The sequence below is a fragment of the Anomaloglossus baeobatrachus genome, chromosome 6 (assembly GCF_048569485.1).
Source record: "Anomaloglossus baeobatrachus isolate aAnoBae1 chromosome 6, aAnoBae1.hap1, whole genome shotgun sequence".
Taxonomy (NCBI): Eukaryota; Metazoa; Chordata; class Amphibia; order Anura; family Aromobatidae; genus Anomaloglossus; species Anomaloglossus baeobatrachus.
The window spans coordinates 258,148,842-258,220,930 of NC_134358.1; the positions used below are offsets into that span (position 1 = coordinate 258,148,842).

General features: G+C 46.6%; 1 protein-coding gene across 2 annotated transcripts; it reads right to left on the bottom strand.

Moving 5' to 3' along the window:
• Positions 1 to 207: 207 nt before the first annotated feature.
• On the bottom strand, positions 208 to 54,245 carry LOC142243178 (serpin B6-like). 2 transcript variants are annotated; one of them, XM_075314817.1, is made up of 7 exons: positions 54,118 to 54,245; positions 32,058 to 32,235; positions 28,941 to 29,078; positions 26,504 to 26,621; positions 23,584 to 23,726; positions 22,017 to 22,184; positions 208 to 3,645 (listed from the first exon to the last, which is right to left on the bottom strand). In XM_075314817.1, exons 2-7 carry the CDS (start codon positions 32,223 to 32,225, stop codon positions 3,241 to 3,243), a joined length of 1,140 nt encoding a protein of 379 aa, XP_075170932.1. In that variant the 5' UTR covers positions 32,226 to 32,235; positions 54,118 to 54,245; the 3' UTR covers positions 208 to 3,240. The 2 variants fall into 2 exon arrangements, with proteins under 2 accessions (XP_075170932.1, XP_075170933.1); XM_075314818.1 differs by lacking the exon at positions 208 to 3,645 and adding an exon at positions 10,993 to 12,080.
• Positions 54,246 to 72,089: the final 17,844 nt, after the last annotated feature.

Consider the following 72,089-nt stretch of genomic DNA (forward strand, 5'->3'; position numbering starts at 1 on the left):
ATCTTGATCATATACTCCCATCCTGTTTATATACCCCCATCCTGTTCATATACCCCCCCATCCTGCTCATATACCCCCATCCTGCTTATATACCAGCATCCTGCTCATATTCCCCCATCCTGTTCATATACCCCCATCCTGTTCATATACCCCCCATCCATCCTGCTCATATACTCCCATCCTGTTCATATACCCCCCATCCTGCTCATATAACCCCCATCCTGCTCATATACCCCCATCCGGTTCATATACTCCTGCTCATATACTCCCATCCTGCTATATGCCCCCATCGTGCTTATATACCATCCTGGTATATGGCCTGTATCCTATAGCACAGAGAAAAAAAAAAACGTTTATACTCACCTTTTCCTCACTCCCTGCAGCCGATCATCTTCCTCTCTGCGCCACTGACGTGTGTGTGTGTGTGTGTGTGTGTGTGTGTGTGCGCATGTGTGTGTGCGTGCGTTCGTTCCCCCGCAGCGCGCGATGTCTTCCTGTCTGTGCCGATCAGCTGACCGGCACAGACAGGAAGACATCGCGTGCTGCGGGGGAACGGCTCCACACACGGGGACGGGTGAGTGTACTGATTCACTGCACCCTGCGCTGATAATGACCGCGCGGGGAGCAGTGAATACAGCCACACATGATCACTCCAGGCTGTAATTGCCAGGGGTGATCATGTGGACCGGCTCTTTACTATGCGTGCGTCCCCGCTCGTCCTCCCGCCCACCTGTCAGCGCCAGCGTCTGCGCTGAGAAATGGGCGGGAGGATGGGCGTGCATATGTAATGAGCGGGCACACGTGGTCACAGCAGGCTGCTACAGCCTGCTCGTGCCCCCAATGACCCGCTCCACCGCAGCACCTCATTCCCCGCAGCCACAGTCAGACCATAAGACGCACCCCCAACATTTGGGGGAAAAAAAGTGCGTCTTATGGTCCGAAAAATACGGTAAGTGCGGTGAAAGTACAAAAAAAATAAAATAAAAAGTGCAATTGCACAATTGCTTTTGTAGCTTTTATTTACTATATTCACTGTATGGTAAAACTGACATGTTAGTACGATGCCTCATGACTGTACGCATTCGTAGAAACCATACATGTATACTTTTACCTTTATCTAAAGGGGTGAAAATAAAATGCTGAAGTTTGTCCAAAAAAAGAATATCGCTTTTGTTGCCATTTTCTGAGACCCGTAGCATTTTCATTTTTCGGATCTCGGGCTCAATGACTGCTTATATTTTGCGTCTTGAGCTGACGTTTTTAAATTATACCATTTTGCATAGATGCGCTATTTTGATCACATGTTATTGTATTTTAATGTAATGTTGCGGCGACCCAAAAAAAAGTTTTATTGCTACGCCGTGTACCGATCAGATTAATTGATTCTATATTTTAATAGATCAAGCGTTTCCTAACAAATGTGTATTTTTTTTATATTGTTTTATTTTCAATAGGGGGGCGATTTGAACTTTAGGTTTTTTTTTACATTTTTTCAAACTTTTTTCTTTTTTTTTAATTGATTTTACAAGTCCCTCTAGGAGACTTTATCATTGTACAATCGCTTGCGCTGATCAGAGTGATGCTGCAGCATGGATCTGATCAGCAAAAAATGCAGTGTTCCTGTGAGTGCTGCCGCTCTGTCGGATCTCACAGGAAATAAGTCATGGTGTCGTCAGGTGTCATTAGTTGACCCCGCACTACCCTGGAAACACCATAGCACCCCATGATCGCAACCCGAGGCTTCCGAGGATGGCGACGAACAGCGTGATCCCTGCTGCGGCCGTTTAAATTGTGTTAGATTATCACAGCGCGATCTAAGTGGTAAGCAGGCACAGGTGGATCTTTGATCCACACGTGCCTATTAGCTGCACATGCCTGATGATCGGATCAGCAGACATGTGTGGGGATTGCCATGGGATCTCTGCCGGAACCCGCGGCTACCGGGAGAATACGTCCAAGGTCGTGAAGGGGTTAATGACATGAGAAAAGTCAATATGGAAGTTCAATGCTGGGGACCATTAATTCCACTGCTTCAGATATGCTAGGCTAAAACGGGGATTAGGAAAGTCTCCAATGATGGCTGTTTAACTGGCAGTGCCACTGATGATCATAGATAACCAATAAAAGCGAGTTCTTGAGAAAAAAAAAAAAATACAGTGGAAACTCTGTTTACGAGTAACTTGGTGTGCGAGTATTTCGCTATACGAGCAAAGCTTGCTGTAAATTTGTAACTGTTTACGAGCAATGCTTTGCTGTTCAAGCAAAAAATACTCACTGCACACACTTCCAATTCTGTACTTTCACGGCGCTCTGACCCGCTCTTGCAGTCCACACACACACACAAACACACACTACCCTCCGTTCCCTCGGCGGCCTCCTGGTTCTTGTAGTCAGTAGGTATGTGTATCCTGTAACCATCGCGACAATGCAGGAGCCTCCACTGTCAGCGCTTCTCAAAGGCAGCACGCTGATCAAAGCAGAGGCAAGCTGCTCATGCCAATGACGTCAGCTGCTGAAGTAGCTGACAGCGGAAGCTCCGGCATCGGTTACCAGATACTCATACCTGCGGACTACAAGAACCAGGAGGCCACCGAGGGAACGGAGGACAAGGGGAGCATAGTCTGTGTGCGCGTGCGTGTGGAACGAAATGTCTGAGTTTCAATTATTTCCTAAGGGAAATTTTGCTTTGCTAGACGAGTAACTTTGTTTACAAGCACACTCCCAGAACGCATTGTTCTCGTAAACCAAGATTTCACTGTAGTAATGTATCCAAAGAATTAAATATCTAAATGAAATTAGTTTTTATAGTACAAAAACAGCCCAGTGTAGTAGTACACAGTGTTCAGAAAATCTCAAAAACTTGTACAGTAAGGCAGCTTATATACTAAGGTCATGGTCACATGTTGCATATTTGTTTTTTGAGAGGATACCGTGACATTACAAAAAGTAGAATAAATTAATGCATGAAAATTGAGGATTAAGATCCTTAATCACATTGCATAACAAAAAAAAAAAAAAAACACAAGAAAGAAAACAACAACATTTCAGAGCAGAGCATGATGTGGATTTTAAAATCTGTAGAATTTTCTCTACTGGTTTATATCTGATCTGAATTTGCTGTGCAAGTCATTGTGATAAGTAAAAACCCAGGATTTGAACATTCGCATATTAGTAGTTGTAGATGTACACATCTTCTAAGCATTGGGCTACTGTTAAGGCCAGCAGTGCATACATTCAGCTCTAAGGAGAAGTGAATCTACCAAAGAAAAGAATGGAACGGCTTTGCTTGTGTATGATAAAGAATAGAAAAGGATGATCACAAGTGAATCTTGGTATTATCCGAGCACAACGTAGCATAACCACTGCCGCTGTAGCAGCAGCCGCTTCTGTACCCTCTTCATTCACCTCTACAAAGGATTTGTGGAATACCTTGGAGAGAACTAAATCACGATTACCAGACATGCCTGAAAAATCACATTTGCCCATGTCAAAAGCATCAGTCATGCCTAAAGATCCAAGAACAGATTCTAGATCGTAGTAGTCTTCTAGTTTAAATTTAGGTACAGAGAGTTCCACTTCAGTTCTATCCATGTTGTCTGGATTTGTCAGATCTGCAAATTTCTCATATGTGAGTGCCTGTTCAAGCTGGAAATAAAACATGAAAAACATATTAGCAAGCGTCATAAGAATAGGAAAAATAAGACACACTCATGCAAGATTTTGGTGATTGTTTCTCATTCATTAACAAATAAATTTGTTTCCCCACCAAAAAAAAAAATTTTTTTTAGAGAAAGGCTCTGTTGCACCAGCTTTATGACTAAATTATACTAAATTAAATTAGGATTTCTTGCAAAAAGACAAATGAATAAAAAACACAAAAAAATCTGCATCCAAAATTAACATTTCAAGCAAATCAGTAGAGCAAATCACCCATCAATTTCCAAGAATGAACAAGTTTTCTGTAACATTTATAAGTCATGCAAAATTAAAAAGTGAATTACTAAAATCCAATGGTTTCACCTATACAAAGGAATCTCAGTTTTACTGCGTCCATCTTGCAAGATTAACTCTAGAAAAAGCACACAGAGCTACACAATACATTTGTCAAAAAAAATTACAAAGCAGCCAACAAATCTGCAAAATGTCAACCTCGAATTTTTGCTTTGGTTCAGCAGGTTTCACAGTAAAAGTGCCGTTGGTGGAGTAATCACATTGGTCATTATTGGGCCACTCTCGACACTAACTAAAAAGGCATTTCCTGCAATATCTATTCACTGGCTGAGTTGGGTCACTACTGGTGCCAGTAATTGTCCGAACAGGCGATACCTGATTTTGGTTGGTCTCTTCTTCTTGAACCCCAACAAAGCAGAAATGCAGGTAAGTTTCAAAATGTGAGCTGCATGGTGATACAATGGAGAGCTGAATGCTACATTTCCTCCGATATTGTAGGTTTGGCAATGATTACCAATATATATGCACTGATATGAAGACCACAGCGTGCGTGCGTACGTACGTACGTGCGTACGTGTGTGTGTGTGAGATAGATTATATATATCTATATATATATAGATATATAATCTATCTATCTATCTAGATAGAGATATATATATATATATATATATAATCTCTATCTATCTATCTATCTCTCTCTCTCTCTCTATCTATCTCTCTCTCTATTTTTTTTTTTTTTTTCTTTTAAACAATGAAATTATTCACAATTCCTGAATCATTGCTTTTCTTGATGAAGGACATGTAAATCATTGCAAAGGCTGGGTCCTTTCTCCTCCTGTACCAGTCTGTTTTTTTTGTGTACACCCTTTTCCCTTGTAAAGCGCCATGGAATAAATGGAGCAATGAAGGGAATTTTGTTACTTACCGTAAATTCCTTTTCTTCTAGCTCTTATTGGGAGACCCAGACGATTGGGGTATAGCTACTGCCCTCCGGAGGCCACACAAAGCACTACACTAAAAAGTGCAAGGCCCCTCCCCTTCTGGCTATACCCCCCCGTGGTATCACGGGTTCTCCAGTTTTAGTGCCAAAGCAAGAAGGAGGAAGCCAATAACTGGTTTAAACAAATTAACTCCGAATAACGTCGGAGAACTGAAAAACCGTTCAACATGAACAACATGTGTACCCGCAAACAACAAAAAAATCCCGAAGGACAACAGGGCGGGTGCTGGGTCTCCCAATAAGAGCTAGAAGAAAAGGAATTTACGGTAAGTAACAAAATTCCCTTCTTCTTCAGCGCTCTATTGGGAGACCCAGACGATTGGGACGTCCAAAAGCTGTCCCTGGGTGGGTAAAGAGATACCTCATGTTAGAGCTGCAAAACAGCCCTCCCCTACGGGGGTGTCACTGCCGCCTGCAGGACTCTTCTACCTAAGCTGGCATCCGCCGAAGCATAGGTATGCACCTGATAATGCTTGGTGAAAGTGTGCAGACTCGACCAGGTAGCTGCCTGGCACACTTGTTGAGCCGAAGCCTGGTGTCGTAATGCCCAGGACGCACCCACGGCTCTGGTTGAGTGGGCTTTTAGCCCTGAAGGAACCGGAAGCCCCGCAGAACGGTAAGCCTCTAGAATTGGTTCTTTGATCCATCGAGCCAGGGTGGCTTTAGAAGCCTGCAACCCCTTGCGCGGACCAGCGACAAGGACAAAAAGTGCATCGGAACGGCGCATGGGCGCCGTGCGGGAAATGTAGATTCTGAGTGCTCTCACCAGATCTAGCAAACGTAAGTCCTTTTCATACCGGTGAACCGGATGAGGACAAAAGGAAGGCAAGGATATATCCTGATTAAGATGAAACGAGGATACGACCTTAGGGAGAAACTCCGGAATGGGGCGCAGCACTACCTTGTCCTGGTGGAACACCAGGAAGGGAGCCTTGGATGACAGAGCTGCCAGCTCCGACACTCGCCGAAGCGATGTGATCGCAACAAGAAACGCCACTTTCTGTGACAGGCGAGAAAAGGAAACTTCCTTCAGAGGCTCGAAAGGCGGCTTCTAGAGAGCAACTAGTACCCTGTTCAGATCCCATGGATCTAACGGCCGCCTGTACGGGGGCACAATATGACAGACCCCCTGCAGGAACGTGCGCACCTTAGGAAGACGTGCTAGACGCTTCTGAAAAAACACGGATAGTGCCGAGACTTGCCCTTTAAGGGAGCTGAGCGACAAGCCCTTTTCCAACCCCGATTGCAGGAAGGAAAGAAAGGTAGGCAATGCAAATGGCCAAGGGGATACTCTCTGTGCAGAGCACCAGGATAAGAAAATCTTCCACGTTCTGTGGTAGATCTTAGCAGACGTTGACTTCCTAGCTTGTCTCATTGTGGCTACGACTCCTTGAGATAATCCTGCGGACGCTAGGATCCAGGACTCAATGGCCACACAGTCAGGTTCAGGGCCGCAGAATTCTGATGGAAAAACGGCCCTTGGGACAGTAAGTCTGGTCGGTCTGGCAGTGACCACGGTCGACCGACCGTGAGATGCCACAGATCCGGATACCACGATCTCCTCGGCCAGTCTGGGGCGACGAGTATGACGCGGCTGCAATCGGATCTGATCTTGCGTAACACTCTGGGCAAGAGTGCCAGAGGTGGGAAGACGTATGGGAGCCGAAACTGCGACCAATCTTGAACTATTGCGTCTGCCGCCAGAGCTCTTTGATCGCGCGACCTCGCCATGAATGCCGGGACCTTGTTGTTGTGCCGGGACGCCATTAGGTCGACGTCCGGCACTCCCCATCGGCGACAGATTTCCTGAAACACGTCCGGGTGAAGGGACCACTCCCCTGCGTCCATGCCCTGGCGACTGAGGAAGTCTGCTTCCCAATTTTCTACGCCTGGGATGTGAACCGCGGATATGGTGGAGGCTGTGTCCTCCACCCACATTAGAATGCGCCGGACTTCTTGGAATGCTTGCCGACTGCGCGTCCCTCCTTGGTGATTGATGTATGCCACCGCTGTGGAGTTGTCCGACTGGATTCGGATCTGCTTTCCTTCCAGCCACTGTTGGAAGGCCAGTAGGGCAAGATACACTGCCCTGATTTCCAGAACATTGATCTGAAGGGTGGACTCCTGCGGAGTCCACGTCCCCTGGGCCCTGTGGTGGAGAAACACTGCTCCCCACCCTGACAGACTCGCATCTGTCGTGACCACTGCCCAGGATGGGGGCAGGAAGGATCTTCCCTGAGACAATGAGGTGGGAAGGAGCCACCATTGTAGAGAGTCCTTGGCCGTCTGGGAAAGAGAGACTTTCCTGTCCAGGGACGTTGACTTCCCGTCCCATTGGCGGAGGATGTCCCATTGAAGTGGGCGCAGATGAAACTGCGCAAAGGGAACTGCTTCCATGGCTGCCACCATCTTCCCGAGGAAGTGCATGAGGCGCCGTAAGGGGTGCGACTGGCCTTGAAGGAGAGATTGCACCCCTGTCTGTAGGGACCGCTGCTTGTTCAGCGGAAGCTTCACTCTCGCTGCTCGAGTATGAAACTCCATGCCAAGATACGTTAGCGACTGTGACGGTGACAGATTCGACTTTGGAAAGTTGATGATCCATCCGAACGTCTGTAGAGTCTCCAGCGTAGCATGTAGACTGAGTTGGCATGCCTCTTGAGAGGGTGCCTTGACAAGTAGATCGTCTAGGTAAGGGATCACCGAGTGTCCCTGAGAGTGCAAGACTGCTACCACCGCCGCCATGACCTTGGTGAAGACCCGGGGGGCTGTCGCCAGACCGAATGGCAGAGCTACGAACTGAAGATGGTCGTTTCCTATCACAAAACGTAGAAAACGTTGATGTTCTGTAGCAATTGGCACGTGGAGATAAGCATCTTTGATGTCTATTGAGGCAAGGAAGTCTCCTTGAGACATTGAGGCAACGACAGAGCGGAGGGTTTCCATCCGGAACCGTCTGGCGTGCACATGTTTGTTGAGCAGCTTTAGATCCAGAACAGGACGGAACGAGCCGTCCTTTTTTGGAACCACAAAGAGATTGGAGTAAAACCCTCGCCCTTGTTCCTGAGGCGGTACAGGAACCACTACTCCTTCCGCTCTTAGGGAGTCCACCGCCTGCAGCAGGGCATCTGCTCGGTCTGGATGTGGGGAGGTTCTGAAGAACCGAGCTGGAGGACGAGAACTGAACTCGATTCTGTACCCGCGAGACAAAATGTTTGTCACCCACCGGTCTTTGACCGGTGACGTCCAAATGTCGGAAAAGCGGGAGAGCCTGCCCCCAACTGGAGATGCGGAGGGGGGGGGCTGGAAGTCATGAGGTAGCCGCTTTGGAAGCGGTTCCTCCATTTGCTTTCTTGGGGCGTGCGTGAGCCCGCCAGGAATCTGAGACTCTTTGCGTCCTCTGAGTCCCTTTGGACGAGGAGAATTGTGTCTTGCCCGAACCTCGAAAGGACTGAAACCTCTGCTGCCATTTTTTCTGCTGAGGTTTGCTTGATCTGGGCTGGGGTAAGGAAGAGTCTTTACCCTTGGACTGTTTAATGATGTCAGCCAATGGCTCGCCAAACAGTCTATCTCTAGATAAAGGCAAGCTGGTTAAACATTTTTTGGAACCAGCATCTGCTTTCCAGTCCTTTAACCACAAGGCTCTGCGCAAAACTACCGAATTGGCGGACGCCATTGAGGTGCGGCTGGTAGATTCTAGGACCGCATTGATAGCGTAAGACGCAAACGCAGACATCTGCGAGGTAAGGGACGCCACTTGCGGCGCCGCTGGATGTATGATAGCATCCACTTTTGCTAAACCAGCTGAAATAGCTTGGAGTGCCCATACGGCTGCGAATGCTGGAGCAAACGACGCGCCGATAGCTTCATAGACAGATTTTAACCAAAGGTCCATCTGTCTGTCATTGGCATCCTTAAGTGAAGCGCCATCCTCCACTGCAACTATGGATCTAGCTGCAAGTTTGGAAATCGGGGGGTCTACTTTTGGACACTGGGTCCAGCGCTTGACCACATCAGGGGGGAAAGGAAAACGTGTATCCTTAGAACGTTTAGAGAAACGCCTTTCTGGATGAGCGTCGTGTTTCTGGATTGATTCTCTGAAGTCAGAGTGATCCAAGAAAGCACTCAATTTACGCTTGGGATAGAGGAAACGAAACTTCTCCTGCTCTGCAGCTGCCTCCTCTGCAGAAGGAGCTGGGGGAGAAATATCCAACAGTCTATTGATGGCTGAGATAAGATCGTTTACCATGGCGTCCCCATCCGGGGTATCCAGATTGAGAGGGGTTCCAGGATAAGACTCCTGATCACTCTCTTCAGACGCATCACAGGGCGACTGATTGCGCTGAGACCCTGAGCAGTGTGATGACGTTGAGGGTCTTTCCCAGCGAGCTCGCTTAGGGTGGCTGGGGCTATCATCTGAGTCATAATACTCAGCCTGGGAAGCCGGGGACCCCCTTGCAGTCTGGACTAATTCCAACTGAGGGGGATTAGAGGACAGAGACCTCGCCGTGTCCATAGACTGAGCCCCAGACATGGATTGCAAAGTTTCAAGGATCTTTGCCATAGTCACAGACATTCCATCAGCAAAAACTGCAAAGTCTGTCCCTGACACCGGGGCAGGACTTACAAGCGTCTCAGCCTGGGTCACTACCCCTCCGGACTCCGGCTGGCGAAGCAGCACCGGATCTGAGCATTGCACACAATGGGGGTCTTTGGAACCTGCTGGTAGAGCAGCCCCACATGCAGCACACGCAGTGTACACAGCCCTAGCCTTGGCAGCCTTGCGTTTTGTGGATGACATGTTGCTGCCTCCTCAGAGCGATCTGGGGTCTAGCCAGGAAGCGACCTCACAGTGCAAGAAATAACTAAATATATATATCTGGTGACACAGTACACCAATACACACTGAGGCACTAGAGGGGCCAGCTGAAATGCCGCTTACCGCCCGCTTAAGAGCGGGTGTGTGTTCTCCAAAAGCCCCCTAGTCCAGGTCTCCCAGAGCCTTGCGTCCTTCCTCCAGCCAGACTGCATGTAATGGCTGCCGGCGTCCTGGGAGAGGAGGGGGGGCGGGCCCTGGGCGTTCCTGACTAAGAGCGGGAAGCCTGCTTCCCTCTGTGCCTAGTGAGAGGGCTGGAGCATGTAAATCAGGCTCCAGCCCTCGTCGCTGCTGCGAAACAGCGTCTCTCCCCTACCCTGATTGACAGGGTGGGGGCGGGAACGAAGCGGAGCTAGGCCGCAAAAGCCGGGGACTGGATTTATAAACGCCGCCGCCGTAAAAGCGCGGTCGGCGTGTCCCCGGCGCACCACAAGTCACAGCAGCGCCGCCCGGTCCAGTGGGGGTCGGCGCTGCGTTCCCACAACACAAAGTCCCCCAGTAAACTGTAGGAACACTAACTCCAACGTTACGGTCCCCGGCGCACTACAACACCCAGCCAGCCCGGAGTGTGTCTGTGCCTGCCGGGGACACAGAGTACCTGTATGATGCAGGGCCATGTCCCTGATTGTACTCCTGCTCCGTATCCATCAGGTTCAACTGGGTCTGTGGATGGAGCCCGGCGTCAGAGCTTAGAGGCCGGCAGGATCCCACTTCCACAGAGCCCTACAAGGGGATGTGGAAGGAAAACAGCATGTGGGGCTCCAGCCCCTGTACCAGCAATAGGTACCTCAACCTTACAACACCATCCACGGGTGAGAAGGGAGCATGCTGGGGGCCCTATATGGGCCCTCTTTTCTTCCATCCGAAATAGTCAGCAGCTACTGCTGACTAAAATCTGTGGAGCTATGCGTGGATGTCTGACCTCCTTCGCACAAAGCTTGAAAACTGGAGAACCCGTGATACCACGGGGGGGGTATAGCCAGAAGGGGAGGGGCCTTGCACTTTTTAGTGTAGTGCTTTGTGTGGCCTCCGGAGGGCAGTAGCTATACCCCAATCGTCTGGGTCTCCCAATAGAGCGCTGAAGAAAATAATATTATTATTATTATTATTATTAATAATAATAATAAAGAGGAACAAAAAAAAAAGAAAAAAAAAGACCCATTTACACTACTTTGGACAATTTATTGTTGACTTTAACGGTCATGGGTTATAAGAACACATTGGCTACATTTATAAAAATCAGAGAAATGATCAGTACAAGTGTCAGATGAACAGAGAGTAAATAGCAGAAATTGTGCAAGTATTCTTAAGAAATAATTTTTACAGAAAAAAGAAATGTAAATTCTTTGGTTTACAAAGACAAATCTGACAAGAATAAACAGTCATGAGAAAAACTAAGTGCACACTATTGTAATTCTACAGATTTGAGTATGAGGACTTTGGGTAAATACAACCTCAGAAGAAAACCACCAAATGTCAACTTATATTAAGCCAGAAAAATACATAAAATCTAGGAGGTGCTGGAACTATGGCTTAGCACAGGCCACAAGGGGTCTGAGTGGTAACATACCAAGCATGCTGTGATACATAATTTGTACAATGGACCTCATATGGCTGAAGTAAAAACTGAAACATGCTGTAACCTAGAAACATTTTTAATTTAAATAATTAATTTTTTTTTGTATTTTGTGGATTACAAGATATCAAAGTAATAGATAAGGCACATCACAATTAATTGGCTTTAAGTTGTGGATGAGGAGCAAAGACAGAAATCCTATTTGTTGCTCTAACATTGGTTCTACTCGTTCCGTAGGTTCAGTGACTCTTAGAAGTGTGGTCATGTAATTTTTTTTAGGGTGCAGAACATCTACCAGAAAACAAGATGCTGCGGCTTTGTCTATGAGTGATGAAAAACAGAAAAGGATGGTCACAGACAATCTTTGGCACAATCATAGCACAGCGAAGCATCATAATGCCAGCAGTAGCTGCGGCAGCCTCTGTACCCTCCTCGTTCACCTCCACAAAAGATTTGTGCACTACCTTCGATAGGACTAGATCATTATTATTAGACATTCCTGAAAAATCACATTTGCCTTGGTCAAAGGCATCAAGCATTCCCATATCAGCAAGTACAGATTTCAGGTCATAACAGTCTTCTAGCTTAAACTTTGGCAAATATAACTCCATTTCTGTAATGTCCATTCTTTCTGGATCTGTCCATTCCAAAAAATTGTTATATGATAACTCTTTTTCAAGCTGAAAAGAAAACATTACAACACTTAAGTTACAAGAAGATCTTCACAAAATTAAAAACTATGCATGTGGTAGGACAGTGCGTCAAGCTTGGGGCTCGGGACAAATTGCCATTTCCACAGATCTAGAAAATAAGTGAACAAGACCGAAAAGAAAAACAAATGGGAAAGCAAGGAACAGTAAATGATTGTCAAACTGATATGATCACTTGTTTGTCCACAAGGTATTTTCACCAAGCATGTTCAGCCAAGGATGGAAGTTAATTTCCCTACAGATTATGGCTCCAGTCCTACCAGACAATTTTGGCAGCATCTCTCTCTCAGGAAAGAAGCCTGCCCGATTTTAGTTTCCTTCATTGGCAGATGTTGGAGGATTGTGAAGTTGTATTAAACTATTAGCACTTTCCAAGTATAATGGCCTTTATTTATAAAATGACAAAAGTATAAAGCAATAAAACTTTCAAAATGAAAAATGTGAAAATAAAATAAAAAGCATAAAAACAGGACGCTGGCTTATGGGTTCTGCTAAATCAAAACTGACATTGTGTAATTCATGTGATGGATCCAGCGCCAACGACACTAGATGAATTTGATCAATTTATAATGGAGGCAATCGAACTGCCTGGTGTTTTAATTTGACAGAAAAACAGCGCTTCACAATTTTTTGGTAAAAAAAAAAAAAAAAAATGTTCTCTAATGGATGGAGAATCTGTACACAGCAGCCTTGGATGCAGGTGTGAATATAGCCTACCAGTTAGCAATTATTCTGAATGGTCAGCAAGTTAGTTTCTTGTACACGAGGAAAGACACTAAACAATACAAAGACCGTTTCTATAACTGACCTGCCCTAGAGGGGGAAATTTAACAAAACAAAAAAAACCCAATACCGACATTAGCTGCACCTTTAGACTGTGTGCACATTTTGCATTTTTTAGTGCAGTTGTCACATAACCTGAAGAGAATCCTGATGCCAGCATAATCCACAATAATCCTTAAGTGTAATGCACATTTTAAGTGTTCTCCCTTTGCAGATTTGGAGCAGAAATAAATCTGAAGCATGTCAATTCTTGCAGAGTTTTTGCTAACGAATGGGAAAAAATCTTCACCAAAAAAACAAGTCAAGAATGCAGTGAAAATTAGGTAAAAACTAGGTATTTTTACTGCTGCGTTTTTCTTGCCAAGAAATGGCAAAATGGTGCAGAGATTTCTGCCCCAAATCCTACACTTAAGCACATACCTCGAATTAAACCTTAAAAAAAAATATTTTATATGTATCTACTCCAAAACTCTGCATGGGTTCATATGTATGTAATATACAGATTTCTTTATAGTTGTGTTAGTGGCTTATATCAATTACAATGAGATCAATTTCTTGTGTTCTTGTAAAACGCTAAAGATTAGAAACCTGAGGCAAGCAAACAGCCCTTCCCACAGGCTGAGTAAAGAAACTGTAGTATTCAATATAAGCAGGGTATTCAGGCTTTTAAGAAGTGCTGTATACATAATTAATGTACAACTATTATACAATATTACATGACTAATCAAGCATAGTGAGGAACCTAGACCACCCAAGTTAGGATGGCTGAAACACTTTTATAGAACCCTGGTGGTTTCATACATTTACTCAAACGGGTTCTAAAAAATGCAATAAAATAGCCCGTCATGCAATTCAAATAACAGCCTGTCCTAGTAATGAGTCAAGATGGGAAGACGTCTGAGAAAACACAGCTTCTGAGACCTGTGCCTCAACTGACAGAGGAGCTATAATCGTAAGCACACATACCTCCTAGATTAAAAAGTGCTGTAACATCAGAAATAAATGTTCTTTTTGTCTGACAGAGCACACAGGATTGTGGCTGGAGAGGAAAAAAAAAAAAACAAAAAAAAAAAAAAAACAGACAAAAACCTGTGTATGATGTCAAAGTTTACTTTTTCTTAGGCCTAGGCCACATACCTTTTTCACAGATTACGAAAGTACAATATGTGTGCTTACAATACAGATCCCCAGTTAGTTGAGAAAGTATACAGGAGCGGTGTTTGTTCAGACTGCAGTTCATCCTGCCACATGACAAGGACGAGCAACCAGAGTTACGTGACAGAACTCATGGAGAACCACTTAAAATTCTAGAACAATTGTATATATGGTCAATACAAAAAACCCAAAACCATTTACCCTTAGCCTATGTTCACATGGCAGTATTTTGGACAGCACTTTGCATCAGTATTTGTAAGTCAAAATCAGGAGTGGCATAATCAGAAGAAAAGTACAATTGAAATGTACATCATTTCTGTCTTTTTCACCCACTCCTGGTCTTGGCTTACAAATACGGATGTAAACTACTGACCAAAATACTGCCGTGTGAACGTAGCCTTATACAGCTTCATCAGACAAACAGCAGTTCTATTAATGTCTAATCAGATCTGCCTTTGCATTTTAGTACTAGCAGTAAAAAGATATGATATTTCTTTGCAATGTTGAAAATAACAAATATTAAAATGTGGGGGGGGGGAATCGTTAAAAGATTATCAGCACAGGATGAATGTTCAAGTCAAGTACAGGCGATCGGGGCATGATCCAGGAGTGGGTGAAAAAGACAGAAATGATGTACATTTCAATTGTACTTTTCTTCTGATTATGCCACTCCTGATTTTGACTTACAAATACTGATGCAAAGTGCTGTCCAAAATACTGCCATGTGAACATAGGCTAAGGGTAAATGGTTTTGGGTTTTTTGTATTGACCATATATACAATTGTTCTAGAATTTTAAGTGGTTCTCCATGAGTTCTGTCACGTAACTCTGGTTGCTCGTCCTTGTCATGTGGCAGGATTAAGTGCTCCTTCCCACCTGCTTTGTTTTAAATCTAATCTCCAACATTCTCTGGCTCTATGAAGCCTGAAATAAAATAAAACCAAAGAACAGGGGAAGACTGAGATGGAGACAAAACAAGCAGGTAAGAAGGTGCATTTAAAATGTTCTTCTAAATCATCATGTTTTAGTTTGAACATTCATTCTGTACTGACAGTGTCCCTTTAAAATTGTCTATTACAGCTTCACTATATGTACTTGGTTATATTGAATGTGGTCCTTATCTGTACTGACAATGGGGCAAGTACTCAATTAGTTGTCTGCACATTGGTGTCTTTTGCTGGAGACTAATTTTGTCATTCTTAGTCATGTTGCAAGGCCTAATAAAGGCTAAAGTATTGACATCTAAGTTAGATACCTCTAATAGGTGGAACTGATGTGACAACTTTCTTGTGATGCTGAGTTAAATTTGGATACCCTTTTTCCATATTGCTAGGTGCGTTGCTTAACCTTAAAAACTCCAGCGGGCCATCTTTACAGAGACCTTTTACACCACAGTTTCTACTTGTCAAGAAATGCAGAGGAAGAACCTTGTACCCTGAACTTTCAGTAAGATCAATACCCATTGTTACAGAAATGATATTCCCAAAAGCTTACATTTTATGGCGAGCATCAAAAATCTACTTTCTGTTTCTCGCTAATCTTCATGAGGGAACACAGAACCATGGGATAGTCTGCTGCCAACTGGACGCTGACACTGATATTACATAGCATAAGAAATTAGCTTCTTCACAGCAGACTATACCTCGAATGCCGGTAACTGAAACTGACTAGTATACTGAGAAAGCAGTAGAAGTAAACAAATAATGAAATATGGCATAAGGAAAATAAAATTGCACTAAAAAGTTAAAGAAAAAAAACAAAACAAAACAACAAATATACACCCAACTCAACAACAGGAGAGGCAAATTTGTTCCCCAATGAAGACTAACTGGAAACAAATTTTACAGAGTATCAAAAATGGGTGGGGTGGGTGGGGGTGGGGGCAGAACCAAGTAACGTCCTAAACTATCCCTAGGGTGGGAAAGTACAAAAAGATATTCTTTTGAAATCACAGAACTTACTGGTGAGGCTCAAGTAAAAGCTTGAGCAACTGCTACCTGTAGAATCTTCCCGCAAAAGCTTGCATGTGCTGAAGCTAAGGTGTGAACCATGTAAAATTTCAAAAAGGTATATACTGATGCTCAGGTAGCTGCTTTACAGAGTTGCAGGGTCGAGGCCTGATGAAGAAACAGCCAGGAAGCCTCAGTCAGCATAGAATGCAATTTGAGGCTAAACAGGGGAGCCATGTTCTTCAATTTATAATCCTAAATAATGATTGCTTTGATTCAGCTAGAGATAAGTCACTTTGGAAGTGGCCTGAGCCTTATGGAGACCATTTGGTAGGACAAACAAAAAATAAAACCACCAAAGGGGGCAGTGGCCGACATAATAATGTACAGCCCTAACCACATCAGACTGTGCAGTCTCTTTTCCATAAGATGAGATGAAGCAGGGTAAAAAGAAGTCAAGAATGTCTACATTAAGGTGAAAAGCAGAAACTACCTTTAGGCCTTGTGCGCACTAGGCGTTTTTAGCGGCGTTTTTTTACCGCGTTTTTGTGCTGAAAACGCAGTGACATTGCTTCCTCAGCAATGTCAATGGGTTTTCAGAAGTGCTTTCCGCACACAGCGTTTTTTTGTAGCTGCGTTTTTGTGGTAACCACAAAAATGCAGCATGTCAATTATTTCTGCGTTTTTCACTGCGTTTTTCATCCATTGAGTTCAATGAGATGTTCAACAACGCAATGAAAAACGCATATAGCTGCGTTTCTATGACTAAAAACGCAGCTATAAACGCAAGGGGTGGGCAGTAAAGTGACGTGTACAGGAAGAGGATTCCTCCTGTTTGTAAACACAGAAGCAGGAATCCTCCCGGTACCGTCACCGCTGCGTCCACAACCCGCCCGGTGTCATGTCAGCTCCGTGCAGCGTCATGTCTGGGCGGGAGGTGGAGGCAGCGGCGAAAACAAAAGTGAACAGTAGAAGAAGAAAAAAATAATGTCATATATACTCACCTGTCTGCAGGGTCCCGGTGCCATGCCCGCTCCCACCTCCTGTCCCGGTACCGCCGCTTTGGCTGTGTGCAGTCTCCGCGGGGCACGTACGAAGCTTGCAGGACCTGGCGGTGGATCACCTGATGCAGTCACCTGACGCATCAGCTGATCGTAATTCTCGCGGTGTCGCCGGATTTTTCGCGCCCGGCCGGCTATCAGCCGATCCTGCCGTCAGGAGACTTCATCAGCTGATTACCGGCAGCTCCTGCAGCGATAGGACAGGATCAGACTCTCATCCGATCACTGCAGGAGCTGCCGGTAATCAGCACACACGTGAGTATTTATTTATTTATTTATTTTTTTGCACTGATGCTTCAGCTGATTGTATAATCGGCTTTTATACAATCAGCTGATGTGTGATGTGCTTCAGCCCCTAGAACCTGACACATCATCTGATCGCTTTGCCTTCCAGCAAACCGATCAGATGATATTGGATCCGGATTGGACGGCGCGGGACCCTTGACCCAGGATTACTGCGGAGGGGGGTTCTTTATTTCAATAAAGATGGAGTCACTAATTGTGTTGTGTTTTATTTCTAATAAAAATATTTTTCTGTGTGTTGTGTTTTTTTTTATCATTACTAGAAATTCATGGTGGCCATGTCTAATATTGGCGTGACACCATGAATTTTGGGCTTAGGGCCAGCTGATAATATACAGCTAGCCCTAACTCCATTATTACCCAGTGAGCCACCCGGCATCAGGGCAGCTGGAAGAGTTGGATACAGCGCCAGAAGATGGCGCTTCTATGAAAGCGCCATTTTCTGGGGTGGCTGCGGACTGCAATTCGCAGTGGGGGTGCCCAGAAAGCATGGGCACTCTGCACTGCGGATTCCAATCCCCAGCTGCCTAGTTGTACCTGGCTGGACTCAAAAATTGGGCGAAGCCTGTGTCATTTTTTTTTTTTTTAATTATTTCTTGAAATTCATGAAATAAAAAAAAAAAAAAAAAAAAAGGGCTTCCCTATATTTTTGATTCCCAGCCGGGTACAAATAGGCGGCTGGGGATAGGGGGCAGCCTGTACCTGCCTGCTGTACCTGGCTACCATACAAAAATATAGCGAAGCCCATGTCATTTTTTTTTTCTTTTTGGGCAAAAAACTCCTGCATACAGTCCTGGATGGAGGATGCTGAGCCTTGTAGTTCTGCAGCTGCTGTCTGCTCTCCTGCATACACTAGTTCTGCAGCGGTCTGCTCTCCTGCATACAATGAACATTTTGAAGAAGGAAATGACATCAGACCTTTTTTTTTTTTATCAACAATCTTTAATGGCATTGTGCACTGATTAAAAACGCAGCAAAAAACGCACCAAATCGCGGTAAAAACGCATGCGTTTTTTTAGCCGCGGGTGCGTTATTTGAGACAAACGCACATAAAAACGCAGCGTGAAAAAAACGCCTAGTGCGCACATACCCTTAGGAGGAAAGTCTTAAAATCACTCTTGAATATGAAGAACAAGCTAGAAAAGCTATGTTAACTGTAAATCCCTTCTGATGGAGGCGATGGCTATAAATAAAAGCCACCTTATGGGACAGTAGAAGAGTTGGGATTTCCCTACTTGACAGGAAGAGGGAATACTGAAGAACCTCCAAAACCAGATTAAGATCCCAGAATTCAAGGGTTGGCCAATGAAGAGGCCTGACATGAGCCACTCCCTGGAGAAAAGACCCGATCTGTGATTCCATGGCCAAGTCCCTTTGAAGCAAAATAGCCAGGTCAGAAACCTGGCCCTTAAGGGAATTAAGTGCTAACCCTGCTTCCAGTCCGGACTGCAAAAACAAAAGCAGTACTGGCAAGGAGAGAGGGGGGGAAAAACAGAAAAAAAAAAAGAAGAAGGACCTCAGAATTAAAATGTAGAATCACAACAGTGAAAGTTTGCCTTTCAAGTGTGATGGTAAATATGACGTGAAGAAGGTTTTTATGCAGTAATCATCGTCTGAATAACTGGCTCTGAGATACCCGACCTCTGCAGAAGCGTGGCTTCAATAGCCATGCCATTAAATCAAGCGGCTATAAATTCTGGTGGTAGAATAGACTCTGGAAGAACCCATGGAATATCGCCTAGTAAATTGATAACATCTGAATTCTAGGCTTTCCAATGCCAATCTGGAGCCACCAGATTTACTGGAACCCTCTCTACTCTAATCTTCTTGAGAAACCTGGGAAAAAGTGGGAAGAAAAATGGCAGTGTGAACCAGGATCAAAGGATTGCCAGACCGTCGCCCCGATTGCCTGAGGGTCTCTAGCTCTTGTGACAAACTTTGACACCTTGTTATTTAGCCTGGAAGCCATTAGGTTGATGTCCAGAGTGCTTCAAAGACGACAAATATGACTGCACACCTCCAGTTGAAGTGCTCACTCTCCCAGGTCCATCTGTTGACAGCTGAGGAAGTTCAAAGCCCAGTTGCCTACCCTGGGAATGAAAACTGCAGCGATAAGAGGACTCCTGTCTTCTGCCCACTCCAGAATTCTTGTCACCTCCAACATGGCAGAACGTCTTCTTGCCTATCTCAGACAAATACTCATGGAAAATTGGAGAGAATGCTTGCCTGGATGCCTCAGTTCAGATGGAGAACCTTCTTTCTCTGGAAGAGAGACCCCCTGAGCCATGTCCAAAATAATCCCCAGACAGAGAAGCTGCTGAGTGGGAATTAGTGGGTATTTTGTCCAGTTGAAAATCCACCCATATTGGCCCAGAGTGCATTAAATGTTCTGTAGGCTCACTAAATTTTGATGTGTGGGAGCTTGGACAAAAATGTTGTCCAGATAGGGAATCACCACTATACACCCCTGGAGCAGGAGAGCACCAAATTCAGTGCCAAAAATCTTTGTAAAAACTCTGCGTGCTGAGTCCAAACTGAAAAAGGTGCAGCTATGAACTGATAATGGTTGATCGCAAACCATAGGCAACGCTGCTGGTAAGAAATATTGGTACATAAGTAAGCATTCTGAATATCTATTGACGACAGATAAGCGCTGGTTTCCATCTTGAAAACGACATAACTGCACCAACTTGTTTAGATAGCTTAGATTGAGACTGGTCTGCACCAAGTTGCCCTTTTTGGGGATAACGAAAAGATTCAAATAGAAACCCTTGAAACATTCTTAAGCGGAACCCTTACAGTCATCCCTGCCTGAAGCAGGACAACTATAGCTTGTTCGTAACCAAATCTTACGCTGAGAGAAGCTGAGGGATGGGAAAGAAAAATCTGTACCGTGGGATGGACAAGGACTATATTGTGTAACCTGAAGAAATAACTTCTGACCCAAAGGTCGCTCACCGCCCGCAACTATACTCCCTGAAAGAGGAGAAAACCCACCCGGGAAGGATCCGAGTGGGGCTGCCCATCATGCCTCAAGCTTTCCGTTCCCTTGATAACTGGAGGGCTTGCCTCTGGACCCTGAAGGATCCCACCCGCTCCGGCCTAAACTAAAAGGAGCTCTTCTAGCTCTGTGGGATCTACTCTTTTGAATGGGTACCTCTGGAGCTGGGTATTGGTGAAAGGGATAGAGCTGTAAACCTGCACGCTCCTGAAATGGCTGGCATCACTTGAGGCAGAAGAATACTCTTACCATCCGTCGCATCCAGCTTGGTAGCAAAAAGTCACGACCTCTGAAAAGGAAGCTCCATAAGAGACTTTTAAGAAGCTAAATCCGCCCTCCAATCTCTGAGTCACTATATGCAGTGAATAGCTACACGATTGTTCTCAGCGTGAGAGAAACATTCCACCGCACCCAAGATGCAGAACATAAGTACTCAGGCACTTGCATGATTTGGTCAGCTATTTCAGCCAATTCTACCTTGAGAAGTAGCTAAAACACTACAATGCAGGTGCTTAGCCCAAGCAGACACAGCCTTAGCAACCAAAGTGGCAAAAATTTTGCCCCCCCCCAAAAAAAAATAAAAATAACCTGTCAACTCAAAGGCAGACATAGCCACCAAATGTCCGTAGGATCCTTCAATATAGCCACCTCACTGAGGTGCAAGTTAGTTGTTCTAGAGAGGCAGGATACAGGAGTATCAACCACCGGGCAAAATGGACAAAGATGGAAAGGGTACAACACCTCCAAGTAGCTAAGTTTCTGAAAACGTTCGTCCAGGTGCTTCTTTAGGTTTAAGGGAGTCTGCTGGTCTGCCTGCTAGGGAAGTATCATAAGCTATTAAACTCTTAACCTTCCCACTTTATAAGGGTCTAGCACCAACTCCACACTAGAGTCAGAGCGATCTTGAGAATGTAGTCCCTGCGGAGATGGAAAAGCGCCTTTACAGCGACGAAGACCTGGAAGGATAAGATACTCGATGGTGTTTAAAACGCAGCCAAGGTCTGTGATATTGATGAGCAGTCGCTGGAGAGTCTGACTCGCTACCAGAGAGCTCCCCGCCCACCGCACCATCCCCCGCCAGCGCAAACAGAAATGATGCCCCCCCCTCCGCAGAGCCGCCACACAGCAGGGATATAAGAGGTGAGATAGGGCAAGATAGAGATTGGAATAGGAGAAGATAATACCTGCCTGTCCTGAAGACAGCACCGCCTTCTGCTCTATGCACACGCACGCAATGTGCGGTGAACAGGCAGGAATTTACTGGAGCATGGAACATTGCCCCATACCTGAACAGCAAGGTACACCCTTGTCCGAACAAACCAACTTGAGAAGGATACAGAGTGAAAGGCACAGACTGTTCTCTCACAATGTGAGTAAAAGAGTACGCAATTATACCCAGTTACCCTGAGCACTCAACATAAAAAAAAAGAAAAAAAAAAAAAAAAGAACAAAATGTTAACCAACTGACAGAAAAAAACAGGCTGTCAGTTATCAATAGGCGAGGTATAGTCTGCTGTGGAGGAGCTCATTTCTTATGCTATGTAATATATTCAGCTTCCAGGTGGCAGCAGACTATCCCATGGTTCTGTATCCTCAAATGAGGCGACCGAGAAAATGGAATTATTATGTACTATTTTAGTGCAGAGTTTCTTACCTGCTCTAGTCCGGTAGTCCCATCTTCATTATTGTCAGGAAGCATTATCATCATACTCAATTCATTATTAACATACGGTAACTCAAGGACTTTGGTGAACAATTCTCCAACATAAGTCATTGGATATTTGGCCTTTTTGTACATCATCTGTACTGGTTTGGTTTCATTCTGAATAAGAGAACAAATATTTTCTTCAGTGCTAAAAAAATTATGTTCATGCTGTTAGATGTAAAAGTAACTAGTTTGAGACAAATCCATGAGGCTTCTATGAGATTTATTTTGTCTTTTCATATGAAGAGGATTAAATGAAGGTTTGCTGACTGAAAAGTGCACCCATCCTTCTTCAAACCCTTAAGGACCAATGATGTACTGGTATGTCCTCGATAGCCTCCCTGCAGTTACCGCAGGCTCCAGCTGTGAGCCCACGATATTCCCCACACACGTCTGCTGATCTGATCAGCAGACATGTGCAGCTAGGAGGCACCACCGCCTGTTAACCCTTTAGATTGCGCTGTCAAACACTAACAGTGGGATTTAAAAGTTCTGTGGCTTGGATTGCGCCGTTCCCCATGATGCGATCACTGGGCGCCAATGTGTTGTCATGGTAGCCCTGGCACTATCAATTAGTCTGATCGGTACACAGCATGGCGAGAAAAAAAAAATCCAGAATTCCAAAATTACATTTTTGGGTTGCCGCAACATAGCATTAAAATGCAATAACAGGCGATCAAAACATCACATATACACAAAAATGGTATTAAAAAACAACATCAGCTCAAGACAAAAAATAAGCCATCACTGAGCCCCAGATACCGATAAATGAGAACGCTACGGGTCTCCTGAAATGGCGACAAAAGCGCTATTTTTGGGGGGACAAATATCTGATTATTTTTTCACCACTTAGATAAAAAGTAAAACTATAAAGATTTGGCATCTGTGAATTTGTACCACCCTGAGACATCATACAGACACATCAGTTTTACCATTAAGTGAACATTGTCAAAAAACCCCCAAAAAAACAAAAATACAAAAACACAAAACCAAAAACAAAACCATCGTGGAATTTCACTTTGCTCACTGGAATTTTTTTCCATTTACCAGTACACGATATGGTAAAATGAATGATGTCATTCAAAAGTACAGCTCATCCCGCAAAAAATAAGCCCTCATAATAGCTATATTGATTGAAAAATAAAAAATAAAGTTATAGCTCTCGGAACAAATGGAGGAAAATACAAATACAGGGGCCATCACTAAGGGGTTAAAACAAATTGTGATGATCTAAATAAAGGAACTGAAAAAGTGTACCTCTATCATACTATACTGCACCCCCCCCTGTTTAAAAACAGCATGGTATGGGGGGGGGGGGAATAAAAAAATACAAAAGGACTAATAAAAAGTGTTGGGTTTAGTTTATTTATAATTTCTATTGACCAAATAGAAATAATTGTTTCATTTGGGCAGATAGGAGAACGAACACATCCCGATACTTTGCTACTAGATCCGCTAGGAATAGTATTTGTTAAGTACAAGAATAAATATAAAAACACACACATTTGGTGCATACCTTGTTTAGCCTGAAGGGCATCTCATGTGTGCAATTTTTATCAAACTGATTTGCCCAGTTCCCTTTGAAATAAATTGCATTGACAAGTACCAACTTGGTGAGAGCATCCACACTGCCACTGGGTAACAAGTCCTGGATTTTACCTGAAATTAAAGTTGAAGCATTAATACAAGAGACTCCTATATTCAGAAGATAAAATCTTTTTAGTTATTCAGTATGTGTCTCCCATGCAAGATTTAACAAAATAAAAAAAAAAAAAATTCCAATTCCACATTGGCTGCTTTTGGTTATTAAGCTGGTAAATACACAATGCCTCAGGGTCCCAATCGGCTAAGAGGCTCAATTCCACACCAAAGCAATTGTGTATTTTCATAAGTTATTGGACTGCAACAAGCTTATATGCTGCTCTTGCACATGCATATTTGTACTGGCATATCTCACAGTCAAAAAAAAATAATTCTTGAAGACAATTTTGGGGGTCACAACACCTTTTGATAAATGTAAGTGGAAATGTAATGGTAACCAAAAACCACTCCATCAAAATGTACTCTTTAAAAGCCAAATGGTGCTGCCTCCTATCTGAGCCCCACTATGTGCAAAAGTGTTCGACCACAAAAGAAAATAGAGTAAATATTATGAGGTGCTTTTTCTCTTACTACTTTAATAGAAAATTAACATACATTTTTAATTTCTCTTTGCATTTGTTCACATGAAGCACCTGAAGGGTTAATAACCGTCTTCTCTACTACTATATTTTGACTACTATGAGGGGGTGCACTTTTTAAAATCATGTGATTTGTGGGGAGTGGGTGGGGGTGTTTCAAATACATTTGGTCCCTCAAAAAAAAAAAAAGACAACCTCTTGAAAATGGCAAAAAAACTACTTCGAAACTCAGAAACCTAATGTCCCAAAATTATAAAAAAAATTATGCCAATATGACGTGTATATATTATGTTAATATTGAATTATAGCGTATGCTGTGACTATATGACTGTTTTAGATACAAACACATGAATCCAAAATTACATGACTGTGCTGTTATGCATAAAGTGCTGAGCAGTATGACCATGTGTCAGGTGTCTATTTTCAGAAAATTGCTATGCACATCATAACTCGTCTTCCTGCTTTTAATGCAGACTCGCATGCCGAGCCCATATCTTTCCCTGCAGGTGAAGGCTGAATAATTCAGTCTTCATCTGCCTCTAACAGCCATGGATGGCATGGCGCTCAGCCTGTGGTTGTTATCTGACAGTGGCATTTAACATGCATCAGTGGGTGCAGGTGGGGCGCTATTCTGATCTTTCATCAATGTGCCCATGACGCAATCTCGAGATGTCAATTTCTTGTCATGACAGCCAGGGGTCTGCTGAAGAGCCCTGTGTGTCATCACAGAACGCCTGTGATAACCAGCTCGTGGCTGGCGTTCATAGGAGACAGATTTATGTATATTAAAATCATCCTCGTTTTACTACATTAAAAATTAAGTAAAAACAAAAAAAAAATTCAAAAACCCACAGATTTTGCATTGCATCTGTTTGGTAAAGAGCATAACAAGAAGAAAAAAAAAACCAAAAAAACAAAATGCCAGAATATAAGCACATGATCAAAACATTGCATATACTCAGAGTGTGGCGAAATAGCCACACTTGGAATTTTTGTTTCACACTTACCATTACATCATATGATAAAAAGGATAGGGTCATTCAAGAGTACAACTTATCCCAGAAAAAACAAGCCATCATACAGCTAAATCAACAGAAAAATAAAAAAGGGTTTGGCTCTTGGAGCAAGGGGCAGAAAAAAAAAAAAAAGTGCAAAAACAAAAAACTGCCCGTCCTTAAGGGGTTAATGCAACATTTTGGGCTTCATTTTCAAAAACAAACAAAAATGGTCTTTGTTCACAGTCAGTTCATCTATACTTAGGGGGGCTTTACACGCTGCGACATCGCATCCGAAATATCGTCGGGGGTCACGTAGTTAGTGACGCACATCCGATGCCGGTAACGACATCGCAACATGTAAATACTTTGTGAGACGATAAACGATCGCAAATGCGTCGAAAATCGCTGATCTGTGTAGCGTCGTTCATTTTCATAATGTCGGGTCGACCACAGGTACGATGATGTTTATCGCTCCTGCAGCTCCACACATCGCTGTGTGTAAACCCGCAGGAGCGACAAACCTCTCCTTACCTGCATCCCGACGGCAATGCGGAAGGGAGAAGGTGGGCGGGATGTTATGTCCCGCTCATCTCCGCCCCTCCGCTTCTATTGGCCGGCCGATTAGTGACGTCGCGGTGACGACGAACGCACCTCCCCCTTGAAAGAGGGATAATTCGGCAGTCCCAGCTACGTCGCCGAGCAGGTATGTGCGTGTGAAGCTGCCGTAGCGATAATGTTCGCTACGGCAGCAATCACAACATATCGCATATGCGACGGGGGCGGGTGCTATCGCGCTGCACATCGCTAGCCGATGCTAGCGATGTCGCAGCGTGTAAACTACCCCTTAGATTAGCTATTATGAGTAAAAAGTGTTTTTTTCCTAGGGAAATAAATTAAGCATTTTGTATTTATACTTCATTATAAAATGTCTGACATACTGCCGTAGCAAAGGGTTTTTTCTTTCCTTCTTACTTTAAAGCAGTAAAATGTGAATGTCTCAATTATTCCTATGTTCGCAACACAAACAGGAGGTTGCGCATGTAATTCTCTAGCCATTCCATTGTATGCAAGTTCAAAAATTGCTAGACAAGCACACATTGGTCAGACCCCACTAAATTCCCTGCAGTAGGGTCCTATTGTTGATATACTGTAATTTTGGGTCCCACGGGTAGAACCCATGCCCATCAGGTGTTAGTAGCATATCCTTTGGATATGCCATAAATTTCCCAAATTCATAAAGTATCCTCTGTCACAGTACCTTCTGTCTTTTCCTCAACCCAGGAATTGATTTGCTTTCTGCTGTCTTCTGCCTTTGTACAAAAGTCCACAGACTGTAAATCTGCATGGTAGTGTTTCTGAGTAGATCCCAGGAATTCCTGCAAAATGCAAACAGCACCTTAACAACTTCAGTCTGCAAATGTTACCAGGCGTCAGAAAATACATGATTGTTTAAATGAGGAAGATGTCACTCCATAGAGTGCTCACATCACTATTCTGACAGGAGGTTTCCGGTACATTACAGACATCAGGTTGCTTTCCGTTATGCAAAAACTGTGCATTAAAACAAAAAAGCAAAACAAAAAAAAAAAAAAAAAATATACACAACTGAGGAGTTTCAAAAAGGAGTCCACATTTAACTGAAGTGGCTGAAAAAACATAATTTAATCTAAAATGAACAATAAAACTGATGGAATGAGGTCATCATCTAAAAACAAGTTAGCCAATGTTAAAACATATATAATTTTGACAGTCGCTAGTCTATGAATCTTTGTAGAAATTAATGTTTCTAGAACATTCTTAGATCGTTCATCCTTTGCCAGAACTGAACTCACCCATTTTGAATGACTGTAATGCCTATATCAGGCGTGGGCAATTAATTTTCCCGATGGGCCACTTATGAGACTGTTATGTAGGACAAAACCAAATCGCTGAGCAGAATTACATGGTTATTCTCAAGTTGTGTCTTCAGCAGCCCACAGCTTTGTAGTCTCCTCACTTCATTGTTTCTGATGGTGGGGTAAGGTACTCCTCCGTGAGGGACAGTTCTGTCCAGTAGTGTAGTCTTAGGGTACCTTCACACTTAGCGATGCAGCAGCGATCCGACCAGCGATCTGACCTGGTCAGGATCGCTGCTGCATCGCTACATGGTCGCTGGTGAGCTGTCAAACAGGCAGATCTCACCAGCGACCAGTGAACAGCCCCCAGCCAGCAGCGACGTGCAAGCGACGCTGCGCTTGCACGGAGCCGCCGTCTGGAAGCTGCGGAGACTGGTAACTAAGGTAAACATCGGGTATGGTTACCCGATGTTTACATTAGTTACCAGTGTGAGCAGGGAGCAGGGAGCCGCGCACACTAAGCGCTGGCTCCTTGCTCTCCTAGCTACAGTACACATCGGGTTAATTAACCCGATGAGTAATGCAGCTACATGTGCAGAGAGCAGGGAGCCGCGCACACTGAGCGCTGGCTCCTTGCTCTCCTAGCTGCTGTACACATCGGGTTAATTAACCCGATGTGTACAGCAGCTACATGTGCAGAGAGCCGGAGCCGGCAGCACAGGCAGCGTGAGAGCTGCTGGTAACTAAGGTAAATATCGGGTAACCACCTTGGTTACCCGATGTTTATCTTGGATACAGCTTACCTCAGCTGTCAGATGCCGGCTCCTGCTCCCTGCTCGCTTCATTTGTCGCTCTCTTGCTGTCACACACAGCGATCTGTGTGTCACAGCAGGAGAGCGGCTTTGAAGAAAACGAACCAGGGCTGTGTGGAACGAGCAGCGATCTCGCAGCAGGGGCCAGATCGCTGCTCAGTGTCACACACAGCGAGATCGCTAATGAGGTCACTGCTGCGTCACAAAAAGCGTGACTCAGCAGCGATCTCGGCAGCGAGCTCGCTGTGTGTGAAGCACCCCTTACTGCTCAGCTTATCCTACTACTGTGACACTCAGAAGTCAGTGCTTACTTTGAAGTCTACACTGTTATCACTATATTTGCATATATAGATAACGGGACCTTTGACCAAGCAGAAAGCTCAAATGAAAATTTCCTGTGGTGGTGGATGGTTGGCACAGTGGAATCTAATCAAAACTATTACAGTAATTTACTGTTTTTGTATAGAAGATTTTTTTTTTTTAAAAAAAAAAAAAAAAAAAAAAATAAAATTATTAGCTTTTGTATCTCAATCAACAATTTCCACACATTAGCGACCCCCTACACAGTGCGATGGCCCCCTTTTCCACACAGAGTGATGCACTCCCCACTTTTCCAGACATGGTACAATAGCCCCATAGCCAGACACATAAGTTTGCCCCCACAGGTGCTGTCTGAAAAATGGAATAAAAATAAAAACAAAAAAAATACACAAAGCCTCCTCTAAAATTACTGACATAGCTCAGTTCCTCCAACACTCTGGTCTGTGCTGTGTGGAGACTACGCTCTGCCCGAAGGCCCAATCTATTTACATTATTAAGCATGCTGGGCTGAGACTTCGACACAGGATGAGTGGTGGCATAGGGAGCCACTGGCCGACATTCCCGATATTAAATTGCGGGTAGCGGGCTTATCCAATGTCACAGGACTGCACCAAATATTTATGACCGCTGCGGCATACCGATTCTTCACCAGAGGATTGACGGACAATTTTTAATCCTACTTCTGTCTAATGTGTATTGTAAAAGTTCATGAGAACAATTCACTTACATTAAGAAATGAAAAGGACTTCTCGCCATACAGGCGATTAGCAGTTCTTAAAAGATAGTCTGTTCCTGGCTTGTTGATTTCACTTATCAGGGCCTGAAATGCAGCATGGACATCCTTTGCCTTTTCAAACTGTAGAACCTGGAACAAAATATTTCCCATTGAAGTTAATATACAAAGCAGATAGATTGTAGTACCTAGTACATTCTGACTACTCTAGTCTGTCAAATGGGTACCAATCCCCGACATTGTCAGTAAGTACATAAAACATCAGTGGTTACCCCCTTATTACTTGCAGGTCAGCTCTCAAGGCAATGCAGCAGCTACATTTTAGGAGGATTCTGCAGCACAACAGGTCACAATTATAACCACCTACGTTTTTGGTTTTGCTTCCAGTTGTACTTTCATGGCATATGGTGTCATTTTTATGAATACTTTTTGGGATAATACCACTAAAATAGTAACTACCAGACTAGCATGCATGTCTGCTGCCATAGGACTACCCAGAGGAGAAGGCCGGCTTGATCCACTCTAGGATCCTTGAGGGGAGATTGTGATCTTTTTGTCACTGCAGTGGAAATTGTAAAAAAAAAGTAAATAATGATGGGGCATTAAGTGGGGGGAACCACCCCCCCCATGTAACTGGACGTAGAACCGAGAGTCAAAGTACAGTAATACCTTGGACTTAAGAGTGCACCAAGTTACGAATTTTTCAAGATACGGTCACTCTTTTGCTTCATGATGCGCTCTCATACGTTGATCAGCTGACTGCATGGGATGAGGACACCGCGCTGCAGAGGATCGGAGAGAGAGTATAATAGTTTTTCTTTCCCTCTAAGTGTGTGGCGTGATGAGGGCCCATGTACCAGGATGGGGGATCATATATACCAGGGCGGGGGCCATGTACCAGGCTGGGGGGGGTCATATATGCCAGGACGGGGGTCATGTACCAGGCTGGGGGATCATACATACAATACCAGAATGGGGTGCCATAAGCAGGGTCTGGAACGGATTAATAACATTTCACTTAATGTTAATGGGATAATTTAATTTGGCATAAGAGCAAACTGAGTTAAGAGTTCAGTCACAGAACAAAACTAAACTCATAAGTGAAGGTATTAATGTGTAATAAAATGCAGAACACCGAGAGGACAATGGAAGACCCCATTTATTTTCTAGTCCGAGAAGTTAGAAGAAAATACTGGAAGGCTTGATGGAAACCTCAAAGAAGCTCCATACTCTGATGTGAACAGAGGGTTATTCTTATTGTATAACAATTACAAACTAACGATCTCTTGAAAAGGAACCCGTCAGGTCCCCTGTGCACCCAGAACCATGAGTAGATCTGTGCACATATCTAGAATCTCTGCCTAAAGGTCCCGTCACACACAAGTTCGCTAACGAGATCGTTGCTGAGTCAGTTTCTGTGACGCAGCAACAATCTCGCCAGCGATCGCGCTATGTGTGACACCTACCAGCGATCAGGCCCCTGCTGTGAGATCTCTAGTCGTTGCAGAGTGGACCGGACCATTTTCTTCCAAGGCGATGTCCTGCTGCGCAGGACGCATCGCTATGTTTGACACTGTGTGACAGGGTCCCAATGACCGCCGAGATCGTTATACAGATCGCTACTGCGACCTGTATCGTTACTGAGTCGTTGGTAAGGCCTGACTGTGTGATATCTCACCTGCGACCTCTCAGCGGCTTACCAGCGATCCTTATCAGGACGTATCGTTGTCGGGATCGCTGGTAAGTCGTTGTGGGTGACAGCCTTAACAGTCCCTTCATGAAGTAGCATAGATAAATCTTTAGAAAAAATATTTCGAAAGAGTTTGTGATGCTAATTAGGCCTGTGATTAGTCGCAGGGGCATTACCTCCTTGACTAGTCAGCCTACTACGCATGTTATCACGCCCCTATGGATGTGATAACATGCTTTTACAACAGCCAGCGTAGTCAGCAGTGCGATACAAAGCCGCATGTGCACATGGCTTTCTACCCCTCAGCATGGAGCTTTTCTGACACCAGGTGTATTTTATTATTATTATTATTATTTATTTATAGAGCACCATTGATTCCATGGTGCTGTACATGAGAGGGGGTAACATACATGAGAGGGGGTTACAGGTGTATGCATTCCAGCTTCCGAGGGGCTCCGTAAGCATGATCGGAAGTGGTCTGCATATTCGGTCATGCATATTCATCTGAAGCTGGGTGTATGCGTCCGGGCTTCAGAGAGGCATAGTGCACATGACCAGAAATGCAGACGACTTCAGATCATGCACAGTGAGCCGCTCTGAAGCCCAGACACATACACCTGGAGCCAGAAAAACTCACTGCTGAGGGGTATAAAGTCGTGCACACAATCTGCTTTGTATCTCGATGACGCTGTGGCTGTTGTAAAGCATGTTATCATACCTACAAGGGCGTGATAACATGCTTAGTGGGCCGATTAGTCACAGGGCTAATAGTCGTCAAACTGTATTCAGAAATAATTTTTTCAAAGATCTGTTTATGTATGATACTATATAAAGGGACGGTTAGGCAGGGAACATAGATATATACACAGAACTACTCGTGATTCGGGTGCACAGGGGACCTGACAAGTTCCCTTTAAAAGGGAATCTGTTACCAGGTTTTTGAGACCTAAGCTGAGAGCAGCATAATGTAGGGGCTGGGATCTAGATTCCAGTAGTGTTTCACTTACAGGGCTGCTTAGAGCAGTTTTGGTAAAATCACTCATCAATCAGCACTAGATTATTATTAAAGGACTACTTGACGTGCTGCCAGGTAGTCCAGCATATTCATGAGCTCTCTATAACTGCTAGATCTGCAGCAGAGAAAACATTGATTTTTATCAAAATGACAGCAAACAGCTCAGTAAGTGACATTGCTGGAATCAGGTTCTCCATCTCTACATTATGCTGCTCTCAGATAAGGAAGCCAAAACCTGGTGACAGATTACCTTTAAGGTTAGCTAACAAATTAAAAAAAATATATATATTCAAATACAACCCTCTAGGCAATTGTTGTGTCCAACTGCACCCTTATGGTTAAAAAAAAAAAAAAGAAATCACCATCTGACTACAGATATATCAGATGGTGTAACAGCAGCGCACACCTTTGACATCTGAGAGGCCGTGTTTCCTTTAGCTCCTAGATGAATCATTGCTAAAGCGGAGGAGATGCTTATTGGAGAGAAGAACAAGTTGCATTTGTTGTTGGTTTCTGTAAGCTTCTTGAACATATTAATAGCAAAGTTGCCATTGGCTACACTAAGGGAATCCATTGTTCAGAACCTGCAAGATTGAAATGGAAATCAATTCAATGGTAATTACAATAATTATAATGAATACAAATCCAACAAAGCGAATATCACTGTAGAGAGGATATTATTACAGAGTACTTCTCCCCAGCTTGAACATGTAAAATTTGCCTTATGGAATACTGCCTGCAGAGCTGAGTAAAACAGTGCGGAGATACTAACGTTTAGGTTATAATTTATGTTCTATTTCAACTAAGGCTGCTTTCACAGATCAGTTTTTTGCCGTCAGGCACAATCCGGCAAAAACCTGAAAAAAAAAAAAACGGATCCGGCGTCTTTTGCCGCCAGATTCGTTTTTTCCCCTCCATAGACTTCTATTAGCACCGGATTGTGCTGGATGGCCTTGCGTTCCAATAGCCGGCTTTTTCTGGATCCGGCAAAATTTGCTTGTCCGGTGGCTGGATGGAACGCTGAGGGGAACATTTTTTTGTCTCGGACGAAAAACCGTATGGCGCCGGATACGATGCCGTACGGCGCGTTTTATAATGGAAGCCTTTGGACGCCGGATCCGGTGTAATGCTGCAAAAAAAAAAAAAAAAAAAAAAAAAAAAAAAAAAAAAAAAAATTAATATGGCCGCCGGATCTGTTTTTTTGAACTGAGCATGCTCAGTATCACAACGGATCCGTCAAAAAACTGAATGAACTGATGGAAAAAAAACTATTGCAACTGATCCGTTTTTTTGCCGGATCCGTCGAATGTTTTTTCACTGGATCATGCTGATGGCAAAAAACTGATGTGTGAAAGCAACCTAAGCGTTACCAGAGATTTGTCTCTGGGGTTGTGTACTTCTTCCTCGGCATGACTCCCCCCTCTCCTCTATGATATCTGGAGCTACTGTGCAGAGATACAGCACAGCTGAGTTATGCATCATTACAAACACTTCCAAATCTCATCATACAGTGCTGTCAACTCCCACGCTCCCCTCATTGACTGCTGTGAGATGATATATGGAAAGGCTTGTACAGTATCGTGTTTCAGTGATGTGTCAAAGACAAAAGGCAGATAGTACGGTAGGTGGGGAGTTAGAGCAGGCTCACCCACTGCAAGTTGCAACTCATTAGTATACAGTTTCAAGCATGGATTTCTCTAAAACCGCAAAACTGATTACATCCTTAATTATTTTTGTAGAAATCAGCATTAAAACACCTTTACATTAAACACAGCGTAACTGCATGTAATTACACAACGTGCGCACATAGCTTTACATACATGCCATTGGTTTGGGGTGTAAAACTAATCACAAGTTAACTTAAACATAATTTATAGCCTAAACTTAGCAAGCCAATATCTTCACAATGGAGAGGAAAAATTAAAACATAAAAACGAAATGTTTTACTCAGCTCTGTAGCCAATATTCCATGCAGTGGCCAATGTAATAAGCTCAAACTGGGGAAAGAACCCCTTCAAGGGTTTTACACGGAAGTGGCAATGTACAGTTACTCAATACAATGGCAATTCATACAGTATTTTTTAATTTCTCCATCATATCCCTCATAAAAAGGCCAGACAACTGTTACGACAAAAACAAAAACAGAAAAAAAAAACCACCTTGAAGCATTTTAGTAGTTTGATTACCAGAAAAAAAAAAAAAAAAAAAAAAAAAAAGCCTGTATACATATTACATAACAGTCAGTGTAATGATCATTTGGTTGACCTCCCTCCCGACTCCCCCCATAGGAGGAAAGCTGAGGCTGAGTTCCTGTGTTCTGTAGGAGAGACATGGCAGCAGTTTATCTCCAGGCCAAACTAAAAAACCATTGGAATGCCAAAGGCCTCATCCTCCTCACATTCAACATCACCTGTTGAGGGAAGAGTTGGGAGGCCCCAAATATTAGATAAAGCTTCATTTAGGGTGACACGAACAGCCGGGGGGGGGGGGGGGGGGTCACTCAGAAATCCCCCGTGCTGTCCACCAAGGTCACGATCGGGGGGGTAACAAGCGGCAGTCACCCCTCCTTTATACCTCCCGACCGACAGAGCATGTGACGCGCTCTCTAGCGCCCCTCTCATAGTCAGGCCAATTATGGAAGTGCCCGAAAATAAGCAAGGAGGCCGCTATTCTCCTGTGCCGATGATTGAAGGGTCCCCGGTGAGAGCAGGGTATATATTCCTCCGACCTCCGCGGACGGAATATATAAGAACCTCCTCACCTCTCACTGGCCGCCCCACAATGATCCTTGGCACACACTCGCTGCCACCAACCGATTTACGGTAACTATTAACCGAACACACAGGCGTGGGGTTCAAGATCGAGATAACAGAACAACCCAAGATTAATTATATAATTTAATCGGCCTAAGCCACACTAGAAACTACAATATATACAATAGGGGGATCTACAGAATATACATAGGTCAGAGTACAGTTACAAGCAAGATATGGATTACAAACAGGTATACAATTCAATCAGTTACCTTGTGCGTCTGGCCACAGGGGGGCGCTGTAGACCAGGTTTCTAGGATCTTTCCCACAGATGTTTCCTACACGTGACCCCCGGCGAAAGAACACTGGAAAATGGCCGAATTGGGGTTATCAACCTGGGCAAATCCAGGTCCCCTCCTACCTTAGTGACCTCACAGGGAAGCACTGCCACGCCCCCTGCATTGAGTCAGAGTAATATCCCAGAAGGGGCTATTACCCACAACTCCGGACTGGGAGGTCCGATCGGGACGGTTCTGGTGCCATCAGATCCGCCCAGGTTCCCTCTGCATTTTGAGTCCAAGCACGACTCATTTACCGGACTCCTACTAGCAGTTCTCTATATCTCGCCGCCCCAGGGTGCCACATAGACTTCAAGGATATGCACAGATTCGGCTCGAAGTCCCGATTCCAACGATGTAAGGGGTGTATGGCTGAGACGCACGGTAATATCATAACTGGGTATGATATTACGTAGCCAGCAGTATGCTCTCCTGTGGTGCCTAGCTTCCTTTTGGTTCTGCCAGGTCACTGTCCACTTTCTTTGATGAGTGGACACAGCTCCCAGGGGGTCTTCCTCTCTCTCTTTGTTGTAAAGGCCTGAGAGGACAAGCGATCTACATATCACAGGAGATGGCCTTCTGCTGGGTGAGTGGAACACAGACCAGTTCCTCTGACACCTATCTGCTAAACAAACCATTTATCCCTGTGGTAACTTTTCTGATTGAAGGAGTTGTGTGAAGGAAAGGGGGGGGGTGACACCAGGAGAGGGCTTACGGACATGACTTGAATATCATGATTTATCATATCTCCGGATTTACCTCACACCTCTCCCCTTTTGAGGGCGCTAGGGAACAGCACACTCCGGTGTTCCCCTGTGCGCCCGTCCGCGACCTCTCCTTGTCGGGACAGCCCGTCTGCGTTACCGTGGTCACGGCCCCTTTTGTGTCGAATGGTGAAGTTGTATTGCTGGAGCGCAAGGCTCCATCGCAACAACCTGCCATTCATCCCGGAGACTGTGTGTAACCAGCTGAGGGGATTGTGGTCCGTCTCCACGATGAAGTGGCGCCCATATAGATAGGGTTGCAGACGCTGCAGGGCCCACACTATGGCTAGGCATTTTTTCTCCATTGTAGAGTAGGCCACTTCCCTTGGTAACAGCTTCCTGCTCAGGTACAAGACTGCGTGCTCCTGGCTCGCAGCGTCCACCTGGCTGAGCACCGCACCGAGGCCGAAGTCACTGTCGTCTGTTTGTACTACAAACAGCCGCGTGAAGTCGGCTGCCTGTAGCACGGGCGGGCTGGACAGGGCGTCCTTTAGGGCCCGGAAGGCTGTCTCGCAGTCCATTTGGGCAGCTTCTTCTTGGTGAGGTCCGTCAAGGGCTTTGCCAGGCTACTATAGTGTGGAACAAACCTCCTATAGTACCCGGCGGTCCCCAAGAAGGACATCACCTGCTTCTTGGTCCTGGGGGTGGGCCAGGATGCGATGGCCTCCACTTTCTCAGGCTCGGGCTTCGGAGTTCTCCCGCCTACCCGGTGACCGAGGTACTGGACCTCGCTCATGGCCAGCTGACACTTTCCTGGCTTGATGGTCAAACCTGCCTGGTGGATCCGCCTGAGCACCTGTGCTAGATGCTCTAGGTGGTCCTCCCAGGTGGGACTGAAGACGGCAATGTCATCCAGGTACGCGGCCGCGTAACCTTCAAGTCCCTTGAGCAGGGTGTTTACCATCCGCTGGAAAGTGGCAGGGGCATTCCTCATCCCGAATGGCATCACCGTGGACTCGTACAGTCCAAATGGGGTAATAAAGGCAGAGCGTTCCCTGGCCTTGCGAGTCAGGGGGATCTGCCAATATCCCCGGCTCAGATCCATGATGGTCAGGTACTGAGCCCCGGCCAACTGATCGAGCAGGTCATCGATGCGTGGCATTGGGTACGCATCGGCGACCGTGACAGCATTGAGCCCCCTGTAGTCCACGCAGAACCGAGTGGTTCGGTCCTTCTTAGGGACAAGGACTACAGGCGAGGCCCAAGTGCTGTTGGATGCCTGGATCACCCCCAGCTTCAGCATCTCGTCAATCTCCTGGCGCATGTGTTGCTGCACCTCCAGGGAGACCCGATATGCTGAACGCCGGATCGGAGGATGATCCCCAGTGTCCACGTGATGGACAGCCAAGTCAGTCCTTCCGGGCTGGTTGGTAAACAACCCCTGGAAGGGGTGTAGGGTGGCCCACAGCTGGGACCATTGGTCCTCCAAGAGCTGGTGGCCAACCTCCACATCCTCAATGGATCCACCTGCCCTAACCTGGGCTAGCATATCCAAGGGGGTTTCCGCTTCTCCCTCCTCGGGCAGGTTTCACACGGGAAGCGCACACGCCTCCCGCTCATGATGTGCCTTCATCATGTTCACATGGAAGGGCTTCCGCCTTCCACGGGCAGGGTCCAGGGTGACCAGGTACGTTACAGGGTTGAGCTGCTGGTACACGAGGTATGGGCCTTCCCAGGCTGCCTGAAGCTTGTCCTGTGGTACGGGGACCATTACCCACACCTTTTGACCCACTTGGTAGGTCCTCTCACAAGCGTTCTGGTCGTACCAACGCTTCTGATCGGCCTGGGCTTGAGCCATATTGTCGTGTACCAGTTGCGTCAAGGCCTTTTTGTCCCGGAAGCGCATGACATACTCGATAACCGACACTCCAGGGGTGGCCAAATCCCCTTCCCAAGCCTCTTTCACCAGAGCCAGGGGGCCCCGCAAAGATCGCCCGTACAGTAGCTCAAAAGGTGACAATCCCGTTGAGGCCTGTGGAACCTCCCGGTAAGCAAATAACAGGTGTGGGAGATACCGCTCCCAGTCACGCCCATGGGAGTCGACCAACATCTTAAGCATCTGCTTTAAGGTGCCATTGAACCGCTCGCACAGGCCATTAGTCTGTGGATGGTACAGGCTGGCCACCAGATGTTGCACCTGGACTTGCTTACAGAGGGCCTCCATCAGCTGTGACATGAATTGGGTCCCCCGGTCAGTGCGCATTTCCTGGGGAAAACCCACTCGGGAGAAAGTCTCCAGCAATGCGGTGGCCACCTTGTCAGCCCGAATGGACGACAAGGCCACTGCTTCAGGGTACCGGGTGGCATAGTCCACTACCGTCAGTATGAAGCGTTTCCCGGAGCTGCTGGGGATGGCCAGCGGGCCGACCAGATCCACAGCCACCCTCCTGAAAGGCTCATCGATGATGGGCAGAGATACCAGTGGGGCTTTGGGGTGTGGCCCCGCATTCCCCACTGACAGGTTTCACACGAACGGCAGTAGGCAGCCACATCGGCCCCCATTTTTGGCCAGTAGAAATGCTGGTTTAACCTGGCCTTGGTCTTAGCGATCCCTAGGTGTCCGACCATCGGAATCTCATGTGCGATCCGCAACAACTCCGTCCGGAACGGATAGGGTACCACCAACTGTCGGTCCCTGGGCCACGTCTCCGGTGAACCCTGCTGGACAGTGACCCGGTACAGCCGTCCTTGGTCCCAGATCACTCGCTCCGGGTCAGAGTCCGAGGGAGGCTGTGCCGCCTGCTCCTAAAGAGCTTTCAGGCTGTCGTCAGCTTCTAACGCTGCCTTAAACCCCTGACTAGATGTGGCCAGAATCGACGAGACTGTCACATCTTCGGTCAGTACCCCGGGACCTGTGTCCTGGCCTCCACCTGACTCGGCTGCCACTTGGTCAGAAGGGGAAGAGCCATCGGACCTCCGGGAGGCCCCTTGGGTTCCAGCACTCCCACTGCGGGTGACAGCGGCCACAGCCGCTGCGGCCGTGGGTCGTGCCTGCTCCTCCTCCGTTCCTGACCAAGTCGCCGGTTCAGGCAGACCTACCTGGCTTCCTGACACCCCGGTTGTGGGGGAACCCTGCACTGAGATCTTACCTGGGAGCACTTCCGCTCCTGGACCGGCCCCAATCTCACCTGCCTGTCCCCCCCCCTGCAGCAACAGAACCCTGAGCTGTGAAATCTCTGGGGACCCCACATTTGCTGCGGTATCCCCCACCCCACACACTGGTTCTCCCCCTGCAGCACCCTGCTCTCTGCTTATGCCTGCAGAGGGCAACAGATCCCAGCTCACTGGCTGATCACTTGTAGAGGCATTGTCACACCTTTCTCTGACCCCTTCCCTTGTCACAGCTGCAGCTGTGTGTGTGTCTATGGTGTCTGTGCAAGCAGAAAAATCAAAGTTCACTCCCTCCTCCCTTACATCATTCATAGATAACACATAAACATTGTCCGGAGGCATGTCAGTACTGGCTGAAGGTTCAGCCCTTGGGGGGGGCCCAAACTGGGAGGTTATCTGCCCCAAATCTGTCCCAAGTAGCACGTTTGCGGGGATCCGATCAGTTACCCCCACCTCCCTCACCCCTCGTCCTGCGCCCCAGTCCATATAAAAGCTGGCAATGGGCAGCGCCGGGTCAATGCCTCCAATTCCGGAGACAGCGAGGGTTTTTCCGGGTACCAAGTCTTGGGGGGGAAACCATCTCAGGCCGCACCAGAGTCACCTCCGAGGCGCTGTCTCGCAGTCCCATGGTCACAGACCGGCCGACGGTGACAGGTTGGAAGCTGTCCAGGGACCTACCACCACCCATACAATACATCTTGGGCGGCCCTTGGGACGGGGACGGGGCCTTGGGACGCTGAGGGCACATGGCCTTGAAGTGTCCAGGTTGGTTGCACTGGTGGCACCGTCTTTGTTCTGACACGGGCCTGGAGAGGGGAGTTGAGGGGGACACCCCCTGCGGTCTAGGGGCAGATGGGGCAGTCGCAGAATTCATCTTACCCCCTCTCCAGGTGCTGCTGGTGGCCGCTCTCCTGGCCTCAGGAGCCCGATTGTTGGTGTAGCCATCGGCCAGGGCAGCTGTAGCCGTGGACCCCTTTGGCTTCTGGTCTCACGGATGAACTGGCGGAGATCCTCAGGGCAGTTCCACAAGAGTTGCTCCGTGATGAACAAGTCCAGGATCTCCGGTCCGGTGGAAAGCTGCAGGCCTTGGGTCCAGTGGTCGGGAGCTCGGGCACGTGCCCGTCGGTGGTCAGCCCAGGAGTCCTTTGGTCCCTTCTGCAGGGTCCGGAACTTCTTGCGGTAGGACTCCGGAGTGAGGTTGTACTGTTGGATCAGGGATCGCTTGATGGTGTCGTAGCCCTGATCTGCCTCAGTAGGCAAGTCCCCAAGGATTTCCAGGGCCTTACCCCTTAAACAGGGGGGGGTCAGGTATTTGGCCCACTGATCCTTGTCCAGATGGTGCTGCAGGCAAGTCCGTTCAAGTCTAGCTGCAGCTGGTGGTCACGGTCTGCCTGTCGCTCTTCACGCGCTGCCTGCCGCTCCGCAGCCTCAGCGTCACACGCTGCCCTGCGCTCCGCCATGAGTTCCTTGTAGCCCTCCCGGTCTCCAGCCTGGAGTAGGGCCATAGCCATTTGTAGAAGGCCATCCGAGCCTGCCAGACTCAGTGGAATGGCACGTGATCTGCGGCACGCTGCAGAGCTAGGCGATTCACTGTCCCTTTCAGAGCGGAGGACTGGCATCTGGCTCGTTGAGGACCCTTGGGTGAGCTGCTCCTCATCTTGTTCGGAAGTGCCAGGTTGTGCGATGTCCTCTGAAGAACGGTTCTCTGGCGTCGGGCTCCTGGAGGATTCGTGGTCAACCTCCTCATTGTTGTCCACAGCACCGTCCTCTACCTCCTCGCCTCTGGCCAGAGCATCGACCATTTCTTTAGCTTTGCTCCTGGTGCTCTCTGCCATTCTTGCAGACTTTTGGTCACTGGTCACTGACACAGAACTGACACCTGATGCCTCCACACACGGCACAGTATCTGCACTCTGACACTAGTGTTGAGCTAGTCTGAAGACCCCTGCAGGCAGTCTTTAGTGTCTGGGAGTATGGGTCTCACACTCACACACACTATTATCTCGATCCCACCGCTGCCACCAATATGTCACGAACAGCTGGGGGGGAGGGGGGGGGGTCACTCAGAAATCCCCCGTGCTGTCCACCAAGGTCACGATCGGGGGGTAACAAGCGGGAGTCACCCCTCCTTTATACCTCCCGACCGACAGACAGAGCATGTGACGCGCTCTCTAGCGCCCCTCTCATAGTCAGGCCAATTATGGAATTGCCCGAAAATAAGCAAGGAGGCCGCTATTCTCCTGTGCCGATGATTGAAGGGTCCCCGGTGAGAGCAGGGTATATATTCCTCCGACCTCCGCGGACGGAATATATAAGAACCTCCTCGCCTCTCACTGGCCGCCCCACAATGATCCTTGGCACACACTCGCTGCCACCAACCGATTTACGGTAACTATTAACCGAACACACAGGCGTGGGGTTCAAGATCGAGATAACAGAACAGCCCAAGATTAATTATATAATTTAATCGACCTAAGACACACTAGAAACTACAATATATACAATAGGGGGATCTACAGAATATACATAGGTCAGAGTACAGTTACAAGCAAGATATGGATTACAAACAGGTATACAATTCAATCAGTTACCTTGTGCGTCTGGCCACAGGGGGGCGCTGTAGACCAGGTTCCTAGGATCTTTCCCACAGATGTTTCCTACACGTGACCCCCGGCGAAAGAACACTGGAAAATGGCCGAATTGGGGTTATCAACCTGGGCAAATACAGGTCCCCTCCTACCTTAGTGACCTCACAGGGAAGCACTGCCACGCCCCCTGCATTGAGTCAGAGTAATATCCCAGAAGGGGCTATTACCCACAACTCCGGACTGGGAGGTCCGATCGGGACGGTTCTGGTGCCATCAGATCCACCCAGGTTCCCTCTGCATTTTGAGTCCAATCACGACTCATTTACCAGACTCCTACTAGCAGTTCTCTATATCTCTCCGCCCCAGGGTGCCACATAGACTTCGAGGATATACACAGATTCGGCTCGAAGTCCCGATTCTAACGATGTAGGGGGGTGCATGGCTGAGACGCATAGTAATATCATAACTGGGTATGATATTACGGAGCCAGCAGTATGCTCTCCTGTGGTGCCTAGCTTCCTTTTGGTTTTGCCAGGTCACTGTCCACTTTCTTTGATGAGTGGACACAGCTCCCAGGGGGTCTTCCTCTCTCTCTTGGTTGTTAAGGCCTGACAGGACAAGCGATCTATATATCACAGGAGATGGCCTTCTGCTGGGTGAGTGGAACACAGACCAGTTCCATCTGCTAAACAAACCATTTATCCCTGTGGTAACTTTTCTGATTGAAGGAGTTGTGTGAAGGAAAGGGGGGGGGGGTGACACCAGGAGAGGGCTTACGGACATGACTTGAATATCATGATTTATCATATCTCCGGATTTACCTCACATAGGGCATTTCAGAACTTGTTCTTAGGATCAGTGGGGGATGCTGTTATCTCCAATAGTCCAACAGATATTGAATGGAGTTATAGCTCTATTTAAAGTAGAAAAAAAAAAAAAAAAAAGTGTGAAAGGATACATCTACAGGGGATTTTTCATGTGGACTTTGCTGCAGAAATACTGAGGATTTGCTTTGGAAACAGTGACATCTGCAGCATATATTGGAATGCTCCAAATTTTAAACCTTGCAAGGCAAGGTGACTGCACCATGTGGGTATTTTATCTACAATGCTGGTAGAGAAAATCCATTCCACATATGCTCCATGTGCACATTTAAAGTGCAGGACAGACCGTCCAACCATGCGCAAAACGTTAAAAGGGAAGCTGTCAGCAGGTTTGTACCTCATATGAGAGCAGCATGATGTTAACAGAGATCCTGAATCCAATGGTGTATCACTTTGATTATGTCAGAACAGCTGCACCCTGTAATCTAAGGCTTTAGATTTAGCAATGCAGCCATGTTGAGAAAGCTGCCCCTGTCCACACCAGGATCTGCATGTACAAGGTTTATAAAACAGTGAGAATCTGCTAATCACAGTAGGGTGCATGCCAGACAAATCCCCATGTGCCTGCTGGTCACAGCAATGATAAGCTACTGGTGCTAAACCAAACATAGCAGGTAAACAACACAGAGCAATAAGAGATGTCTGGCTGAAGAAGGGAATTTTGTTACTTACCGTAAATTCCTTTTCTTCTAGCTCTTATTGGGAGACCCAGACGATTGGGGTATAGCTACTGCCCTCCGGAGGCCACACAAAGCACTACACTAAAAAGTGCAAGGCCCCTCCCCTTCTGGCTATACCCCCCCGTGGTATCACGGGTACTCCAGTTTTAGTGCCAAAGCAAGAAGGAGGAAGCCAATAACTGGTTTAAACAAATTAACTCCGAGAAACATCGGAGAACCGAAAAAACCGTTCAACATGAACAACATGTGTACCCGCAAACAACAAAAAAATCCCGAAGGACAACAGGGCGGGTGCTGGGTCTCCCAATAAGAGCTAGAAGAAAAGGAATTTACGGTAAGTAACAAAATTCCCTTCTTCTTCAGCGCTCTATTGGGAGACCCAGACGATTGGGACGTCCAAAAGCTGTCCCTGGGTGGGTAAAGAAATACCTCATGTTAGAGCTGCAAAAAAACAGCCCTCCCCTACGGGGATGTCACTGCCGCCTGCAGGACTCTTCTACCTAAGCTGGCATCCGCCGAAGCATAGGTATGCACCTGATAATGCTTGGTGAAAGTGTGCAGACTGGACCAGGTTGCTGCCTGGCACACCTGTTGAGCCGAAGCCTGGTGTCGTAATGCCCAGGACGCACCCACGGCTCTGGTTGAGTGGGCTTTTAGCCCTGAAGGAACCGGAAGCCCCGCAGAGCGGTAGGCCTCTAGAATTGGTTCTTTGATCCATCGAGCCAGGGTGGCTTTAGAAGCCTGCAATCCCTTGCGCGGACCAGCGACAAGGACAAAAAGAGCATCGGAACGGCGCATGGGCGCCGTTCGGGAAATGTAGATTCTGAGTGCTCTCACCAGATCTAGCAAACGTAAGTCCTTTTCATACCGGTGAACCGGATGAGGGTAAAAGGAAGGCAAGGATATATCCTGATTAAGATGAAACGAGGATACGACCTTAGGGAGAAACTCCGGAATGGGGCGCAGCACTACCTTGTCCTGGTGGAACACCAGGAAAGGAGCCTTGGATGACAAAGCTGCCAGCTCAGACACTCGCCGAAGCGATGTGATCGCGACAAGAAACGCCACTTTCTGTGACAGACGAGAAAAGGAAACGTCCTTTAGAGGCTCGAAGGGCGGCTTTTGCAGAGCAACAAGTACTCTGTTCAGATCCCATGGATCTAACGGCCGCTTGTACGGGGGCACAATATGACAGACCCCCTGTAGGAACGTGCGCACCTTAGGAAGACGTGCTAGACGCTTCTGAAAAAACACGGATAGTGCCGAGACTTGCCCTTTAAGGGAGCTGAGCGACAAGCCCTTTTCCAACCCCGATTGCAGGAAGGAAAGAAAGGTGGGCAATGCAAATGGCCAAGGGGATACTCTCTGTGCAGAGCACCAAGATAAGAAAATCTTCCACGTTCTGTGGTAGATCTTAGCAGACGTTGACTTCCTAGCTTGTCTCATTGTGGCTACGACTCCTTGAGATAATCCTGCAGACGCTAGGATCCAGGACTCAATGGCCACACAGTCAGGTTCAGGGCCGCAGAATTCTGATGGAAAAACGGCCCTTGGGACAGTAAGTCTGGTCGGTCTGGCAGTGACCACGGTCGACCGACCGTGAGATGCCACAGATCCGGATACCACGATCTCCTCGGCCAGTCTGGGGCGACGAGTATGACGCGGCTGCAATCGGATCTGATCTTGCGTAACACTCTGGGCAAGAGTGCCAGAGGTGGAAAGACGTATGGGAGCCGGAACTGCGACCAATCTTGAACCAATGCGTCTGCCGCCAGAGCTCTTTGATCGCGCGACCTCGCCATGAATGCCGGGACCTTGTTGTTGTGCCGGGACGCCATTAGGTCGACGTCCGGCACTCCCCATCGGCGACAGATTTCCTGAAACACGTCCGGGTGAAGGGACCATTCCCCTGCGTCCATGCCCTGGCGACTGAGGAAGTCTGCTTCCCAGTTTTCTACGCCGGGGATGTGAACTGCGGATATGGTGGAGGCCGTGGCTTCCACCCACATCAGAATCCGCCGGACTTCCTGGAAGGCTTGCCGACTGCGTGTCCCCCCTTGGTGGTTGATGTATGCCACCGCTGTGGAGTTGTCCGACTGAATTCGGATCTGCCTTCCTTCCAGCCACTGCTGGAAGGCTAGTAGGGCAAGATACACTGCTCTGATTTCCAGAACATTGATCTGAAGGGTGGACTCCTGCGGAGTCCACGTCCCCTGAGCCCTGTGGTGGAGAAACACTGCTCCCCACCCTGACAGACTCGCATCTGTCGTGACCACTGCCCAGGATGGGGGCAGGAAGGATCTTCCCTGAGACAATGAGGTGGGAAGGAGCCACCATTGTAGAGAGTCCTTGGCCGTCTGGGAAAGAGAGACTTTCCTGTCCAGGGACGTTGACTTCCCGTCCCATTGGCGGAGAATGTCCCATTGAAGTGGACGCAGATGAAACTGCGCAAAGGGAACTGCTTCCATGGCTGCCACCATCTTCCCGAGGAAGTGCATGAGGCGCCGTAAGGGGTGCGACTGGCCCTGAAGGAGGGATTGCACCCCTGTCTGTAGTGACCGCTGCTTGTTCAGCGGAAGCTTCACTCTCGCTGCTCGAGTATGGAACTCCATGCCAAGATACGTTAGTGACTGTGTCGGAGACAGATTCGACTTTGGAAAGTTGATGATCCATCCGAACGTCTGTAGAGTCTCCAGTGTAGCATGTAGACTGAGTTGGCATGCCTCTTGAGAGGGTGCCTTGACAAGTAGATCGTCTAGGTAAGGGATCACCGAGTGTCCCTGAGAGTGCAAGACCGCTACCACTGCCGCCATGACCTTGGTGAAAACCCGTGGGGCTGTCGCCAGACCAAATGGCAGAGCTACGAACTGGAGATGGTCGTTTCCTATCACAAAACGTAGAAAACGTTGATGTTCTGTAGCAATTGGCACGTGGAGATAAGCATCTTTGATGTCTATTGAGGTAAGGAAGTCTCCTTGAGACATTGAGGCCACGACAGAACGGAGGGTTTCCATCCGGAACCGCCTGGCGTGCACATGTTTGTTGAGCAGCTTTAGATCCAGAACAGGACGGAACGAGCCGTCCTTTTTTGGAACCACAAAGAGATTGGAGTAAAACCCTCTCCCTTGTTCCTGAGGCGGTACAGGAACCACTACTCCTTCCGCTCTTAGGGAGTCCACCGCCTGCAGCAGGGCATCTGCTCGGTCTGGATGTGGGGAGGTTCTGAAGAACCGAGCTGGAGGACGAGAACTGAACTCGATTCTGTACCCGCGAGCCAAAATGTCTGTCACCCACCGGTCTTTGACCTGTGACATCCAAATAACGGAAAAGCGGGAGAGCCTGCCCCCGACCGGAGATGCGGAGGGGGGGAGCTGGAAGTCATGAGGTAGCCGCTTTGGAAGCGGTTCCTCCATTTGCTTTCTTGGGGCGCGCGTGAGCCCGCCAGGAATCTGAGCTTCTTTGCGTCCTCTGAGTCCCTTTGGACGAGGAGAATTGTGTCTTGCCCGAACCTCGAAAGGACTGAAACTTCTGCTGCCATCTTTTCTGCTGAGGTTTGCTTGATCTGGGCTGGGGTAAGGAAGAGTCTTTACCCTTGGACTGTTTAATGATGTCAGCCAATGGCTCGCCAAACAGTCTATCTCTAGATAAAGGCAGGCTGGTTAAACATTTTTTGGAACCAGCATCTGCTTTCCAGTCCTTTAACCACAAGGCTCTGCGCAAAACTACCGAATTGGCGGACGCCATTGAGGTGCGGCTGGTAGATTCTAGGACCGCATTGATAGCGTAAGACGCAAACGCGGACATCTGCGAGGTAAGGGACGCCACTTGCGGCACCGCTGGATGTAAGATAGCATCCACTTTTGCTAACCCTGCTGAAATAGCTTGGAGTGCCCATACGGCTGCGAATGCTGGAGCAAACGACGCGCCGATAGCTTCATAGACAGATTTTAACCAGGAGGTCCATCTGCCTGTCATTGGCATCCTTAAGTGAAGCGCCATCCTCCACTGCAACTATGGATCTAGCTGCAAGTTTGGAAATCGGGGGGTCTACTTTTGGACACTGGGTCCAGCGCTTGACCACATCAGGGGGGAACGGAAAACGTGTATCCTTAGAACGTTTAGAGAAACGCCTTTCTGGATGAGCGTCGTGTTTCTGGATTGACTCTCTGAAGTCGGAGTGATCCAAGAAAGCACTCAATTTACGCTTGGGATAGAGGAAACGAAACTTCTCCTGCTCTGCAGCTGCCTCCTCTGCTGAAGGAGCTGGGGGAGAAATATCTAACAGTCTATTGATGGCTGATATAAGATCGTTTACCATGGCGTCCCCATCCGGGGTATCCAGATTGAGAGGGGTTCCAGGATAAGACTCCTGATCACTCTCATCAGACGCATCACAGAGCGACTGATTGCGCTGAGACCCTGAGCAGTGTGATGACGTTGAGGGTCTTTCCCAGCGAGCTCGCTTAGGGTGGCTGGGGCTATCATCTGAGTCATAATACTCAGCCTGTGAAGCCGGGGACCCCCTTGCAGTCTGGATTAAATCCAACTGAGGGGGATTAGAGGACAGAGACCTCGCCGTGTCCATAGACTGAGCCCCAGGCATGGATTGCAAAGTTTCAAGGATTTTTGCCATAGTCACAGACATATTATCAGCAAAAACTGCAAAGTCTGTCCCTGACACCGGGGCAGGACTTACAGGCGTCTCAGCCTGGGTCACTATCTCTCCTGACTCCGGCTGGCGAAGCAGCACCGGATCTGAGCATTGCACACAATGGGGGTCCTTGGAGCCTGCTGGTAGAGCAGCCCCACATGCAGCACACGCAGTGTACACAGCCCTAGCCTTGGCAGCCTTGCGTTTTGTGGATGACATGTTGCTGCCTCCTCAGAGCGATCTGGGTATACAGCCAGGAAGCGACCTCACAGTGCAAGCAATAAGGAAATATATATATATATGTCCAGTGACACAGTACACTAATACACACTGAGGCACTAGAGGGGCCAGCTGAAAAGCCGCTTACCGCCCGCTTAAGAGCGGGTGTGTGATCTCCAAAGCCCCCTAGTCCAGGTCTCCCAGAGCCTTGCGTCCTTCCTCCAGCCAGACATGCATGTAATGGCTGCCGGCGTCCTGAGAGAGGAGGGGGGGCGGGCCCTGGGCGTTCCTGACTAAGAGCGGGAAGCCTGCTTCCCTCTGTGCCTAGTGAGAGGGCTGGAGCATGTAAATCAGGCTCCAGCCCTCGTCGCTGCCGTGAAACAGCGTCTCTCCCCTACCCTGATTGACAGGGTGGGGGCGGGAACGAATCGGAGCTGCCGGCGTCCTAGGCCGCAAAAGCCGGGGACTAGATTTATAAACGCCACCGCCGTAAAAGCGCGGTCGGCGTGTCCCCGGCGAACTAAAAGTCACAGCAGTGCCGCCGGTCCAGCGGGGGTCGGCGCTGCGTTCCCACAACACAGAAAAAAGTCCCCCAGTTAAACTGTAGGAACACTAGCTCTAGCGTTACGGTCCCCGGCGCACTACAACACCCAGCCAGCCCGGAGTGTGTCTGTGCCTGCCGGGGACACAGAGTACCTGTATGATGCAGGGCCTTGTCCCTGATGGTACTCCTGCTCGGCATCCACCAGGTGCTATGGGTCTGTGGATGGAGCCCGGCGTCAGAGCTTTGAGGCCGGCAGGATCCCACTTCCACAGAGCCCTACAAGGGGATGTGGAAGGAAAACAGCATGTGGGGCTCCAGCCCCTGTACCAGCAATAGGTACCTCAACCTTACAACACCATCTACGGGTGAGAAGGGAGCATGCTGGGGGCCCTATATGGGCCCTCTTTTCTTCCATCCGAAATAGTCAGCAGCTACTGCTGACTAAAATCTGTGGAGCTATGCATGGAATGTCTGACCTCCTTCGCACAAAGCTTGAAAACTGGAGTACCCGTGATACCACGGGGGGGTATAGCCAGAAGGGGAGGGGCCTTGCACTTTTTAGTGTAGTGCTTTGTGTGGCCTCCGGAGGGCAGTAGCTATACCCCAATCGTCTGGGTCTCCCAATAGAGCGCTGAAGAAATCTCTGTGTTAACCCTTACAGCATGCTATGTGCAGATTACATAGTAAAAACCTGACTGACTCAACAGCCCTGGTTGGTATATCACAAAATACATTTAAGCTTGCGGGTGTAACGTGAACAAATGTGGAAATGTTTACGTGGTATGAATAATTTTCATTTCATTGATTGATGGCCTCTAGGTATCTGTCTGCTTACAAAGCTGGGTAACAATATTATATGTTGCACATTATCATTTAAATAAATTAAATTTTTTTTTGCATTTTTATCATTAGGTTTCATTTATATATTTTTATCATGCTCACCTGATTTTATATGATTTTAAAAGCATTTTTCCCTATTAGAAAATCTAAGGAACAGGTGTGTCATAATACAATAGTCACCTAATGTAAATGTTAACTCTCCTTTACTCCCACTGAATTTGAGTTACACCCCATGGATACCTACCTTGGTCACAACTGACAACATCAAAAGGGTTAAACAAACTGGCACTGCAGCTTTCTCTGGCTTGGCTGTCATGAACTGCACCAGACTACTACAGTACAGGAATGGGTGGAAGACAAATTATGCTTTTTAATTCTATTACATTCGTTCAAGAACACCGTAATTAGCATACAAGAATTAGCAACCATGTTTCAGATAAGGAAGAATAACTTAAATATAAGGCCTGAAGCAGCTTTTATTCCAGTGAAAGGTCAGGAGAACCGCACCCACGAGACAGTCACAGCACAGGAACGAGTGATGAGTCAGTACTACGGTATGAAGCCAAGTTCAATGCTCGGCTGAACGCTCATGTGTTCTGTATGGGGAGAGCGGAAGAAGCCACCTATAGCTTATCTAACTGAACAGGATGGGGCGTTTGAATTCATACTGCAGGAATCTTTGTTCCCTGACATCTATAGAGAATCAAAAAGACTCCATAGATTTCGGATGGTGCAGGCTCTGTTGACTGTAAAAGGGAACCTGTCGTATAGAAGAAAATGTTATTAACATGCAGATATGAGGTTAATCTGAAGCCATGTTCACCACCACAATGAAAGCCCCGCTGCTGGGAGGAAATTAACTTTTCTCTTCCTAGCAGCCTTGGGATCTGAGCCATATGGGCATTCCCAAATGTGTGGTCTAAGTCACTGCTCGGTGCATAGGAAGTGGTGTCTATAACTGCTCCCCACGCACCGACTGACAAGAGAGCTTAGCATTGCATCAGTGCAGAGCTGGTGGCAAGATTACTGCCTCCACTCACTATGCAGTTCATTTAATTACAGTGGAAGCGCGTTACTATGGCGCGTGTGTGTCATGCAGTACCCGCTTGTGTCCACATGATGTCGCGCTTCCACTGTAAATAAATGAACTGTACTACATTAGTGACGGATTCAGTTTGCGTTAAAATAGCGCAAGTGTGAAGCTAGCCTAAGTCCTGCACATGTCAGCTGATTTGAACAGCTGACATGTGCGGCTATCAGGCGCAGGTGGATCCAATCACGCCTGTTAATCCCTTAGACTGCGCTGTCAAAATGTGACAGCACAATATAAATGCCCGCAGAGGGTAACGCGCACTTACCTGCTGCCATCGGAGACCCCGTGATGTAATCACGAGGAACCGATGGTTGTCATGGTAGCACAGGGTCACGTGATGACTACTGTAGCTATCGTGACTCACTTCCTACAGCCGGCAGAGTGCTTGCCTGTAAGAGGAGAGCGGCATTTCTCCTGTGTTTTTATTTTGCACCATTCTGTCTGCAGATTACGTTGCAGAAACCTGCTGACAGAGTCCCCTTAAGCATTTTGATCCAGTAGATCAGTTAAATTGCTACTTTCTGCCCCCAATGCATTAGGCTATCTGAGCACGCTGCGTTTTTTATGACCACAAAGATGCAGCGTTTTTGGCCCCCCCAAAAAATGCACAAAAACAAACCCGCGGCAAAAACGCATGCTTTTGTGCATTTTTTTGCTGTGGTTTTCTCTATTCAATGGGTGAAAAACGCAAAAAAGAATTGACCTGCTGCATCTATGTGGTCACCACAAAAACGCCGCAAAAACAAACAAACAAAAAAACAAACTGCACTGTGCGGACAGCAAAAATGAAATCTCAGACTTTGCTGGGAATGAAATGCATGCAGTTTTGAGACCAAAACTGCACCCAAAAAAACGCTCAAAAACGTGGCTAAAAACGCAGCGTGCGCACATAGCCTTAATAGGCAGATGATGGGTTACCATGACAGCCTCTGTCACCACCATCTTTGAATTCCCAAGCAAAGGAGACTAAAAAAAATCTTGTAGTGAATCTGCGATCATACTTGCCATACAAGTCCAAATGTTGGGAAGGAAAAAAAAAATACATTTTTTTGAAATAAGCCTTATTCTCCAATTCCAGAGGGGGAAAAGAAGCAACCCATGTCTGGTATTGTGGCGTCCATAATCACCCACTCAAAACGTAAACTTATTTAATCCATAAACGTTAGAGAAAAATGTAAATGCTACTTGCTCTTTTTCCTATCAAAATCCCCTAGATTCAGTTTAGGGTACGGTGCACGGAAATCTGCGCTGGTTCCTGGTTGCAATGCTACTTAAATCCATAGAATGAAGGGAATCCAGCACCCACAAAACGATTACATTTATTTAACAAAAAGTAGACAGCGGTCCCATCCATCTACTTGTTTTTATGTGTTTTTTAATTGCACAAAAGCTAAGTTTAAGAATAAAAAAAAATAAAATACTGCTTTTTGCGGGGGCTGGATTCACTTCATTCTATTTATAAACACACATGAAAAAGATGACAGCCATGTTCCTGATGACCCTTGTAAATATGTGTTAGATTCCATGTCGCTCTAACTATGGAGAGGATACAGGGCGGGATAGCTGGGACATGTAGTCCTACACTGAGGCCATGGTAACGTGTCCATGCCTCACACTGTGGAGAGGATACAGGGCGGGATGGCTGGGACATTTAGTCCTACACCGGGGCCATGATAACGTGTCCATGCCTCACACTGTGGAGAGGATACAGGGCGGGATAGCTGGGACATGTAGTCCTACACTGGAGCCATGGTAACGTGTCCATGCCTCACACTGTGGAGAGGATACAGGGCGGGATAGCTGGGACATGTAGTCCTACACCGGGGCCATGATAACGTGTCCATGCCTCACACTGTGGAGAGGATACAGGGCGGGATGGCTGGGACATGTAGTCCTACACTGGAGCCATGGTAACGTGTCCATGCCTCACACCGTGGAGAGGATACAGGGCGGGATGGCTGGGACATGTAGTCCTACACCGGGGCCATGATAACATGTCCATGCCTCACACTGTGGAGAGGATACAGGGCGGGATAGCTGGGACATGTAGTCCTACACCGGGGCCATGATAACGTGTCCATGCCTCACACTGTGGAGAGGATACAGGGCGGGATGGCTGGGACATGTAGTCCTACACTGGAGCCATGGTAACATGTCCATGCCTCACACTGTGGAGAGGATACAGGGCGGGATAGCTGGGACATGTAGTCCTACACCGGGGCCATGGTAACGTGTCCATGCCTCACACTGTGGAGAGGATACAGGGCGGGATAGCTGGGACATGTAGTCCTACACCGGGGCCATGATAACGTGTCCATGCCTCACTGTGGAGAGGATACAGGGCGGGATGGCTGGGACATGTAGTCCTACACTGGAGCCATGATAACGTGTCCATGCCTCACACTGTGGAGAGGATACAGGGCGGGATGGCTGGGACATGTAGTCCTACACTGGAGCCATGGTAACGTGTCCATGCCTCACACTGTGGAGAGGATACAGGGCGGGATAGCTGGGACATGTAGTCCTACACCGGGGCCATGATAACGTGTCCATGCCTCACACTGTGGAGAGGATACAGGGCGGGATGGCTGGGACATGTAGTCCTACACTGGAGCCATGGTAACATGTCCATGCCTCACACTGTGGAGAGGATACAGGGCGGGATAGCTGGGACATGTAGTCCTACACCGGGGCCATGGTAACGTGTCCATGCCTCACACTGTGGAGAGGATACAGGGCGGGATAGCTGGGACATGTAGTCCTACACCGGGGCCATGATAACGTGTCCATGCCTCACACTGTGGAGAGGATACAGGGCGGGATGGCTGGGACATGTAGTCCTACACTGGGGCCATGGTAACATGTCCATGCCTCACACTGTGGAGAGGATACAGGGCGGGATGGCTGGGACATGTAGTCCTACACTGGAGCCATGATAACGTGTCCATGCCTCACACTGTGGAGAGGATACAGGGCGGGATAGCTGGGACATGTAGTCCTACACTGGAGCCATGGTAACGTGTCCATGCCTCACACTGTGGAGAGGATACAGGGCGGGATAGCTGGGACATGTAGTCCTACACCGGGGCCATGGTAACGTGTCCATGCCTCACACTGTGGAGAGGATACAGGGCGGGATAGCTGGGACATGTAGTCCTACACCGGGGCCATGATAACGTGTCCATGCCTCACACTGTGGAGAGGATACAGGGCGGGATGGCTGGGACATGTAGTCCTACACTGGGGCCATGGTAACATGTCCATGCCTCACACTGTGGAGAGGATACAGGGCGGGATGGCTGGGACATGTAGTCCTACACTGGAGCCATGATAACGTGTCCATGCCTCACACTGTGGAGAGGATACAGGGCGGGATGGCTGGGACATGTAGTCCTACACCGGGGCCATGATAACGTGTCCATGCCTCACACTGTGGAGAGGATACAGGGCGGGATGGCTGGGACATGTAGTCCTACACTGGAGCCATGATAACGTGTCCATGCCTCACACTGTGGAGAGGATACAGGGCGGGATGGCTGGGACATGTAGTCCTACACTGGAGCCATGGTAACGTGTCCATGCCTCACACTGTGGAGAGGATACAGGGCGGGATAGCTGGGACATGTAGTCCTACACCAGGGCCATGATAACGTGTCCATGCCTCACACTGTGGAGAGGATACAGGGCGGGATGGCTGGGACATGTAGTCCTACACTGGAGCCATGATAACATGTCCATGCCTCACACTGTGGAGAGGATACAGGGCGGGATAGCTGGGACATGTAGTCCTACACTGAGGCCATGATAACGTGTCCATGCCTCACACCATGGAGAGGATACAGGGCGGGATGGCTGGGACATGTAGTCCTACACTGGGGCAATGATAACGTTTCTATCCAGCAGTAGTGAGCCTGGCGTGTGGGAGACACACAGCCCATGACTTCTATCATCGTGTGACTGGCAGGCGGCTCCGTTATGAGGTGTATAGCAGCGCCTCTTACCTGCGGTAGTGCTGCTGACAGGAGTGACGAGTGCCGCCGCCCGCAGTACAGACCGGAGTGCTAGTGAGCAGCCGGACAGCGCCACAGGTCGGACAGCAGGAGACAGTCACGTGCTCACTCAGGGCGGTTGCTGAAGGCGTGCTGCCCTGTGCCGATGTCATGGTCACGTGCTGAGCGCTCGCTGTCCTGGGTGGGAGGAGCCGGGCAGCCGCTGGTACTCTGTGTGTCTGTGTCAGTATTGAAGAAGTACAGTACCTAGTTGTGGTGCTGGGTGTCCTGTGTGCGTTTATACGATCTGTATGGATGTGCGATCCATCTCAGGCCTCCTTCACATATCCGTGCCTCCTTCACATATCCGTGCCTCCTTCACATATCCGTGCCTCCTTCACATATCCGTGCCTCCTTCACATATCCGTGCCTCCTTCACATATCCGTGCCTCCTTCACATATCCGTGTCTCCTTCACGTGTGACGTCTGTTTTCACACATACTGGAGACCCCGGGCACACGTAGACCCATTAAAATCAATGGGTCTGCACACACGTGCGTATTTTCACATGGACCATGTGTCCGTGTGGAGCATAGTGTGTCCGTGTGCTTCACACGTAGACATGTCCGTTTTTCTCCGGCAGCACAGGTGTCACATGGACTGGACGGATGTGATCAGTGTGACACATAGCGGAGAAAACAGGTGCATGTGTAATAAAATAATTTCTATACTCACCGCTCCTGTCACTTGCTTGGACCCCGCTCATTATGCTCATCGCATATTCACCTCACTGGGGACTAGAGGGAGCAGCAGCGGGGAGTCAGCAGGGGACCGAAGATCAGCACCACGGACAGCAACGGCAGGGACAGGTGAGCAGACAGTTCCTGTTTTCTTTGTGTTATCATGGATAGCACACGGAGAGCATTTGTGTGCCAAAATCACCGCACATGGAGGGCTATACGCACCTTTTACACGTCCGTGCAAAACCCGGTTCCATTGCCCCGAGGCGTACAGAAAAAGGGATGGTTTGCGGGATAATTGGGGAAAGTTTGTCATGCGCCACTGTGGAACGCGGCCAGGGAGTAGCCGCCGCTGCAGAATTCCTCACCGGGACAGGTGTTATGGCAGCCGGGGTGGTGTTTCTCCCCACAGGCGGAGCGGGCCCCGGGTGGATGACAAGGGCAGTAGTCCACGGGAGTGCCGACGCATGGGGCGCTGGCAAAGACAGGGACGACCCAGAACCAGCTGTGAGATGCCCCAGAGGTGCCGTTCTCCACCGCGATGGGCCTCAGCCGGTCCTGGGTAAGTCAAAAGCAATCACCGGTGTCTGTGGAGTGTGAGACATCCCTTCCTTGCGTTTGGTTGTGGATCCCCGTGGCTTGAAGCAGCTTGGGGACCCCAGTGTCTCTGCTAAGTGTCCCGTCCCATATGCAGGTGGCGCGGATCCTCGTCGTGGGGCCTGGCTGCAATATTGACCCCGGATCCTGTGTCACGGTGCCCCGGAAAATGGGTGGTGGGCGATGGGACTTGAAATCCCCTTCCCCTGCAGAGTCTGGCAGACAACATAGAGCAGGGGTCTCAAATACGCGGCCCGCGGGCCGCATGCGGCCCTTCAGGTTTCTCCTTGCGGCCCGCAGGCCCGTGGACCTGGTAAAGATGGCGACCGGTGCAGGGGCCGCAGCTGCCAGTTATATATTTCAGCCTACAGTTTTGTCTTTGCCGCGCACAGTGAGGTTCTCGCTGCAGAACGCAATAACAGCCGCCTGCCAATCAGAGGCAAGCACCTGCTGCATATGACCTCAGATGATTGCCTGTGATTGGCCAGTGGCTGTTGTGCAGTGAGAACTGCTCTGCACGCGCCGGCCGAAAGTTCAGCGATGACAGCAGCTGTGATCATTACCGGGTCCATGTGCCTGCGTGCCGCTGACAGCAGGTGAGAAGAATGTTTTCGTGTGTGTGGGGTTCTGTGTTGCTGGCTGAGGCTGCACTGTGTGGCATGCCGTGTGTGTGTGTGTGTGTGTGTGGTTCTGTTGCTGGCTGAGGCTGCACTGTGTGTGTGTTTGTGTGTGTGGTAGCTGAGGCTTCACCGAGTCCACGTGCCTGCATGCCGCTGACAGCAGGTGAGAAGAATATTTTCGTGTGTGTGTGGTGTGTGTGTTTCTGTTGCTGGCTGAGGCTGCACAGAGTGTGTGTGTGTGTGTGTGTTAGCTGATTCTGCACAGGGTGGGTGTGTGTGTGTTAGCTGAGGCTGCACAGGGTGGGGGGGGTGTTAGCTGAGGCTGCACAGGGTGGAAGGGGGGGGTGTTAGCTGAGGCTGCACAGGGTGGGGGGGTGTTTGCTGAGGCTGCACAGGGTGGGGGGGGTGTTTGCTGAGGCTGCACAGGGTGGGGGGGGTGTTTGCTGAGGCTGCACAGGGTGGGGGGGTGTGTTTGCTGAGGCTGCACAGGGTGGGGGGGTGTGTGTTAGCTGAGGCTGCACAGGGTGGGGGGGTGTGTTAGCTGAGGCTGCACAGGGTGGGGGGGTGTGTTAGCTGAGGCTGAACAGGGTGGGGGGGTGTTAGTTGAGGCTGCACAGGGTGGGGGGGAGTGTTAGCTGAGGCTGCACAGGGTGGGGGGGGGTGTTAGCTGAGGCTGCACAGGGTGGGGGGGGGTGTTAGCTGAGGCTGCACAGGGTGGGGGGGGGGGTGTTAGCTGAGGCTGCACAGGGTGGGGGGGGGTGTTAGCTGAGGCTGCACAGGGTGGGGGGGTGTTAGCTGAGGCTGCACAGGGTGTGTGTGTGTGTGTGTGTGTGTGTGTGTGAGCTGAGGCTGCACAGGGTGGGTGTGTGTGTGTGTGTGTGTGTGTGTGAGCTGAGGCTGCACAGGGTGTGTGTGTGTGTGTGTGTGTGTGAGCTGAGGCTGCACAGGGTGTGTGTGTGTGTGTGAGCTGAGGCTGCACAGGGTGGGTGGGTGTGTGTGTGTGTGTGAGCTGAGGCTGCACAGGGTGGGGGTGTGTGTGTGTGTGTGAGCTGAGGCTGCACAGGGTGGGGGTGTGTGTGTGTGTGTGTGAGCTGAGGCTGCACAGGGTGGGGGGTGTGTGTGTGTGAGCTGAGGCTGCACAGGGTGGGGGTGTGTGTGTGTGTGAGCTGAGGCTGCACAGGGTGGGGGGGTGTGTGTGTGAGCTGAGGCTGCACAGGGTGGGTGTGTGTGTGTGAGCTGATGCTGCACAGGGTGGGGTGTGTGTGTGTGAGCTGAGGCTGCACAGGGTGGGGTGTGTGTGTGTGTGTTAGCTGAGGCTGCACAGGGTGGGCTGTGTGTGTGTGAGCTGAAGCTGCACAGGGTGTGTGTGTGTGTGTGTGTGTTAGCTGAGGCTGCACAGGGTGGGGGTGGGGGGTGTTAGCTGAGGCTGCACAGGGTGTGTGTGTGTGTGTTAGCTGAGGCTGCACAGGGTGGGGGGGGGGTGTTAGCTGAGGCTGCACAGGGTGGGGGTGTGTGTGTGTGTGTGTTAGCTGAGGCTGGGGCACATTGCTACAAGGGGACAAGGATGCACACATTTTTACAGAATGGGAAACAAGATGGGGCACATTACTACAAGATGTTGGCCAAAATTACTATGCGGTGGTTATTGTAAAACTGTATTACTTACAAAAAGGGGAAAAAATGTAAAAAAAAAGTGTGTATGTATGTAGATATATATATACACACACACAGTACACATTTGTTATAATGGACAAATTAAAAATGTTCAAAAACAGTGATTCAAGGGTGTATAGAAAGAAAAAATGGTACCACTACCAATGTCACTTTGTCCTGAAATGAATGCGGCCCCTCAAATTATTTTTTTCCTGTGTGCGGCCCATACACCCAGCTGAGTTTGAGACCCCTGACATAGAGTATAATCTGCCCTATGGCTTCTGCACCCTGTCAGCGCTGGCACTGTGGGAACGGTTAGGCTTGACCTCCAGCTACCATGTTCTCTCCTCTGTCTCACTCTCTCCTCCGGCTGCCTCTTGCCCTCTTCTAGTCTGGCCGGTTCTAGCAGGAGAAGCTCTCAAGCAGCACTCTCTCCTGCGACCGTGTTGTTCAGAGTCTCAGACTTTTCTGACTAGAAACTGGTTGTGTCTTTCATTACCTGAGCACAGCCCCAACCTTTTGGATGACTCATAGTGGCTGTTGCCCTGGTACCCAGGAATTCCTCAGGCTGTCTAGCTTCCTGTGTTGTATAACTTAAATCAAAAAAGTCTGTGGAGCCTCTGTTAGGAGTCTCAACATAGAAACTAGCCAGATATCCCTCTGGGAAGGACCTAGCCAAGGAGTGGCTCTTTTTAGGAAACCACCATAAGCACCATATTAAGTGGCTCTTTTAGTCAATATCCAACTCTTTGACAAGTGTAAAGATATGACAAGGGAAATACCAAGGCCAGGTATCCATCCACATACAGCTGTTTCGGGGTATTGCCCCTTATCAGTGTGGAGTAGGATTCTGGCCGGGTGGGAGCAATGCCTAGTAGACCAGCAAGACAAAACAATCACTGATCTCAGTGTTTTCTCTGGCTGGTCTCCCCGAGATCAGTGATTGTTTTGTCTTGTGTTGTATTACTGGCTGAATCACTGACTGGATGTTGTATAAGTGAAAAACACCAGTGATTAACCTATTCTTACCCGGAATGAATACTGCATCTTAAAAGAGATGCAGTACCCTGTGGCAACTTAGCCTCAGGGGCGCCACACATGTAGCCGAGGTGTGTGTGGAATATGCAGCACAGCTTTACATGTAATGTGCATATAACCGAAGTGTTTGTGTGTGAAATATGCACCCTAGCTTTATGTGTAGTGTGCATGTAGCCGAGGTGTGTGGAATATGCAGCATAGCTGTCACACGGAGTTTTGCTCAAAACTCGCCGATTGTCATGGCGGCATCAGACGCTGTTCACACTACAGATTCTGACACTCCACACAATGGTTTCTCTGGTGTTTCTGAGGTACACAGACAGGCTCAGGCTTCGACCAGTTGTGTGCTCATCCATGGCCAGGCTAGCAAGAGTTAGCATCTGCTAGCCTGCTGGTTACCTCTGGTATCACGTGTTGTTGGAAACCTATCAAATTTGCTCCCCTCCTTTTTACGATGGTGGAATCTGTCGTCCCACAGGGACTGTAGTTTATTTCTGTGTTGGTCTGTGTGCTGTTATGTCCAAGTCCTGCTGGTGATTATATTGCATGGTGCTTGGAGTTCTCCCATCGTCTTGTTGTTTCCTCCTTGCTCTTATTTTCCTCCTTACCTCTTAGGCTGCTTTCACATTGCGTTATTACTTACGTTCACTAGTCCCGTTGGAGCTTCCATCTGAACCCCCACAAAACGGGTTTCGGCGCATGTGTCGATGGGGCCAATAACTATAGTGAAGCAGACAGTGGCTCAGTCTGCTCCATTATAGTCAATGGCCCCGTCAGCGCATGCGTCCGAAACCCGTTTTGCAAGGGGGGTTCGTACGGAAGCTCCAACGGTACCAGTGGATGTAGGTAATAATGCAGTGTGAAATAGCCCTAATTGTCTTATACATCTGTATGAGAGTGCTGTGTGATAGAGTTTTGGTTTTCCCTGTTTGTCTATGTTGATTTTACTCCTGTCCTGGCCCTCCCCTGCGGTAGGGAGGGAAGGGGTGTAAGATCAGGGCTGATCAAAAGCAGGGCCAGGAAGGTGGCTCAGACATCATCACCTTAAGTGGTAACTCTGAGATATGGGATAGCTAGGGAACCCCTAGCCTGAGGGCTAGTCTAGGAGCCCCTGTCCTCAGCTTTCTCCATAACACTCATGACAATAGCTTTGTGTGTAGTGTGTATGTACAGTTGTGCTAAAAAATTGACATACCCCGGCTGATTTTTTTGCTTTCTTGGCCTTTTTCAGAGAATATGAATAATAAAACAAAAGCTTTTATCCAGTCATGGTTAGTGGTTGGGTGAAGCAATTTATTGTCAAACTACTGTGTTTTCTCTTTTTGAATCATAATGACAACCAAAAATATGCAAATGACCCTGATCAACAGTTCACATACCCTGCTGATTTTGGCCTGATAACAAGCACAGAAGATGACACAAATGGGTTTGAATGGCTAATAAAAGTAACATCCTCACCTGTGACCTGTTTGCTTGCAATCAGTGTATATAAAAGCTGAGTGAGTTTCTGGGATCTAGACTCTTGCATCTTTCATCCAGCCACCGACGTTTCTCGATTGTGAGTCATGAGGAAGGCAAAAGAATTGTCAACGGATCTACGGGAAAAGATAGTTGAACTGCATAAAACAGGAAAAGGATAAGGGATACAAAAAGATATCCAAGGAATTGATAATGCCAGTCAGCAGTGTTCAAACTGTGATTAACAAATGGAAAATCAGTGGTTCTGTAAAAACCAAACCACGATCAGGTAGAATAACAAAAATATTGGCCACAGCTGCCAGGAAAATTGTTCGGGATGCAAAGAAAAACCCACAAATAACATCAGCTGAAATACAGGACTCACTGAAAACTAGCCCTGGGGCAGTTTCAGATTCACAATAAGGAGGCACTTGAGTAAAAATGTGCTGCATGGTTGAGTCGCCAGAAGAAAGCCATTACTGTGCAAATGCCACAAAGTATCTTGGCTACAATACGCCAAAGAACACGAAGACAAGCCTCCAAACTTCTGGAACAAAGTAATTTGGAGTGATGAGACCAAAATTGAACTTTTTGGCCACAACCATAAGTGTTACATTTGGAGAGATGTTAACAAGGACTAGGATGAAAAGAACACGATTCCTACTGTAAAGCATGGAGGTGGATCGCTGATGATGTGGGGATGTGTGAGCTACAAAAGCACAGGAAACTTGAACAAAGTTGAAGCAAAGATGAATGCAGCATGTTATCAGCAAATACTGGAGGCAAATTTGCACTCATCAGCTCGGAAGCTGCACATGGGATGTACTTGGACATTCAAACATGACAACAATCCAAAAGACAAGGCCCCTCCCCCATGTCACGGACCCCACAGCAGTGCAGGGGGAGGTCGCGGGGAGAGTAAGGGGTGCGGGGGAATGTGTGGGAGGGTGCAGGGAAGGGGGGCGGGGCTCATCGCACTGTAGCCACCCAGCAGGGAGGCGACATGCTGTTCCTGTTTTGCATGTCAACATGGCTCTGCCCATGTTGACATGAAATGACCGGAAGCAGCAAAATCGCGGCAGGAGCGGTCACATGATCACTCTGAGCCGGGGGAGAGGGGCTGACAGCGGGGCAGGTAAGTGCTCACTATCTACTTACCTGCCCCAATGTAGCCCAATAGGGTAATAAAAAAAAAAGTCAAAAGAAGCCGGATAACCCCTTTAAGTCAAACTATATGTGTAACAACATCTATTTAAGTCAGATATACTCTGTAACATGCTTGAAAAAGCGCAAATTAAACACTACAATAATGAACATCTGCACTTGCATCGCATATATCCAGTTTTTGGGTAATTGATGCCAAAGTGACTTTTTACAATTTGGACTTTTGCCATAAAACGTATTTAAAACTGATGCGTATTTGTTGCTTTTTAATTACGTTTGAGTTGCTTTTCATGTGCGTTTTGATTTTTTTCTGATTGCATTCTACTTGCGTTTTCATGACTTGCGTTTGTCCATAGACCTTTGTAACAAATAAAGTTTTCAATTCCTTATTTAATTTGTGTTAAAAAAGTGAAAAAAAATAGGAATAAATTGTATTCTACTGATGTCATTTCCTACGTGCTGTTTTCTGCCATTTGTGCATTGGATTGCCTTAAATTAAGAATATGCCTGACATAAGAGGGACTCTACGTCTACGAAGGTCACAAAGACATCGTTTATTGCTCTTGTTGATGCTGTTACATCGTCGCAGAAGACTGCAGGTATTTGTTTTTAAATAAATTTACAAAATGTTAATAATTATTATTATTAAATATTTTTACCAAAAATATTTTATTTGTGTTTTTTTTAACAATTAAAAATTTAAATATTTTGTACCAACAGCAAATACAACATATACCTGGAATGTGGGTGCATCCACTTTTATTGGAAAGACATCAGAAAGGTCATTTTACAAACTTATATTCGGATTTGCGCAAGTAAGTTATCTTTTTTTCTGTGTCTTGCAAATAATGTGTGCAATATTTCCTGCAAATTGTTTAAAATAAATTGTCAAATATTATATATATGATGTTAAATTATATGTTGTTAAAATATGTATAAATTATCTTAATAATTAATATTTAATTACAAAATTGATCATACATTTTCCTTTATTTAAAGGTATGAAGACAAATTCATTGCTTTTTCTCGTTTAAATATTGAGGCATTTGATGACTTACTATCGCTTGTGCGTTCAAAAATTACACATGAAAATACATTCATGCGTCAATCTATTTCTGTTGAGGAAAGATTATTAGTTACATTGAGGTAAATATTTAAAAAACAGAAATTGAAATATCATGTTTAAACTAAAATAATTATTTTTGTCTAATTTGTTTTTTTTTTTTCTTTTTTTAAATCACAAATGGGATTTTCATCTGTAAATTATCATCATCAATAAAAGATTTCTTGCAACAGGAGAAAGCTTTGCCTCCCTCCATTTACAGTTTAGGCTTGGAAGAACCACTATATCTGAAATTGTAATTGAAACATGTGATGCAATATGGATACATTAGTTTCTATAGAAATGCCTATACCAAACAAAAATATATGGTTGAATGTTCGATGGAAAGCACATCCGTATCCAGCAACCACCAAGATCTGGTTCTTCTTTCTTTAACCCCTTCACGACCTTGGACGGATCTATCCGTCCAGGATCGTGTCCCGTTAGGCCCCGCCCCCTGCCGCGGGCAGGCGGCGTGGATCGGCACACATATCAGCTGTTTTCAACAGCTGACATGTGTGCCTGCTAGCCACGGGTGGAATCGCTTCCACCCGTGGCCATTAACCCCTTAAATCTTGATGCCAAAGTCTGGCAACAAGATCTAAATGCGCGCGGCCATGTTTTCTACTTACCGCCGCCCCCACCGGAAGTCACGTGTGTTATCACGTGACTATCGGTGGTTGCCATCATAGCACAGGGTCATGTGATGACGCCTGCATCTACGAGGTTTCACTTTCGTTTTCCCTCGGCCGAGAGCAGAGGGAAAAACAAAGTGACTGAATCTGCTGTTTACAGCTGTATTGCTGTGATCAGCAGATGGATAATAGCGATCGGATTGCTGATCGCTATAGCCCCCTAGGGGGACTAGTAAAAAAAAAAAAAAAAGTAAAAAAAAAGTTTTAAAAAATAAAAAAAAACAAAAAACCTAAAAGTTCAAATCACCCCCCTTTCCCCCCATTGAAAATTAAAGGGTTAAAAAATAAATAAATATACACATATTTGGTATCGCCGCGTTCAGAAATGCCCGATCTATCAAAATATAAAATCAATTTATCTGATTGGTAAACGGCGTAGTGGCAAAAAAATTCCAAACGCCAAAATTACGTTTTTTGGTCGCCGCAAGTTTTACGCAAAATGCAATAACAGGCGATCAAAACGTAGCATCTGCGCAAAAATGGTACCATTATAAACGTCAGCTCGAGACGCAAAAAATAAGCCATCACTGAGCCATAGATCCCAAAAAATAAGAACGCTACATGTTTCGGAAAATGGTGCAAAACGTGCACCACTTTTATTGGACAAACTTGTAAAAAAGTTTTAACCCCTTAGATACAAGTAAACCTATACATGTTTGGTGTCTGCAAACTCGCACCGACCTGAGGCATCACATAGATATATCAGTTTTATCATATAGTGAACATGGTGAATAAACATCCCAAAAACTATTGTGCGATCACACTTTTTTTGCAGTTTTTCCACACTTGGAATTTTTTTGCTGTTTTCCAGTACAATATATGGTAAAACCTATGGTTTCATTTAAAAGTACAACTCGTCCCGCAAAAAACAAGCCCTCATATGGCAAGATTGACGGAATAATAAAAAGTTACGGCTCTCGGAAGAAAAGGAGCAAAAAACAAAAACGCAAAAACGGAAAGTGCCCGGGGGCTGAAGGGGTTAATTATAAAAAAATATTTTCAATAGTTTTAATGGCTGTTGCTGACACAAATTATAAGTTTATAGCTATAGATGTAGGTAGTTTGGGCAGCACAGGAGATTCACGTGTGTTACAAAATTCCCAGTTTTGGAGACAAATCATCCTAAATAATTCAACATTCCCCAATCCCAAACCATTGCCCGAATCGTCAGAACCAATACCTTATGTATTTGTGGCTGATGAGGCTTTCCCTCTATAGCCAAATCTCCGGCGACCTTATCCCATGAGAGATTTGGATGACAGTAAAAGGATATTTAATTACGGGCTCAGTAGAGCTAGAAGGTATGTAGAGTGCACATTTGGGATTATGGCCAGCCAATGGCGCATATTGCACACTACAATGAAAATTAAAATAACATCAGTGGATAAAGTAGTCAAAGCATGCTGCATTCTTCATAATTTTTTGTGCAAATACAGAAGTGAAATTGTGGATGGTCAGCAGCCCCCAAATTTTCTTCCAGTGTTATCTGTTTCTGGGCGACCAAATGTTTCAGGTGTGGATATTCGTGACAAATTTAAAAATTAGTTTAATTCAAATGTTGGTGTCATACCATGGCAATATGTATCTGTGGGGGTTGATGTTCATGATTAATCCATAATTTTGTGATATTATTATGTTAAGTTTGTTTCCTTTTTTGTATACAAAATTAAATAAAAAAAAAACAAATAAAATGTTAATGTTTAACATAAATTTTATTTCATGTTCTTGGCAAAAAATAATGCATTTATACTTTTGAAATATAACATTTTTATAATTAAACACAGTTGTTTAATTTTTGTGATGATAAATAAAATTCTGTATACAAAACAAAACAATTAAAGATATGTCTTATAATTTTTGCATAATCTATATAGCAAAAAAAATTTAAATAAAAAAAAAAAACAAAAAACCTTTCCTGGCTTTGAAACTATGGTTGTGAAAATAACTCATTAGTAAAATAACCAGACATTGTATCATTTTGTACCATTTGCGGATTCTGATAATTTTGTTGGTAGGTTGTTCCATAATCATGTTTAGGATAATTTTGGTAAGGTTGTCCAACTGTTTGGGCCACATAACTTTGTCTAGCTTGTGGATTTTGATTGCTTTTGCTATAATGAGCATGGCTACTTGTTGAATTCACATGTGTTTGATTTTTATTTTTTTGGACATCAAATGCTTTTCCTAAATGCTGTATTAAATCAACACCTGATGGAAACATGTCATCATTTTCAAACAGCTCCAAAGTGCACAAATTACAGTCATACAAGCAGACTGTTTTTTTTTTATTTTCTAAATTCCTTATTCTTACCAGCCATAGTAAAATGATCAAAAGAGTCATCTTCTGAAGTTGCTTGCAGTATTTTTAAGGTTTGATCTGTTAAATGATCCTGTGTAATATCCTTTTGGTTTTTTTTTTTTCTTAGTTTTTGGTTTTTGGTATTTTTTAGAACAGGTGGCAGTGCTGGTTTCATCTGCAATCATTTCTGGACAAATTGTGTCCTCTTCAGATTCATTAATGGCCTCCTCGATTGCAATTACTTCTGAAGTGGAGACATTTGTGCTTAATGGATTGTTTGAGCAGCTTTCCAGCTCAGGTGTGTCCATATTTTCTTTTGGAGGGATATTGCCACCTGTTCTTTAATTTCAATTTTTGTTTAAATATAAAAAATAAAACATAAAAAAATTAATTATACATTTACAATGATCAATATATTTTACAAAAATAAAATAATCAAAGACTTACGATCGCAGTACTCGTCCTGTGCAAAGAAATTTAAGTTCATTGTAATAAATGAAATTCGGCTTCACTGGTGATGAACCACTTTTTTTAGTCTCAAAACGAATTTTATTAAAACGGTCACAAACTGACCGCCATCTTTTTCTTACGTCATTTTCTGTAATTTAAAAAATTAAAACTAAATATTTTAAATTTACACACTCTTATAAAAGACAAAATGATAATTTTCGAAAAAAAAAAAAAAAAATATAAAAAGAATAAATACCAATCTTAGCCTGTAAAAATTGGTCAGCCTCATGCCACTGAGGATACAGTTCTTTACAAATTAATATCCAACTATCTGCTCTTTTTAATTTCAGCATGTAGTCTGGGGCGGTGGGGTCCCATAAGCAAGGCATTGATTCAACCTGTGTTAAACAATTAGAATCAAATTTTATGTTATTATTTTATTTTAAAAAATATAAATTTTTATAGGTTTCAACATATATTTAGAAAAATTTAAAAAAAAACAATATGTCTATTGAAATAGAAAAGTTATTTACATGTGTTTTTATTTTATATGTTTCAATTTGTTAATTATTTAAAAAAAAATAAAAAATTGTTTTTCAAAATTTAAAAATATAGTAATCATTTAAACTTACCAGAGAAATTACCGTATTTTTCGGACTATAAGATGCACCGGACTATAAGACGCACCCTGGTTTTAGAGGAGGAAAATAGGAAAATAAAACTTTAAGCAAAAAAATGTGGTCATGAAACACTGTTATGGGGCGAGGATCTGCTGCTGACACTGTTATGGGGGTAATGTCCCCAAATTCTCTACTAAGGTACCCCATCCTGGTAATGATCCTCCTGCCTTGTATATGATCCTTCTATAAACCCCCATCCTGCTCATATACCAGCATCCTGCTCATATTGCCTCATCCTGTTCATATACCCCCATCCTATTGATATTTCCCCCATCCATCCTGCTCATATACTCCCATCCTGCTCATATACTCCCATCCTGCTCATATAGTCCCATCCTGCTATATGCCCCCATCGTGCTCATATACTCCCATCGTGTTCATATACTCCATCCTGTTCATATAATCCATCCTGTTCATATACCCCCATCCTGTTCATATACCCCCATCCTGTTCATATACCCCCCATCCATCCTGCTCATATACTCCCATCCTGCTATATGCCCCCATCGTGCTCATATACTCCCATCGTGTTCATATACTCCATCCTGTTCATATAATCCATCCTGTTCATATACCCTCATCCTGTTCATATACCCCCCCATCCATCCTGCTCATATACTCCCATCCTGCTATATGCCCCCATCGTGCTCATATACCATCCTGGTATATGGCCTGTATCCTATAGCACAGAGAAAAAAAATAAACGTTTATACTCACCTTTTCCTCACTCCCTCTAGCACCGATCATTTTCCTCTCAGCGGCAATGACCTGTGTGTGTGAAGCCGTTCCCCTGCAGCATCGCAATGTCTTCCTGTCTGTGCCGATCAGCTGATCAGCACAGATCAGCTGACCGGCACAGACAAGAAGACATCGCGTGCTGCAGAGGGACGGCTCCACACACGGGGACGGGTGAGTGTACTGATTCACTGCACCCCGCGCTGATGATGACGCACGGGGGGCAGTGAATACAGCCGCACATGATCACTCCAGGCTGTAATTGCCGGGGGTGATCATGCGGACCGGCTCTTTACTATGCGCGCGTCCCAGCTCATCCTCCCGCCCACCTGTCAGTGCCGGCTTCAGCGCTGAGAAATGGGCGGGAGGATGGGCGTGCATATGTAATGAGCGGGCCCACGTGGTCACGGCAGGCGCTGCTGCTGCCTGCTTGTGCCCCCGATGACCCGCTCCACCGCAGCACCCTCGTTCCCGGCAGCAGCCCTATAGTCAGACCATAAGACACACCCCCAACTTACCCCCAACATTTGGGGGGAAAAAAGTGCGTCTTATGGTCCGAAAAATACGGTAGTTTCGACACATCTAATTTCAGCCGCGTGTACCATGCCATATTCAGTCAATTTTTACACATACACAATACTGAAATAAGAGGATCAATCAGAAGGATGGATTGACTTTGCACAAAGGTTTTTTGTTTATATATATAGGAAAGGATGTGACGTTCAATACCTCTTTTGTGAGGTCACTTCTATGCTTACTTAAGTTGAGTTTTGAAAATACAAAACGCAAGTGAGAAGGATTGAAAATGCATATGAAACGTATCTATTTTCATTTTTGCCAAAGTAGACACGTTTTACATTGACTCCCATGTTATCGAAACTGACCTAAAATGGCCAAAACAATTGACATGCTCCTTCTTTGAATGCATGTTTTTTGCCACAAAATATGCAAATTAAACGCAGCGGTTATAAACGCAAAGTGCGGTCTGAATATCAACATTTTCCATTGACTTTGCTGGGAAATCAAAACGGATACATTTTGGCAGACATAAGGTGCTTATCAAAACGGACCAAAAAAGCAGTGGAAACGCAAATGGAAATGCAAAGTGCGTTCTCACCCTAAGGGTGCGACCGCACTTTGCTTTTTACCTGCTTTTTACCTGCTTTTTTGCTGCTTTTTCAACTGCAGCGTTTAATGCCAAAATAGATGTGTTCTGCTTTTCAAGCATAGTCTATGGGAATTTGGGTTTCTAGACCGCACTATGCAGTTCAAACTGCAGCCTTTTTGTGGCAGAAATTTGGGCAAAAACTCTGCTTTGCAGTGCAAAACCAAAATGGCAAAAACAATTGACAATTGTTTTTGCCATTTGGGTTTTGCACTGCAAAGCTGAGTTGTTGCCCAAATTTCTGCCACAAAAAGACAGCATTTTGAACAGCATAGTGCGGTTTAGAAAACCAAATTCCCATAGACTTTGCTTGAAAAGAAGAACACATCCATTTTGGCATTAAACGCTGCAGTTGAAAAAGCAGCAAAAAAGCAGGTAAAAAGCAAAGTGCGGTTGCACCCTAAGGCTATGTGTCCACGTTGCTTTTTACCTGCTTTTTACCTGCTTTTTCAACTGCAGCGTTTAATGCCAAAATGGATGTGTTCTGCTCTTCAAGCTTAGTCTGTGGGAATTTGGGTTGGGTTGCCCAAATTTCTGCCACAAAAAGGCTGCAGTTTGAACTGCACAGTGGGGTTTAGAAACCCAAATTCCCATAGACTTTGTTTGAAGAGCAGAACACATCTATTTTGGCATTAAACGCTGCAGTTGAAAAAGCAGCAAAAAGCAGGTAAAAAGCAACGTGGACACCTAGCCTTAGGCTATGTGCTCACGGTGCGTTTTTTCATGCTTTTCTGCAGCGTTTTCAACTGCACCTTTTTAGTGCCCAAATGGCTGCGTTTTGATTTCCCAGCAAAGTCTATGGGAAATAGGGTCTTCCTGTGCCCACCATGCAGTTCAAAATGCTGCGTTTAATTTGCATATTTTGTGGCAAAAACCATGCATTTAAAAAAGCAGCATGTCAATTGTTTTTGCCATTTGAGGTGCGTTTAGATAACATAGAAGTCAATGAGAAACAGGGAGTAACCAAGAAACATCAAAATTGCAGCGTTTTACCTGTTTTTTAGGTGCAGAAAACATGTGTTTTGGACTACTAAAACGCATGCTTTTTGCACATCAAAATAATGATTTCATATGTCCCTTTACACACACACATAGTCCAACAATTTATTTAAAGAAAATTATCATTTTATTGCTATATTTCCGTTTTTTATTAAATAACCGCTATAATTCTATTAAATCTTGCTAAATACAAATATTTTTTTTTCATACAAATATTTATGTGCCCATTTTTTTCTCTTTTTTTTCATTTGGTTTGACTGTTGTAACTTTATTTATCAGTGTCTTGATGTTCAAAACGCATGTGTCAAAAAGCATTTGAAAAAGCATTCAAAAAGCGCTAAAAACGCATCAAATACGCGGCAAATACGCATGCGTTTTCAGCGCTAAAGTTCAGCAAAAGGCAACTTTGGCTAATTCAATTAAGGACAAAACGTGCATTTAGAACTGCAAGTAGGGAAAAGCAACGTGGACACATAGCCTAAGAGAAGCACACTGCCAAAGATGTCTACTAGCAGCTCTCTCATAGAGAACATGAGCACTTGACAATGTGAGCGCTCTTGTGTATGGGAGAGTCAGGCAAGATAGCTGCTGCCAGGCGAATGATGGGACAGCTGTCTATAGTGTATAGGGGCTTCAGTCAAATACTTTTTCTGCTGACATATGGCCTCATCGAGATAGCATACCTGGTGTGACATTATCACCAGCCTCACAATAATAATATTAAAAAAAAACTGACACGCTGATTTTAGTTGGGCTTTTTTTTTACGTTTGTTTTTTTTTATGGATCCCGTCACTATTCTGGCTGAGCGGCTTCAGGGTCTGTCCCTAGAAGTGGCACAGCTGTTCAGCAGCAGCAGCGGTCGCAGACTCCCGGTTTTTGAGATTCTGCCAGTAGGAAGCCCAGCCAGAGCCCAAGACTGCTCTCCCAGACAGGTTTGCAGGGGGTAGAGACAAGTTCTTGGTGTTTAAGGAGGACCATAGATTGTACTTTAGGCTTCGGTCTTATTCTTCTGGGGATGAGGAGCAGCGAGTGGGGATTGTGATCTCGCTGTTACAGGGGGATTGTGATCTCGCTGTTACAGGGGGATCTACAATCCTGGGCTTTCTCTTTGCCACATGGCTCTGGTTGGCCCCAGTCAATGGATGGATTTTTTGAGGCCTTAGATCTTATCTATAATGATCCTGACCGAGTCTCCTTGACTGAGTGCAGGCTGTGTCGCCTCCAGCAGGGGAATCGGTCGTTGGAGACCCATATTCTCTTCCCCTGATTCCGGATTTATTCAACCAGATTGTGGGAGCTAAATGTTTCTCCAAGTTGAACTTAAGGGGGGCTTACAGTCTGGTTAGAATCAGAGAAAGGGAGGAATTGAAAACTGCTTTCAATACAACTGAGGGGCATTTTGAAGGTTTTGTCATGCCATTTGGTCTCAATAATGCCCCTGTCATTTTCCAACATTTTGTGAATGATATTTTTCACTATTTGGTGGACAGGTTTGTGGTAGTTTATTTTGATTTACTCGCCCAATATGGAATTGTGACGCCCTGGCCTATCAGGTCGTCACAGGGTATTGTTCAATCTGCCCTTCTGCACAGTATCCGCATCCTCCTTGGTTACGGATCCCTGTTCTTTGGTGTTGCTAAGATCAGAGCCAGTCAAAACCCTAGGAACACTTTACACCATACCCACCAGACATGCCATTGGGGGGCCTGAAGGGAATAGGGCCGCCCACTTGGGGGGTAGGTAAGGGGAGGTGAGAAGTGTCAGAGAAGAGAGAAAGGAGAGTTGAGAAGTGGAGAGCGAAAGGTGAGGAGCTGGGCTCCGAGTAGAATCCTAGGTGGCAGACGTTGGTCTGGGCCCGGGAGGATCTGGAACCCCAGTCGCAGGGGATCGTGTCAAAGGGCACGGACTTGCGAAAGATGGCAGCTGGCAGCCTTGAGCCATCTCCAGGCAGGGGTCAGGGCACGACGGGGTACATGGACCCTAGGCCGGGAAGTAGTTTCAAGCGTCCTGGTAATTTACTCGACGGGGGGTGAAGTCTTCAAGATTCATTCCTCACCTGCTCCAAAATTGGGGTACTAGCGCAACGAGGGGGTAGGACTTTTCCCAAAATACAGTCCACTAAATCCCAAGCGTGAACCCTGAGAGCAAGCTCACTCTGTAGCCATACGGGTGAGCGGGACCCGATTAGTTCCAGACTATAGGGTCCAACAAGTGAGAAGGTGCCACGGAAAAGGCCACAGGCTAACAAGCAATACCAAGGGCACGGATCCAAGCGTGCTTCCTCCTTGCTGCAGCGGTGCTCAGAACTTTGGTTTACAAGCTGTCGGTGTCAGTATTCTTGGACTTAGTGAGTATGCAGAGACCCTTCCTTTTCCCAACGGCACCCCCCTGCATAACCACCGGGTCCCGGGGCACAAACCCCCTACCCACGGAGGGGTTAAACACCTTGCTGCCATACCACCGCGCTCCCCCACCAACAGCAGTGGTGGTACTCCATCTTACCACACACCGTGAGTGGCGTCACGAACTTCTAACTCCCCTGTATATAACCCCCTTTTCAAACTCGAGTGACCGCGCGAACCCCCTGG

Bases quoted from the DNA above. Each gene is read 5' to 3' on its own strand.
- LOC142243178 (XM_075314817.1), bottom strand. From the start codon at position 32,225: ATGGATTCCCTTAGTGTAGCCAATGGCAACTTTGCTATTAATATGTTC. The intron at 29,079-32,057 runs GTGTGCGCTGCT...ATTTTGTTCCAG, and splicing joins CGGCCTCTCAGATGTCAAAG to GTTCTACAGTTTGAAAAGGC. The intron at 3,646-22,016 runs GTAAGAAACTCT...TTTTATTTCCAG, and splicing joins GGACTACCGGACTAGAGCAG to CTTGAACAGGCACTCACATA.